Raw genomic sequence first — 68,568 nt, 5'->3', positions numbered from 1 at the left:
CACACATTAACAACTTCCCTAAACATTCCTTCAGATGTCTTCTAAAAGTCAGACAGCTGTTTATTTCCTTGACATCTCGTGGGAGGGCATTCCATAGGCAGGGTGCCACCACCGAGAAGGCCCTCTGCCTGGTTTCCTTGGCTTCGCTTCTTGCATGGAGGGAACCTCCAGAAGACCGTCAGTGCTGGACCTCAGTGTCCAGGCAGAACGATGGGGTTGGAGACGCTCCTTCAGGTCTACTGGACCGAGGCATTGCAGGGGTTGGACTAGATGACTCTCAGGGTCCCTTCCCACTCTACAATTCTGTGGTTCTTTCCCACCCTTTGCCCATCCCCCCCAAGACATTTTCCAACCACCTGGCACCCGGCAGCGGCTTCTACAAGTGCTGAGCTTCCAAAGTGGCAAGAACAGGCGTGTTGTGTGTGCATGTGTGAACCCCCCCTTGTTCTCCCGTTGCAGACGGGGAGCTGAGCGTGACGCAGAAAGGACGCCAACTCCGCCGCCTGCTCCCGGGGGACGTCTTTGGGGAGCTGGCTGTGCTGTACAACTGCCGGCGCACGGCCACCGTCACAGGTAAGGCCGTGTGTGTGCATGCATGTGTGTTGGGGGGGGGTTGTCCCTGGGACCCTCCTTGCCCCCTTCTGCCCCTGACACCAGCTGCGGCTGCTCTTGACCCCTTGGAGTGGGTCAGACCATGCTGCCCCTTCCCACCCACAGGTCCCACTGCAACTTTCCTGGGTGTCTGGGAGGGATTTCTGAATCCTGCTCTCTCCAGATGGCAGGAGGTGCATAGGGGTCAGCAACCTTTTCCAGCCGGGGGCCTGTCCACTGTCCCTCAGACCATGCGTGGAGGGGGCTGCGTTTCCCCAGCCACTCTGGGCGGCTTCCAACACAGTATTAAAATACAGTAATGGGTCAAACATTAAAAGCTTCCCTAAACAAGGCTGCCTTCAGATATCTTCTAAAAGTCAGATAGTTGTTTATTTTCTTGACATCTGGTGGGAGGGCGTTCCACAGGGCGGGTGCCACTACCGAAAAGGCCTTCTGCCTGCTTCTCTGTAACTTCACTTCTCACACGGAGGGAACCGCCAGAAGGCCCTCGGAGCTGGACCTCAGTGTCCGGGCAGAAGAATGGGGGTGGAGACGCTCCTTCAGGTATACAGGGCCAAGGCCATTTAGGGCTTTCAAGGTCAGCACCAACACTTTGAATTGTGCTCGGAAACGTACTGGGTGCCAAGGTAGGTCTTTCAAGACCGGTGTTATGTGGTCCCAGTCCCCAGTCTGGCTGCCGCATTCTGGATTAGTTGTAGTTTCTGGGTCACCTTCAAAGGTAGCCCCATGTAGAGCGCATTGTAGTAGTCCAAGCGGGAGATAACCAGAGCATGCACCACTCTGGCGAGACAGTCCACTGGCAGGTAGGGTCTCATCCTGCGTACCAGATGTTGTGACCTGCCCGGGTATAGGGCAGAATACAAATTTAATAAATAATAGTAGTAATCCTGGCTACTAGCCATGGGCCGCTCTCTCTTCCTCCATGAATCTGCCCGATCCTCTCTTACAGCCGTCCCGGCTGGAGTCCATGGCTGCCCCCCCTGTGGGAGTGAGTTCCGCAGTTTCACTCTGCGCTGCATGAACAAGTCGTTCCTTTTGTCGGATCCCCCGAGTAGAGCAGGGGATGCGAGTGCCGAGGGCATCATCCGTGGCCGCAGCTGCTCTGCCCTGAAAAGGTTTAATTAAGAGAATAATAACCAGAATAACAACCCAAACACGGCGCGTCATCCCGGCTCCTGCGGCGCCTTAAAAAATGAACAAATATATTGAGGCAGAAGCTTTTGTGCCCCAGATACCACTCAAGTTTTTTAAATGCGCTACAAAAGGGGGAGTGTGAGCTTTTATGTAATAACTTGACGGTAGCAGCTCCTCATAACACGGAGCAGCTGGGGAAACGGTTTGCACTTATCTGAAATAATTAGGCTGAGAGCCGGGAGGGAACCAAGTGTTGGGTAAGACTTGACCCACTTAGCCAGCCCCCTGCATTAGCAGTGGGCCTGCCCCAAGTGGGTCTCTGCCCTGGGCAGCCATCCCTGCCCACCAGTGTCGGCTTTCTTGCCTGTTTGGGGCCCAGGAGGCGGGCAAATTCCTCCGTGGGTCCTGCCTTTGCCAGCCAGCCGACTGGGGCATCCTTATCCTGTTGCCATGGCGATGATACAATGGCATCCTCTACCTATTGAACAGAGGCTGCATCAGCCTCCCCTGTTTCTCCCGTCCCTCGTGTCTCCGGAAGATTGCTTGGGGGGGGGCGCATCAGAAACATGGGGAGGAGGCCCTGCTTTTTAAGTTCCAGCCCTTGGCTTTAGTTCCGGAACGAAGACTTTCCGGTGCCATGTTTATCATCCACCTGAAGCGTGGCAGGCCTCTTGCGATGCCGCCTGCTGCCAGTCAAGATGCGATGGTGGGGTGTTGTTGTTTTTTTTGTTTTTTGAGAAAGTTAATGGCAAGAGAGCTGCCCACGCCGCGTCTTGGAAATTGCCGTTCCCTTCCGCAACACCCTCGCGCGCATTTATGACATTGGCATGTGACAGATGTGCTTTGTGAGGAGTGGGGAGAGGTGCATGGTGAAGCAGGGGGCCTTCTTGCACAGGGGAGGCCCCCACCCCGGGCAGGTATCGGGGCAAGGGAGGTGGGCAGCCAGGCCCCTTGGCTCACTGGCGTGGGGGTCGTGGGGGCGCCTCTGAAAGGCAGCCGTGCCTCCGATTCCCGGTTTCTGAAAACTGCAGGAGAGGAGAGATGCTCTTGTGCTCATCTGGTTGGCCACAGTGAGAACAGGGTGATGGACTAGATGGGGCCCCCTTGCCCTGACCCAACAGGGCCCTTCTGAGGGTCTAATGGAACCTTCAGCTCCAGCGGCAGTCTACCAAGATTCCTGGAACCAGCTGGCTCTTCTTAAGCTACTCAGCCAGACATTTTCTTCAGGGGGCGGTGTCAGGAAACTGCCATCAACTCAGAGGCGAGAGATGGAAGGGCAGTTATGTTATCGGGAGCCTCCGGAAATATCTCTTCCAGGGAGGAGGGAAACCCCACCTGCAGTGGGGAAGAAGTGCAGGGGCCAGAGGAGGCTAGGGAGAGCCTTAACCCTGAGCCTGAGCAAGCCGGAGAGGCGGGAAGCGTGCCCTTGCCAGCGCCCATCCTGCGCAGGAGTCTTTGGCGCAGGGAGGGGCGGAAAAGGCTGGGGGTGACGCGATTTTTATGCTGGAGGAGGTACCAAAACCAACCACTCCCGGATACTGCTAGCGATTGAGCCAGTCATGAACTTACGACGCTCTTCACTGTGAATAGTTTGCACCAAGAATAAAGCCTGCAAAAGACAGGTCAGAGTCTTGCCTGGTTACTCTCGAGCAACCGTCACACCCCTTGACAGCCGGCTTGCCTCTTCTTGCTTTCCGAACGGGGCCAGTGCAGAGTTGCAGGAGAGGAGAGCTGCTCTTGTCCTCAGATGCCGCTTGCAGGTTTCCCTTTGTGGCATCTGGTCGGCCACAGTGAGAACAGGGTGATGGACTAGACGGGGGCCCCTTTGCACTGGCTCCCGGTGGAGTACAGGATCAGGTTTAAGGTGCTGGTTTAAACCTTCATAGCCCTATACGGCCTGGGACCCTCGTACCTACGGGACCGCCTCTCCTGGTATGTCCCGCGGAGGACCTTACAGTCTTCAAACAAAAACATCTTGGAGGTCCCAGGCCACAAGGAGGTTAGGCTGGCCTCAACCAGAGCCAGGGCCTTTTCGGCTGTGGCCCCGATCTGGTGGAACGCTCTGTCCCAAGAGACTAGGACAATGTGGGACTTGAGATCTTTCCGCAGGGCCTGCAAGACAGAGCTGTTCCACCAGGCCTTTGGCCAGGGCACAGCCTGACCCCCTCCTTTGGCAATCCTCACAGAACTCTAGCCCAATGGTTGACATTAATTTGATTTTGAATTAATTTGATTCTGAATTGATTTTAGAATGTTGTGTTACTTTTATTGTTGTTAGCCGCTCTGAGCCCAGCTTCAGCTGGGGAGGGTGGAATATAAATATATTATTATTATTATTATTATTATTATTATTATTATTATTAACCTCCAGCTCCAGAGGCAGTCTACCAAGATTCCTAGAACAGCAGGCTCTTCTTAAGCTATTGAGCCGCCCATTTTCTTCAGGGGGCGGCCTGCCTCTTCTTGTTTTCCAAACGGGGCCAGTGCAGAGTTGCCTGGCAGGGAGGGGCTCAGATATCGGGGGGGGGGGTATTGGGGTCGCCTGTCTCCTCAATGCAACCCCAGCCCTGCTTTTCTCCCCCCAGCGCTCACCCTAGTGGAGTTATGGGCCATTGACCGGCAGACGTACCGCACCATCATCACCGAGAATGCCAAGCGGCAGAGGGCAGAGGTGCTGGCCGGCCTGCGGAGGTGAGGGTGAGGGTGGCCAGGGAGCCCCCCCTAAAGCAGCTGGACACCCCCCACCTCTTGGTTGTTCCAAGCAGGAATTTGGTGCTCCCTTCTCTGGGCAAACCTGTTGTGAAACCTCTCCCTCTCTCTCTCAAACACAATCGCACACCTCCTTCTTCCGCAATGCCCATCATGGTCTCTGGTTGCTGCCTGCCTGGGATGGTGTGGGGACAGAGGACAAACCAGTGGCCTGAAGGCAGATGGGTTCCCTTCAGGGCTTGAGAACTGACTGCCCAGTGAAGAGAGGGCACCTCTGAGCATGTGGCGAGTGCGTTTCCTCGCTGCAGTTGGGCAACCCCACCTGGTGTTGGGGCTTGCAGGCTGCCTTTGGCCTGGGGGATTCTTTTGTTTCGATTCCTGCGTCCTAGCGGGTTGGACTAGATGATCCCTGAGGGGCCCTTCCGACTCTATGATTCCGCGTCTGGAATATCCGGGGCATTTCTGTTTTCTCTTCCAGGGTGAAGCCTCTCCAAGGCCTGTCAGATGCTGCCCTGTCCCAGCTGCTGGACTCTGCCGAGGAGGTAACAAGGGCCGGTCCTTCCCTTGGGCAGGAGGAGCCTGTTGCTTCAGGGGGTGGGCAGAGGGGGGCACAGAAGTCCTGGGCCTTGGCATTCCCAGGGCCTCCTTTGCCGCTGTCAAATGCCCAGCAGGATCCAGCTTATGCTCCATCTGGCTCTGGGCATCAATTGTAGGGTGTGGGGGGCAGGAAAATGATGTGGCCTGGGTAGCCATGCAGTCCCCTCTCACCTCTGGTACTGGCCTGGCATGGGAGGTCAGTGCCCAAAGTTGTGATCTCCAGTACCAAGACGGATGGGCAGTGGGCACACAGACTCCGCTTCTCCCCCCTCCCTCTGTGCATGCCTATTTCTTCATTTCATAAAAGAAATAAGGGGGGGACGACCTCAGAGCGGTTTACAAAAAGATTTTTAAAATCCAGAAAAATCTACAACAATACTTTAAAATACAAAAAAGTTCACAGCAAGACGAGAACAGGGCCTTTTTTGTAGTGGCTCCCCATTTGTGAAATGCTTTCCCCAGGGAAGCTCGCTTGGCACCTTCATTATACACCTTTAGGCAAAACCATTCCTCTTCAAACAGGCCTTGGGCTGATTGACATCCTATATCCTTTTTAAAGTGTGGGGGGGGGGGACACCACAAGTTATTGATTTGTTTTATTTTTGCTCTTTTTTCGCATCTGGGTGAGTTTGTCTAATCAAGAATGTCAGGCGTCAAAAGGAGTACAGTGAAGGTGTCTGTTTTTAGCGTCAAGGGGCAGGGAGTTCCACAGGTTCTTACGGAGGTGGAATGGGTATTCCGTGGCACCTGTGGCAGCTCCAAAGCCGCCGGCCAAAGCGGCCAGGTGGGGCTCACAAGTGGGGTGAGGCAACCTTGTGGGTAAACTGGTGCCCAGTTGCAGCATCTCTTTCTCTGCCCCCTCCAGCGCACCTTCGCCCAGGATGAAATGATCATCCAGGAAGGAGACGAGGGGAGGACCTTTTTCTTCATTCTCAGTGGACAGGTGGGTCCCAGGTCATCCTCCCCCCACCCCGCTCCACCCCAGAATTTTTTGAAGGGGGAATGCCCAGTGGCCCCCCCCAACTTCACTGACAGTCATCCACATGTGTGGGGCTGAGGGTGTGCCTCTAAATAGCCCCAGAACCTCCCCCCCCCTGCCCTCTGCCCCAGCTGGCCTCTGCATGTGTGCTCTGGCAGGGTTGAGAGTCTCTCTACATTTCAGGGGGTGGGCTGGATGACCCTCGGAGGTCCCTTCCAAAGAGCAGCAGGATAGCCAGGCCTCCTGCAGTGACCTCCAGGGAAGTCCCTGGCCAGCCACATCCATGCCAGGGCGACCTGACGGGTGGGGAGAGGACTGCCCCCTCCCTGGCCATGGGGCAGCAGGGAGCTGGGGAGGCCAGCCACACACCTGCCAGTCTGCTTCATGCCCTCTCTGGGCTCCACAGGTGGAGGTGACAAGGAGCGTGGAGGGGAAAGAGGAGCACATCCGAGTCCTAAAGGCCGGAGACCACTTTGGGGAGCTCTCCCTCATCCGGTAAGCCAGGGGTTTTCAACCCGTGTGCCTTCTTGGCACCCTGAGACGCCTTGAAGGATGGTCAGGGGTGGTGAAATATACTCTGGCCTCTGTTGTAGCGTTCCCAAAGCAAGGAAGGATTGGACTCTGATTAATAAAATACACGAAGCATGGAGTGCCAATAATAATTCCTCCCCAACCCTCGACCCAGGTCGTTTTATTCACAAAAGAACTTTTTACACAGTGTTCGTAAGAACCAATCAGATTTCCTCTGAGCATTTCAAAAAACCCCAGGTGGGACAAAGTCAGATCAGAAGAAATCCTGTTAACTACAAAGAAACTATTTCCTACTTGAGCATGCATATGTAGTTCAGAGTAAATAAAAGAGGAATCAAGGAGGAATGCTTTTAGGAGTAACCAGGAGAGGCAGAATGGCAGTATTTGCCATCTCCTTGTGAACTCTCTTCCTGGCCCTTAAGATCTATCTAAAGATTAACAAACTACAGTGGTGCCTCGCAAGACGAAATTAATCCGTTCCGTGAGGCTCTTCGTATAGCGGTTTTTTCGTCTTGCGAAGCAAGCCCATTGACAGCTTAGCGGATTAGCGCTATTAGCGGTTTAGCAGCTTTTAGCGGATCAGCTCATAAGCGGCTTAGCGGCTTAGGAAAAGGGGGGGGGAAGGGGAAAAAACCCGCAGGAACTCGCAATACATTTCGTCTTGCGAAGCAAGCCCATAGGGAAATTTGTTTTGCGAAGCGCCTCCAAAATGGAAAACCCTTTCGTCTAGCGGGTTTTCCGTCTTGCGAGGCGTTTGTCTTGCGGGGCACCACTGTACATCAAAGCTACCTTCTACCTTGATGACCCAGGATCCCTGATGAAGCAACTGGCCTGTGTTTTAGAATGCTTATACGTGCCTGTCAGGCATAGAGAAAGAAAATGAGCAGAGGTGCAGAGGCCTGTGGGATTTGATCAGAAACTATTGTCAATGAATCAAACCCAGTCAACGCCATGCTTTCATTGCTGATACAATGGCTTGCTCCATATTTTCATAATTCCTCATAGCAATCCCACCTGAGCCCCACACTCTGTCCCTCTTTCCTTCCCTCCCTCTCCTGATGCCCTCTTGCATCTCTGCCTCCCCAAGGCTTGCACAGCTGTTTGTTGCAGCAGCCCTGGCTGCAAGCTCCCCAGGTGAAGGGTGCTTCTGGGGCTGGCCAGGGGGTGCTTCCCAGGCCCCTGTGGGGCAGTGTGAGGAGGCACCTCTCTTTGGGGCGGGGAGCGCAGCTCAGAGACCAGGGACGGCAGCAGCGACTGCCCAGAGGACTCCCAAGGAGAGAGAACACGTCACAAGGGAGGGTGTTCGAAAAAGGGTGAGGGGCTGCCAGCTCTGCAGGCAAGGGGTGGCGCAACCCAGGGGTGCCGCAGAAAGAACGTAGTTGGTCAAGGCAGCTGTGGACTCAAAAAGGTTGAAAACCTTTGTGGTAAGTGGTCAAGCAGGGGGGTTGGTGGCCCTCTGTTTTGAAGAGGACCCACCTTCCTGGCAGGCAGTTGTCAATAAAGCCACAGGTAAAGGTAAAGGGACCCCTGACCATCAGGTCCAGTCGTGGCCGACTCTGGGGTAGCAGTGCTCATCTCGCTTTACTGGCCAAGGGAGCCGGCATACAGCTTCTGGGTCATGTGGCCAGCATGACTAAGCCGCTTCTGGTGAACCAGAGCAGCGCACGGAAACGCTGTTTACCTTCCCGCCAGAGTGGTACCTATTTATCTACTTGCACTTTGACGTGCTTTCGAACTGCTAGGTTGGCAGGAGATTCGAACCGCCGACCTTCTGGTCGGCAAGTCCTAGGCTTTGTGGTTTAACCCACAGTGCCGCCACCCCCCCCCCATATCTCTAGCGTAGACTTAATTCTTCTGTCTTTTTCTCTCCCTTCTCTGCTTCTTCTCCTCGCCTGCAGCAACATCCGCCGGACAGCCAGCTGCCGGGCCCAGGAGGAGGTCACCTGCATTGCCATCGCCAAGGAGTAAGCCAGGATCCTGTTGAGCCTGTCTGTGGGGAGTGGATGGTATCACGCCCTGGGGATTCCCTGGGGGGTACTAGGAGGGAAGGGGGCAGCAGGCGGGCACTCGAGGTTTAACTGAGTACCAGGCTTTGCAAAACTGGTATCACAGAATTGAGTTCATCTGTTTTGTTGAGTTAAGCTAAGTACTTTTAATTGGGATTTCGATAAATGCGCAATTAATTGTTACTGCTTTGAATTCTGCTGTGCTAGTACCTTCCTTAGTGGGCCGTGCAAACTGCTGTTCTTCTGAATAATGCTTTTTAATAGGGTGGGGGGCACCGGGGATGAGTTTATGGAGCCAAGGGGACAAGGGCTTGAAAACCTTTGGGAGCCACTGAGCTTATAGTAGTTCCCCAAATGGCGCAGCTCTCAGCTCTTTGCATGGATGGGTGTTTGAAACTCATTCAGAAAACTGAAGGTCAAAGGTCTCTGGACTCCCAAATCAGCGCTTGCCTTCAACTCTGACTGCCAGGAAGGAGCTGAGAACCAGCGCCCCCTTTGGCCTTCCTGGTGGCAGGTCTGCACCTGAGCCCAGGTGGGCCTCCAAGCGGGATCTCAAACTCTGACATCTCCCCTCTCTCCTGCCTTTTCCCACAGGGACTTTCAGGAACTGAGCCCAATGTGCAGCCAAGAGACGTACGTATTTGGCTCCCCTTTAAAGGGGCTTCCATGTGGAAGGAGTTGCATTCCTGTCCTCCTTCCTCTCTCCATATCAAGACCGCTCCCCACCCAAATCTGGGGTCCCCTGGCCCTCGGTGTGTAGAAGCTGCAGGTATACACAAGCTGTCTTTGGGGTTCAGCAAGACTTTGCAGGAGGAGATTCTGGCCCCAGTTCCTTCCTTCCTTCCCTCCCTCCCTTCCTTCCTTCCTTCCTTCCTTCCTTCCTGTTCATTCATTTTCTTTGATGCTGAAAATCATGCTCAAAGTGTGAATCAGGAACACAACCAAACCGTGCAAGAAGCCATTTCGTAATAACACAGCAAAACAACACAATGGCAAATGCAATAGCATACGAAAAAACATGTTTCAGTACTAGAAATATACCAAGGTTACATAAGCAACTTCCAGCATTCAATAGGCAAAATAATAAGGGAGCTTGAGAGATGGAAAGATGTGGCTCCCAGTCCCTGTCCTCCAGCACACTGCATGCTCTTCGTTCTCCCCCCAAAAACATATTTTATTGTTTTCACTTATTAATACAAGAAGCAACAATCAATATTCAGCAATCCCACCCACTCCCAGCAGAAGCACCAAATGTCTGTTTAATTGTGTTTAATCTCCAAATCAATGTGGTTTTCAAACAAAGGCTTTGTTCCACAAGTTGCCATGTGTCCTCGGAGGCCCATCGCCATGTTCCCTCGTTGTTGCAGAATCTAATACAACTATGTCAGGTGGATGGGAATGTGCCTTGGGCTGTTGGACTCTCTCAGACGGTGGATACTGAGTCCCAGGGTTGTGAGGTCTGCATTTAGGGTCTTCCGACACCTTGCAAGGGGCTGTTTGGGGCCTCTGACCCCTTTCAGGCTGCCCGGTCCTTCAGGCAGGAACCGCGGATTTGGGTGGGCTCTGCCTGCGGGGTCCCATCCAGGTCCTTCCTCTTCCTTGCTTAAACCAAGGGTTCACCCGAGGCCCCAATCCAGGATCCTGTCATCCCCTTGAGCTGTGGTGGCGTCCCAGAGCAACTCATTCATATCCCAATTTCTCCTCCAAGGAGCCATGCATGGCTCTCCCCTTCCTCAGTTTATCCCCACAAGGACCCTGTGAGGGAGGTTAGGCTGAGAGAGGCAGCGACTGGCCCAATTCACCCCCAGCGAGCTTCACGGGGATTTGAACCCTGGTTTCTCCCAGCTTCTAGTCTGGTGCTCTAACCACTACACCACGCTGCCAAGACGAATGGGCTCAGTCCCTTTGGCGAAGGCTGCCAAGAGGTAAAGCTGGCTTCAAGTCTCCGTCTGAGAACTGCTTACGTGACCCTCAGTCAGTGGAGCATGAGACTCTTAATCTCAGGGACGTGGGTTGGAGCCCCATTCCTGCATTGCAGGGGGCTGGACTAGATGACCCCCCGAGGTCCCTCCCAGTTCTGCAATACTATGATTCTGTGACCCGATTTCTGCACTTTGCCTGTGTACTCAATTCACTCTCTTTGGGACAGAGCGGGCTCTTGGGAGCCCTAGAGGACGACGACTTGCTTGACCCGGGAAGAGGCTGGGGGAAGAGAGTCGCCAATAGTTAGGAAGGGTAGTTTGGGGTGGGATGGGGGGCTTCTTCGGCCCTGGGGGTGTTTGGGGGCGCGTGTTTGGGAAGAGCTGGGAGGGATGGGAAGGGACCTTTCATTTGGCTGATTTCGCCTTTTCTTCCCCCTCCCCACAGGGAAACGGCGGCGCAGGAGACTCCCTCCTTCTCTGAGCCCAGACGGTCAGTGCTCAAACTCCCGCAGTTTGGGTGGGGGCATCCGGGCTGGTGGGGTCCCCTGTGGGGGTCCAGGGAGCCCAGATGTAGAGGAAGAAAGAAGCCCACATTTTGGACTAGATTGACCCCTTGGACCCCTTCCAACTCTACCAGGCAGCAGCCAGGCCCTTTGCCCTCTGTCCAGGTGGACAGCGCCAGGGCAGCCTTCCCCCTGCCTGGCCACTTTCTCCCTGCGTTCCTGAGCCTGGGCAGGTGTCTCGCCTTGCCTGGCTAGTGGCCAGCCCTCTGGGGTTGCCTGTTTTGGAAAGACCCCCTCCACAGCAAGGTGGGGTCCCTCGTTGGAGATCCAGGGAAGCAACAGAGCAGCTGTTTTTCATGCTGACCTCCAGCCAAGCTTGGCATCTGCAGGTCGGGCCGGGCGGACAGACACCTTGAAGCCCTGGAGTGGCGTTGCTGCCAGCCAGTGTCAGCACTATTGAGCTCAAGGGACCTGGCTCTGCCGAGCTGTGTCTGCTCCTGTGTCTCTTCTGATTCTGGGGCACCACTGCAGGGCTGGCGGCAGACGTGAGGAGGGGCTTGGCAAGGGGTCAGCAACGGGCACGCAAGCAGGGGCACTGGCAACTGCCCTTCCCAGGGCTGGGCGTCAGGGGCAACGAGAGCGAGGGACCTCTTCATTTCCCACGCAGAAGAGGGACCTGAATCTTCACCCCCCGGGGAGGGAAAGTCTCCAGCAAGATTTCATGGCTGCTGGGCACCCAGTCTCTCTCTCTCTCTCCTCTCTCTCTCTCTCTCTCTCTCTCTCTCTCTCTCTCTCCAGGGGGTCCTTCCTAGAGGGAGCTCAGAACCCCCTGCAGCTCCAGGACCTCCTACCTGTTTTCTACGAAGATGGGGATCAGCGAGGGAAGCCGGTCATCTTGGGCACTGGGGGCTTCGGCACCGTGGAGCTGGTAAGGTCTGGGGGAGGAATGCGGGTAAAAGTGTACTGGGAAATGATCAATTGAATCGAATGAATTGAAAAAAAAAATGTTTAAAAGTACTTCCCTCCCCCAAAAATGAGTCTTTTCTGTGGGGGATAATTCAGACTGAAATTCCCAGGTGTCAAAAAAGGTTGTTTATGTCTGCTACTCCTGCGGCCGGTGTTTTGTAGCCCCGAAATGGAGAATGAGTGAGGCCCCAACCAAAGAAGAATGGCAGCTTAAACTGATGGAATATGTGCATCTTGCAGGCTTAACGTATAGAGTAAGAGAACAAGAAGAACATAACGTTCAGAGAAGATTGGAAAACGTTTTTGAATGTACTATATAGGAAATAATATAGCTGAAAAGATTGACAGCATTAAGATAAATTCAACAGCATAAATAAGTTTTGATGGGTGCAATAATGGAATAGTGAACGGTATAGTTTATGTAAAATATGCAGGAATTTATTATATATATAATGAACCACAGAAAGAGAAGAAGGGAAGTCATTGATATCTTAAGGACGTAAAAGTGAGTATTCTGAATTGTAAAAGAGAATTATATACAAAGGGCTGGGGGAGGAATCACTTGGGAGGTGTTCTCCATCCTTGGAGGGGGTCCAGCAGAGGTTGGGTGGCCATCTGGCCAGCGGTTCTCCAGCTGTGACTCCTGCTTATTGGACTGGATGACCCTCAGGGTCCTTCCGACTCTACAGATCTTTGGTTCTGCTCTGGACGGATCCTTCCTTTATCCTTCCATCAAATGCCCACCCTGGGTGATGCCACCTCCAGTGCCCTGCTGGGGTCTGGCTGTGCCACCACCAGAGTGGGGACAAGAGAAGGAGCCTAAGAAGGGCTGGATGGATCCAGCCAGTGGCTCATCTGGTCCAGCATCCTATTCTCACAGGGATTGACCAGACGCCTGTCGGCAGGACCTGGGTTCAAGAGCCGCTCTGCCCTCCTGAGGTTTCCAGCAACTGGGACTCAGAAGCATGGCTGCCTCCTGGCTACTGGCCATCGATAGTCCTCTCTTCCTCTATGAATTTATCCCATCCTCCTCCAAAGCCATCCATGTTGCTGGTCCTCCCTGCCTCCTACAGCGGGGAGTTCCATAGTTCGCCTGTGCGCCATGTGAAGAAGGACTTCCTTTCATTTATCCTGAATCTTCCAACAAACCTTGAAGAATCCTAGAATTTTTTGATACAGTGGTGCCCCGCTAGACGAAAGGGTTTTCCGTTTTGGAGGCGCTTCGCAAAACGAATTTCCCTATGGGCTTCCTTCGCAAGACGAAAATGTCTTGCGAGTTCCTGCGGGGGGTTTTCCCTTTCCCCCCCTTTTTCTAAGCCCTAAGCCGCTTATCAGCTGATCCACTGATAAGCTGCTTATCAGCTGATCCGCTAAAAGCCGCTAAACCAGAGCCAGTGTGGTGTAGTGGTTAAGAGCGGTGGACTCGTAATCTGGTGAACCGGGTTCGCTTCCCCGCTCCTCCACCTGCAGCTGCTGGGTGACCTTGGGCCAGTCCCACTTCTCTGAAGTCTCTCAGCCCCACTCACCTCACAGAGTGTTTGTTGGGGGGGAGGAGGGGAAAGGAGACTGTGAGCCGCTTTGAGACTCCTTAAAGGGAGTGAAAGGCGGGATATCAAATCCAAACTCTTCTTCTTCTTCTTCTTCTAAACCGCTAATAGTGCTAATCCGCTAAGCGGTCAATGGGCTTGCTTCGCAAGACGAAAAAACCGCTATACGAAGAGCCTCACGGAACGGATTAATTTCGTCTTGCGAGGCACCACTGTAATTTATTACGGTCAGAGACCAGCTTATAAAACACACTCGGGGGTCCAATCCCAGAAGGAAAACAAACATTTAAAACAATGTACAACAATAAATTTTAAATTTGTAAATGCGATAAGCGTATAGACACTTAAAACTTTAAGATAAGCCGCCGCAGAGAGATGATCCGGAGTCACCCATGGAACCGAGGTTGGGGATTTTCTTAATAAGCTAGTTTGGGTCAGGGGGTGGCCTGTGCCTACACAGAATCTGGCGACCATCCAGGTCGTCTTATGATCTTTGCCTAACAGGAAAAGGTCACTTTTTTTGCTTTTCCGGGAGGTCAGTGAGCCTCACCAGCAGGGGATCAATGGGATGCTAGAATTGTAAGGTTCTAGATGACCCCACGAGGGCAATCTGGTCCAGTGCAGGGATCTTTTGCCCTCCGTGGGGCTTGAGCCCTGAATTTAAGAGTCTTGCACTCTGCCTACGGAGCTTTCTTGGCCTGCGCTGTGCCAGCGGCCCCCCACTTCCCCTCCCCTCCCTGCCTACCTCGCAGGTCCGTCGCGTGGAGGAGGGCCAGGAGCTCTTCTTCGCCCTCAAGCGCCTGCGGAAGGACCACGTGGTGCAGAAGCGGCAGCAGGAGCACGTCCTGATGGAGAAGAAAGTCCTTCGGCAGAGCCGCTGCCCCTTCATCGTCAGGTCTGGCGCCTTCCTCTTCCCACTCCCCGGCTCCAGTGGGGGGCAAGGGGTGGGTGGGGGTCTGGGGCCTGGAGTCCACAGAGATGGACGTCAGGCGATCCCTGCAGCGGCAGCAGCCCAGCCTCCTGTTCTCGCAGTGGCCAAATACCCCTAAGGACCTTGGACTCCAGGTAGACTCTCCCTGGAGCTGGAGGTTCCACAGGAACACAGGAAGGGCCTGGCTGCTGGATCAGGCCCAAGGAGGTCCTCCCATCAAATGACGTCAAGGAGATGAATAACTGTATGACTTTTAGGAGGCAGCCCTGTCTAGGGAAGCTTTTGCAGTTTTATTGTGTTTTATATCTGCCGGTTCCTGGGGCAGCGCTAGAATTTTCACAGCTGAGTCCTCAACCCCTGTATTACTGTGCTTTGCTTTCTTCAAGTTGGGCTTTGTTTAAAACTTGCCATTTAGGTTTTCAAACCTTTTTTGTAAATTCAGTCTTTGTACTTTTGAGTCCTCAATCCTTTATTACTGCGCTTTGCTTTACCTAGGTTGAGCTAGGATTATAATACTTCAGAATTTTGGAGGGTTCTACCCTTTTTTGAATTTTGGTCATTTAAAGTTTATGATTTTTCTATTTCCTTCTGAGGAAACTGAATGGAACGAGGTTTGTAGCCGGCATCCCATTAAGGCTTTGTTCAATTCTAGGTTTTTCTAATTTTTTCCTTAAGCTTTCTGATTTTTCTTATTATTTAGTTTATTTCCACAAGCTAATATTTCTAGTCGATTACTTCCCGTTTCAGGGATTTTCATGGTATTTCATTTGTTTTGTGCAATTTCTCAGTTCCGCGACTGTCTTTTTTCTATTGCTCTCTCTCCCCTGCAGGCTTTTTGCCACATTCCGGGACAGTCGCCACGTCTACCTGCTGCTGGAGTTCTGCCAGGGGGGCGAGTTGTGGGCCAAGCTGCGTGAGGCGTAAGTGGGGGGGGTAGAGGGAGGGGTGGGGATGTGGGGCAGGCTATGCCAACAGGCGGGTGGGGGCTGTGATCCGGAAAGGAGGCTGCTTGGGACAAGTCATATAATGGAAGCATAGAAGGGCAGAGGGGACCCTGAGCAGTAGCTCCACCTCCTGGCCACTAGAAGCCCCGCCCCCAGGGGAGAAGGCCCCGCCCCCCAGCCCAAGCTGTCCCCATTGGCAGGAGGGGCCCTGGGGGTGCATTACGGTCCTGGGTTTAACCCTGGGAGTTTCTTGCAGGGGTTTGGGGAGGAGAGCAAAACATCCTTGCAGGGCGTCCTGGTGGCCCCAATAATGGAGCTCTACGGTTATTAACCTCTCCTGATTGTGGGAATGTTCAGGGTGGCAGGAGAGGAGATATTCTTTATGAATATCCTTCCTAATTTGCGCTAACAAGTTTCTTTATTTAGCAGAGTTTACATTCCCCTTTTTACATGCCCAGCAGATAGCTGGCTGCAGGCTCGTGTGAGCCTCTCACTAGTATACAGTCTGTCTCCGACTGAATTGTACGTTCCTGGTAAGTTCCCTTGAACCCTGTTAAAAGAATAAAGACGCCACAATCTTATTCGTAAGCAATAAAAAGATAGTTTACTCACGATCAGGCAGAGCACAGTGTGATCCCTGAAGGCAGCCTTTGGGCTTAAAGTTACAAACGTATAAAAACAGATTTACCCCATAAGGGAGATTACCTGAGGGACTGCTTGGCTGGCAGCCAGCAGTTCATCTGACGAAAAGAAGATGGAAAAGAAGGAAAAGAGGGAGAGGACTGCATGACTCGTCCTTTTGTTACCTGGGCAGGTGAGGTCATGCCCACCGTCTATCACATGCAAAAGGAAGGATGCTCCAGCCAGGAGTTTTGACTGGCTGGACCAAACATTCCCTCGCATGTCTTCTCTAGTATTACACGGAATGTTGTACTTGGCTGCTCCCAGTGGATCACATCCCACACTGATCATGCCTGATCCTAAGAACCGACCTTTCACCATTGGAGACCCTTTGCATTTCAGGGGGTTGGCATAGATGACCTTTGGGTACCTCCCATCTCTACAATTCTATGAGACTCTGAGTCCCTCCAGTTCAGTTTCTGCAGCAGCTTCACTCAGAGAGCCTTTCCCAGCCCTGCCTGCAGCTGCAGGAGACTGAGCCGCAGGCAGACCTTCTGCATGCTAAAGCAGCTGTCCTGTCGCTGGCCTATTCATCTAAAGGCAAAGCAAGATTCTAGTCCTCGTTGTTCTGAATTAAAGGGTTGGTTTAAGCAGGAACAAGAAAGCTGCTTTACTCCGAGTCCACCAAGCTCAATATTGCCTACACGGACTGGTAGCAATGGCCTTCCTGGGACCCCAGCCCTGCCCAGGGCCTCTGGGGACGGAGCCTGAGGCCATCTGCATGCCAAGCAGCTGTCCTGCTTCTGAGCCTGGCTCCACCTCCTCTCGCCCCTCCAGCCGCTGCTTCTCAGAGCCGGTGGCCGTCTTCTGCTCCGCCTGCGTGGTCGAGGCCCTGGACTACCTCCATGCCCAGGGGGTCGTGTATCGTGACCTGAAGCCCGAGAACTTGATGCTGGATGCCAAGGGCTATGTCAAGCTGGTAACGGAGAGGGGGGGCAGGGGAGGGTGGCATGGAGGGGTTCCTGGACAAGTGGGCACCTCAGAACAAGCCCCCCCAACCCCTGACCTCTGAGGGTGGAGGGATGGACCAGTGGTAATGGCAAAGGGGAGCACACTCTGCTTATGCTCAGAGGTGCTTTTCACCAGGCAAATGTTCCATGCGAAAAAATGGCCCTGGTCCTGACATCTCGTTCAGCTGAAGCTCTGCAGGAAGAAAATGCCCTCTAGATCGGTGACTCCCAAACTTTTTCAGGCCCCCACCCACTTGCCTCCAGTGCCCCCCTCCCCTCTAAAACGTGTTGAGATTCCTGTATTGCAAGGGGTTGGGCTAGATGACCCTTGAGATCCCTTTTAACTCTAAAGTTCTATGATTCAGAATACAGGCAGTGGGTTTGCATGACCCATTAAGGAAAATAAGAGCACAGCGAAATTCAAAACAGTAATCATGAATCCCACCTTTATTCAAAAATCCAGTTAAAATCATTTAGTTTAACTGATTATCTTGATCCAGCGATACCAGCTTTTCCAATGCCTGATAGTCATTTACACCTGCCGCAGCCCCCTGCCCCCTTTTCAGTCCCCACAGGTAACGCCACCACCCTCCATGGGGCAGAGCACCCACTTGGGAAGTGCGGCACTGATGCCAGCAGGGAGAAAGGGCAGGGACAGAGATGCCCAACTGGCAATGAAAGGGTGGTTGCATTAGCCACGGTTACCTGTGGCACCTCCATTCATGTATGCAAAGCTGACCTCACAGCTTACCATTTCCCCCCCCCCCCTGCACCTGTGCGTGGACACACCTGTCGGTTGAGGATAAACCCTTCCTGCGTCTGGCCGAGTGGGCAGCTTCAGCTCCAATAAAATTGGTTTTGACATTACCCAGTGCGTTCCCTGTAACAGTGCATCCCTCTGCACATTTATTTGGAATAAATCCAACCGTCTTCAAGTAAGAGGTCCGGGGGGTGACGGGGTGCGTGTCAGCAGAACTCTCTCTCTCTCTCTGCATTATTGGGGCCCCATTGGGGCCCCTCGTCGGCCACTGAGATAAAGGATCATTAGCATGAGCCATCAGGACAACTACTGCAATAGCAGAACCTCCATGCCCAGGTGGAGTCTACCTCTGAATGCCAGACAGTGGGGGACACAACAGGAGAGTGCTTGCGGGTTTCCCCTTGGGGCATCTGGTCAGCAACTGTGAGAACAGCATGCTGGACTCCTGGGCCTGATCCAGCCGCTTTCTTCTTAACCCCCTGTGTCTCTGCAGGTGGACTTTGGCTTTGCCAAGGCGCTGAGGCGGGGGGAGAAGACCTACTCCTTCTGTGGGACCCCCGAATACCTGGCTCCCGAGATCCTCCGCCACGAGGGGCACGACTTTGCCGTGGACTTTTGGACCCTGGGCGTCCTCATCTTTGAGATGCTTGTCGGGCGGTGAGACATGGACCCCCCCATATGCACAAGATTATGGGGGGGCCCTTGTGCTGTGTTCTCCTCACTTCCAGCGGCAGCTGTGGGGCGGGTCGGTGGGGAGAAAACGCAGGAAGGACAAAGCACCCTAAAGTTTGGGGGGTGCCAGAGCTGCCAGCTGGAGCCCAGCAGGGGAAGGGGCTACAGTGCTGCAGGGGGGGGGCACCCCAGATTGCATCAAGGAAGGCCATAGCACCCTCTCGCTCAGCTCCTTCTAGTCGGTGCAGAGGGATCTCTTGTGATTTGGGGGAGGGATGGGAGCTGGTTGCAAGGAAGGGGAAACCTTGGGGAGTCAGGGAGTGGCTTTGGGGACCACAGAGGCGCTCAGCATCACCTCCTGGTTTTTTGGTGCATCAGCATATTCAGGGCTGACCCCCTCCCCATGGGGCAGGCTGAGGCAGCCACTGCAGGTGGGGAACCCCAAGAGGCAGCAACCCCAAGGGCAGCCCCACTGCGATAACGGCTCCTGGCGAGAGGCTGCAGAAGTCTTGCTCCATCTTGTGCTCTCCGTAGGATCTTGCCAAAACCTCACAAGATCTCCTTGAAATCTTGTGAGAACTCGCTAGAACCCACCCACCTCAGTTTTGACCAGGGGTCAGCAAACTCCCATCATCCCTAGTTAACAGGGCCAGTGGTCAGGGATGATGGGAATTGTAGTCCCAAAACATCTGGAGCAGGGGTCAGCAAACTTTTTCAGCAGGGGGCCTGTCCACTGCCCCTCAGACCTTGTGGGGGGGCCAGACTATCTTTTGGGGAAAAAATAATGAATGAATTCCTATGCCCTACAAATAACCCAGAGATGCATTTTAAATAAAAGGACACATTCTACTTATGTAAAAACACACTGATTCCTGGACTGTCCGCAGGCCAGATTTAGAAGGTGATTGGGCTGGATCCGGCCCCCGGGCCTTAGTTTACCTACCCATGGTTTTGACCAAAGCAGTGAAATGGGGAATGCCAACCCTGTACGTACATGGATAGGAAGAAACGTGAAAAGGGGGATTTGGAGAATCTCCTTCTGAGAACTGTGTTAACGATGAGCCGAGAAAGTTTGCAAAGGACAAACTCTTGGCCTTGAGCTGGAGAGAGACAAGACACACTGTTATCTCTCAGAACCCGGCACCCAGCTCTGGTCAGGCAGGCTTCCTCCTCTGGAAAGGTGACTTAATTTCTCTGCATGTGTGAAGCGCAGAGAAGGTGAGAGAATGCCTGCCGGACTGTGACTTGGAGACCCCTGGACAGGGGTGGAGAAAGGGGGTGCGGTGGGGGTGGTCCGCCCTGGGTGTCACCACTGAGGGGGGTGACAGAATGCCGGGTGGCACTCACCACGGGGCCTGCAGCACACCTGGGCCACACATCTGTCCTGGGAGAGACGCAGTGGTTGTGGCGCTCGCAGGCTCCACACTCCCCAAACAGTCTGCCCGCTGCCTCCCCAACAGCTGTAGGGCAGCTGAGTGGGAGGGAGCAGGCAGATTCCTTGGAGGCCCCACGGAGTGTCCTGCCCCGGCTTGCTCCGCCGCTGCCCCTGAACTCTGCTTTTAGGGGTTCCCAGAGCCTGCTGCCCAGGAAAAAGCCCCCTTAGGTTCTGCAACGGTGTCATTGATAGAAGAAAATTCACGCCGGCTTCCCCTGTCTCCCCAACCCCCAGGCCCCCCTTCCACAGCGCCGAGCCTCAGAAGATCTACAGCAAGATCATGGACGGCATCTTCTCCTTCCCGGTGTTTGTGAGCGAGTCTGCCTGCTCCCTCGTGGCCAAGCTGTGCAGGTGTGTCTCCCCACCAGCTTCAGGGGGGCCTTCCCTCTTAGCGCATGGAAAGTGCAAGCGTCATGTGCAAAGGAATGAAGCTGAACCTCTTCTTCTTCTCCCCCCCCCCCGGTCTTTATGGCAGGCGCCGGCCAGGGCAGCGCCTGGGCAATACCAGCAGCGGCATCCGTGGCATCCGTAAGCATAGGTGAGTCCACAGGGCAGAAGCTGCAGTGCCTGTCTCCGCCAGCAGGAGGCGCAGGAGAGGCCGAGGGTTTCTCTTCCCTCCTTTGGCCTTCCTGCGCCCGGTGCCTTCCAGCTGTTTTGAACTACAACTCCCATCAGCCCCAGCCAGCGAGGGGCGGGGACATAGGAAGCTGCCTTATGCTGAGTCAGACCATATTGTGGTTGTTGATCTTGCACATTTGGAAGCCATAGGATGAATCAAAACTGACCGTTGTTGAAATAAAAATTGTCCAGGTGAAAAATATGGTTCAAAAGCTTTACTAACAGAACTCACAGCAAATCAAACTTAAATCAATAATGTTACATCCGGATAGTTGCATAATATCGTGTGCTGATCCTAGCACAGATAGAACATCTTAGAAATATGAAATATCTTCCTCCAGAGCTGAAATCGAAGCTCCGCCTCTCCAAACCCAGTCTGCATTAGCCGGAGGCTGTGTGCCTAAACAGAGAGGATCCTTAGCTGCTTTCAGAACAAAGACTAACACACCCAAAAGGGAGACTTGTAACTGAATGCTTCATGTGACCTAAGTTAAACACCTCCTGAGAGCTAGCAGAGATGCATTCTCACCTGATGATTAACTTGTTAGGCACTCTGAGAGGTTTAGTTCCGCTCCATGGAACTTTCCATACCAGGCTATGCTTTTAGCAGTGCAGTGGTATCTCGGGTTACATACGCTTCAGGTTACATACGCTTCAGGTAACACACTCCACTAACCCAGAAATAGTGCTTCAGGTTAAGAACTTTGCTTCAGGATAAGAACAGAAATTGGGCTCTGGCGGCGCGGCAGCGGCCGGAGGCCCCATTAGCTAAAGTGGTGCTTCAGGTTAAGAACAGTTTCAGGTTAAGAACGGACCTCGGAACGTATTAAGTACTTGCTTCTCAAACTTAATCCATTCCAGGAGTCTCTTTGACTCCCGAAACCGTTCAAAAACCAAGGCGCGGCTTCCGATTGGCTGCAGGAACTTCCTGCACTCAATCAGAAGCCGCAGAAGCTGTGTTGCATGTTTGGCTTCCGAAAAACATTTGCAAACCAGAACACTCACTTCTGGGTTTGCGGCATTTGGGAGCCGATTTGTTTGGGAGGCAAGCCGTTCGACTACCAAGGTACCACCATACACATACAGAGTTATTTTGAACAATTAAACAATTATACTTATCAGACCTTTGGTCCAGTTTTGACTCTGTGTTGGGTGAAGAAGGGTTTTCAATTATCTGTGTCCTGAATCGTCCACCTGGCTGACCCTTGCCTTCCTGCCGCAGGTGGTTCAGCTCCCTCTCCTGGAAAAAGCTGGCACTGCGTCAGATCGAGGCCCCCACCACCGTTCTGCTCAAGCAGGTATTGGGTGGGGGCGAGGGGCTCTTTTGGGCAGCAAGGACTCCCCTCCAGCTGCCGTCCACCCTCACGACTGCCTACTTTCCCTCCTCCTCCTCCAGGGCGCCCCCTACGTCAACTTCAAGCGCTTCTCCATCTCCCGGCAGCAGCAGCCCGAAGAGGAGTTTTCTGGCTGGGACGAAGACTTCTGAGCTCCTGGCACCGCGGAGGGGGGAGGGCAGGAAGACCCTTCCTTTGACCCCACAGACTGGAGCCGCAGCTGAGAGGGAGCCCCCGCAGCCTCTCTCCCCCCTCGAAATGCTTTTCAGCAGGGGCCCCCCAGCCTGGATGTCCTCAGCCCCCCGCCCCCAGTGCTTGGCCAAGGCTCTCGTGTGCCCCTTCCTCTCCCCCCACAACTGCCTTGTCTGGGAGCTGATGGCTGCAGTGGGCAGAGTCACTGTGAAAGGGGAAAAGCCTCCAGTCTGCCTTGTCTCGTCCTGCTCAATGTGGAAAATAAAGTTAGTTCAGGGAACAGTCTGGCCCCTGCCTCCTCCTCTGCGATTTGGGCATGCAGGGGGGGGGCGGCTGCTGGTGGTCCGTATTCTGTCTCCTCCAGCTCTCCAGGTGCGAGGACATTTGGAAAACACTGTGTGCCGTTCTGCTCACCTCACCTCAAACAGGAGCATAGCTGTCAAGTGTCCCTTATTTGGCGGGACAGTCCCACTGCTGCCCCTTATTGATGAGGCTTTGTTTGGCTGCTGGCTGGGCTTTCTGCCTTTGGCTCAGAGGGGCTCAGAAGTTGAACATACCTGTGCCCAGAAAATCCCTTATTTGGCTGCTGATCCTTTGTTTTCAAGGCTGCTGGTCCCTTATTTTCAAATCTGTAAGTTGACAGCTATGAACAGGAGATTGTAGATTTGGAAAAGGTTCAAAGTGACTGAAGGGATAGAGCAAAAGCTGCAGCGTTTGGGACTTTTCGGTTTAGAGAAAAAGCCAGGAAGAGGCGACTTGATATAAAATTAGTCCTGGCTTGGAGAAAGTAGCTACAGACATGTTTTTTTCTTCCACTCTCATAATGCTGGAACTTGGATATTGAGTGAAGCTGAAGGTGGGGAGATTCAGGAGAGATGTAAGGAAGCCCTTCGTCACACAGCACAGAGTTAAACTGGGGAACTCCTTGCCACAGGAGGAGGCAGTGATGGCCACCAAGCTGGATGGTTTTAAAAGAGAATGAGACCAATTCAAGGCCCTCCACAGTCAGAGTCAGCAAGAGAGAGCTCCTGTGTTTGAATCCTGCTTGCTGGTTTCCCACAAAGGGCATCGGGCTGGCACTGGGAGAAGAGGGTGCCAGGCTAGATGAGCCGCTGGCCTGATCCAGCTAAAGGCTCTTCTTATGTTCTTACTTTCTCCACCTAAGGCAGGATCGAGGGGCCTTCCAGATGTTGATGGACTCCAACTCCCAGAAGTCTCTGCAGCCAGCAGGCCAGTGATTAGGGCTGATGGGAACTGGAGCCCAGCAATGCCACAGGGGGCACCAGCAGACCCCTCCCCCAAGTGTGTCTCTCCCCACCACCACCCCAGATTTACAGAAACTGTCCCGGTTTCTGGTTTTATCCCAGATCGTCCCATTTTTCCTTTGTTGTTGTTTAGTCATTTAGTCGTGTCCGCCTCTTTGTGACCCCCTGGACCAGAGCACGCCAGGCCCTCCTGTCTTCCACTGCCTCCCCCAGTTTGGTCAAATTCATGCTGGTAGCTTCGAGAACACTGTCCAACCATCTTGTCCTCCGTCGTCCCCTTCTCCTTGTGCCCTCCATCTTTCCCAACATCAGGGTCTTTTCCAGGGAGTCTTCTCTTCTCATGAGGGGGCCAAAGTCTTGGAGCCTCAGCTTCAGGATCTGTCCTTCCAGTGTGCACTCAGGGCTGATTTCCTTCAGAATGGAGAGGTTTGATCTTCTTGCTGTCCATGGGACTCTCAAGAGTCTCCTCCAGCACCAGAATTCAAAAGCGTCAATTCTTTGGCGATCAGCCTTCTTTATGGTCCAGCTCTCACTTCCATACATCACTACTGGGAAAACCAGAGCTTTAACTATACAGATCTTTGTTGGCAAGGTGATGTCTCTGCCCCCCCCCCTATTTTCATGGGAGAAATGTTGGAGGGTGTGGAAGAGGACATCCCCAGGGCTTTTTTTCCCAGCTGGAGTTCACAGGAGCTCTGTTGTGGCACCTCCCTCTAAGCCAGGGGTTGGCAACCTTTTTCAGCCATGGGCCGGTCCACCGTCCCTCAGACCTTGTGGGGGGCTGGACTATATTTTGGGGGTCGGACAAAATGAATGAATTCCTATGCCCCACAAATAACCCAAAGATGCATTTTTAATAAAAGGACACATTCTACTCATGTAAAAACACGCTTATTCCCGGACCGTCTGTGGGCTGGATTTAGAAGGTGATTGGGCCGGATCCAGCCCCCGGGCCTTAGTTTGCCTACCCCTGCTCTCAGAGAATGAGGGAGGCTTTCATGGCGAGTTCCGGCACCTCTTTTGCTCGAGGAATAGCATCAGAGATATGTTGGAGGGTACACACCAGGTGCCCCAACTTAGGCTCTGCTGTGGCTTCAAGTTCCATCTGGTCATAAGCAGTGCTTTTTCCCTAGTAAAAAATGTTTAGGGTACTCCCATTGTGACTCAAGGAAATCACCATTTTATAGTTCAAACCGGGGAAAATAAATACAGTAAATGGACAAAAGTACAAAGATTCGCAAAATGTTTAGGGGTATGCAGACCCTTGCGCACTGGTCATAAGAGACCATTTCTTCTGCTTCTTTGGAAGCTGCCCAGAATGGCTGGGGAAACCCAGCCAGATGGGCGAGATACAAATAAATTATTATTATTATTATTATTATTATTATTATTATTATTATTATTATTACAGATAGGTAGCCGTGTTGGTCTGCCATAGTCAAAACAAAAAAATTCCTTCCAGTAGCACCTTAAAGACCAACTAAGTCAGTTCTTGGTATGAGCTTTCGTGTGCATGCACACTTCTTCAGATACCAAAGAAGTGTGATACCAAAGAAGTGTGATACCAAAGAAGTGTGATACCACACTTCTTCAGATACCAAAGAAATCTGAAGAAGTGTGCATGCACACGAAAGCTCATACCAAGAACTGACTTAGTTGGTCTTTAAGGTGCTACTGGAAGGAATTTTTTTGTTATTATTATTATTATTATTATTATTATTATTTTCTCAGGAGTAAGTAGCCCTGATCCTCTTACAATTTAAATAATATAAATAAATAATATAACTTATGCTCCACAAAACGGGTGGGTTGGGGGCCTTTTAGTCTAGTTCTCCCTTTTTCTTTTTAATGTGGCCTCTGTCCTCCTCCTGCCCCGGACTGTCACCTGAAGAAAAATAGATGAAGTAAGACAGTGGTTTTGAAGAGCGCCTAATGGCTCGATCTGAAAGGCCTACATTGCTGCGTTTTAGCGAACAAGTGCCCAAGATTCACCCCTCCAGGACAGGCGGGGAAGGGCATAGCTGTCAACGTTTCCATTTTTTAAGGGAAATTCCCTTATTCCGAATAGGATTCCTCGCAAGAAAAGGGAAAAGTTGACAGCTATGGAAGGGGGGCACCATCTGAGAAGCCCCCCAAACTAGGCTGCTGGGGATGGGTGGGTCGGTGCCGCGTTGCGTGCCATCCAGGGCGCACTAATCCGTCTCCGTGCCAAGCCGGCGGCCACTCCTGCCTCCGTTCCGGCTGCCTTCGCGGCTGCTGCGAGAACCACGTCTTCAAACACAGCTTGAAAGCAAAGCACGTCAATCAAAATTTATAAAAAAAAAACCCCGAGAAGAATAGCTTTTGCGGAGCTGAAATTGCCTCGGGGAACAAACAATGCGTGTTCCACCTGCTGTGAAAGAGAGACGACAAGGGCTTCAGCGCCTCTGAAAAGACTGAGCATCTTAGTCACTCCTGGTTTCCAAGGTAAACTGTGAATCGTGTCGGCGGGGCGGGGGGGGCGGGGGGGCGCCTCCTGACGCCTGACAGGGAAGCCTGGCTGCAGCGCCCCAGCCCCCTCCTGGCAGGCAACCCCCCCAAGTGCCTCCCCCTAGAAGTGAGTTTCCAGCTCCGTCCGCTCCCTCCATCTCTGCCCCTCTGCCTCTTGCGGACGCAGGACTCGCACCAAGAGTCTTTATCCGGACTGGGCAGCAAGGCTTTCTCTTCCCGGGCGCCCCCTTCCCTGGGTCGCTCCCGGGGACGTCCTGACAGCCACGCGGGTGCAACTCTTGAGGTGCCAAGTGGAAGGGGTGTCGGAAGCAGGGTTTCTAGATGATGATGATGATGATGATGATTTTATTTATATCCTGCCCTCCCCAGCCGAAGCCGGGCTCAGAGCGGCTAACAACAATAAAAGTAACACAGCATTCTAAATCAATTCATTCTAAAATCAGTTCAAATCAAATTAATGGCAACCATGGGCTAGACTAGAGTTCTATGAGGATTACAGAAGGAGAGAGGGGGTCAGGCTGTGCCTTGGCCAAAGGCCTGGTGGAACAGCTCCCTCTTGCAGGCCCTGTGGAAAGATGTCAGGTCCCGCAGGGCCCTAGTCTCTTGGGACAGAGTGTTCCACCAGATCGGGGCCACGGCCGAAAAAGCCCTGGCTCTGGTTGAGACCAGCCTAACCTCCCTGTGGCTCCAAGATGTTTTTGTTTGAAGACCGTAAGGTCCTCCATGGGGCAGACCAGGAGAGGCGGTCCCATAGGTATGAGGGTCCTAGGCCATATAGGGCTTTAAAGGTCAAAACCAGCACCTTAAACCTGATCCTGTACTCCACCGGGAGCCAGTGCATGGATAGGGGCCTTGGGGCAAGGACTTCACAGAAAAGGGGAGCTTGGAGGGGTGAAGAGGGCTTGACACAGGTGCTTTGGGTGGCATTGGGGGGTAAGGAGGGAGGTCAAAGGGGGCTGGTACCCTCAGGGTCAAAGGGCAGGGGAAAAAGTCAGGTGTGGGCAGGCAAGGCCCCAGAGGGCTTTGAGGGTTATATATGTGGGGCTGTAAATAGGGGAGAGAGTGGCATGTTTGAATCGGAACGGAAGAGGTGGAAGGGACACCCCAAAGGTCATTCAGCCCAACCCCCTTCAATGCAGGCACCACAGCTAATGAATCCCTGATATTTGCCCCCCCCCCAACCTCTGTATAAAAAGCTCCAACGAAGGGGAGTCAAAGGACCACCTGTTTTTCTGAAGGGAGAGCCAGCACCTCTCTGAAGCTAAGCAGGTCTGAGTCTGGTCAGTGTCTGGATGGGAGACCCCCCCCAAGCCCCCCACCCTGGTCTGTGCCTCCCTGGGCTCCACCTCCAGAAGGAAGGTGGGCTGTGAAGGTAGGGAAGGGAAGAAATAAGGATCCTTTGCATCAGGCCAAGGTTGCGGTGGCATTTAAATGTCCTGGAGGCCGGTTGAGAGAGGTGTTGCCTTGTTCGCCGGTGGAAAGAGCAGGAACGCAAGACATGGGTAGCTGGTGAAAAAACAGTTTAAAATTAACTGTTTTAAGTTGGGCATCAACTTCCCCAACGCTGATTCTCAATTCTTCCATGGCCAGAAGACTGGAGTGGAAGGCCACCTTCAGATATACCGTATTTTTTGCTCTATAGGACGCACTTTTTCCCTTCTAAAAAGTAAGGGAAAATGTGTGGGCGTCTTATGGAGTGAATGCAGGCTGCGCGGCTATGCCCAGAGCCAGAACAGGGAGACGGAACGCTGCGCAGCGCTCCATCTTACTGTTCTAGCTTGGGGGTGGCTGCGCAAAGCCTCTGCAGGACAGTGGGGTGCCTCCCCCCCCCCTGCCCTGCGGAGGCTTCACAGGCTGTCCCCGAAGCCAGAACAGTGAGAGGCTATCCCAAAAGCCAGATCCCTCTCTTGCTGTTCTGGCTTCTGGGATTCAGAATTTTTTTCTTCTTGTTTCCTCCCCCCAAAACTAGCTGCGTCTTATCGTCCGGTGCGTCCTATAGAGCGAAAAATACTGTATATTCACTGAAGAAAGAGATTGAATCCTGCCTCTGTCTCTTTCTGTAACTCATGAACAAGCAGTTGGTGTCTGACATCATCAGAGGGTCCTGGGCAGTGTCTGAAATTCACCAGGCACATTTTGCACCTGGCTATCGGCCTCTTGCGACCCAGTGAAGATGTCCAGGCACCAGGATGATGCCCAATGTCTCCACCACCTGGAGGTGCATCCCTGGCGATCCTTGGTTCTTGACCGTTTTCACACATACTCACAGCACATCCTGAAGAATTCCATCAGTTGTATTTTATCTGCACAATCAGAATGAATTTCAGGGGTGGAAAAGTCTTATAAAAAACATGACTTTTGAGCCGTCCAGCCCCCCCAATGGCAACTGGGGGCGTTTTGTTTTGGCGCCTGTAACCCTTGTTTAAGGAGCCATTTGGTGCCTTGCTTATATATCTGAGTTTCTAGCACTGGTTCTGGGCCGTAAATCTCAGCCTGGGGGTCCAGCCCAACCCCAGAGGAGAGCAGCCATCCGCCCATTGCTCCCTCAGCCCCTGTGAGGGAGACCCTGTGGAGCCAAGTGACCCCCTCAGGCTCACCCCACTGTGCCCAGAGGAAGCCACCTGCCCCTCCCTCTTCGCCTGCCCAGCCATCCCACCAGCTGCCAAAAGACAGGGCCACTTGCCCACCTCTCCTCCTTGCTGCGAAGCTGTTCTTCTGACTCCCCCCCCCACGCAAAGTCCAGCCTCATTCAGTAAAGCCCTCTGCCCACCTGCAGCCAAAATACCTGAGACCTAAGCCCAGAGTGTGGCATTTGTGAATATCCCCCTCCTGCTCCAGTTGAAATTCTGACTGCGGGCTCCTGGGGGCAGAGACCTGGGATGGATCTACACACGGGGGGGGGGGGATGCTATAAATAAGTCAGAAATTAGGGTTCATTTGTTTTTTGTTATCATGATTATGTTAAACTGTGTAGAAAAGTTTTCTGCTCTGCGGCACCATCGGGTGTCACAGTGTTTTAACGCATGTAGAACGTTTTTTCTTTACTAATGTAGCCGAGTCCCGGGTTTTGACTCATGTTGCTCTGTTAAAACACCATGTGGCACGGATGGTTCCAGATGGAGGACAGTGGCAGCAGTGGCTGAGAGAGGTGGTGCCCTTTTGGGGTGCAAGGGAGACACACACCAACACACCCCCCGCCTTGTCCTTGGACGCCTCTGTGCCAGTGGCTGCTGTTCATTCCAAGGCCCAACACAGAACTGCAAAGCCTCCTAGTTATTTTTGCTTTTGGGTGTGGGGTTTATGCAATCTTGTTATCTTTCTGGTACGGAAATGCCTTTTTTCATATTACATTTGGCAGTGTGTTGTTTTGCTTTGTTGTTATGAAACAGATGTTTGCATCTTTTGGCTTTGAAATGCATTCCTGCTTTGTTTGTTTAAGTGTGACATTTTTCTGTGGAAAAACAGCATATAAATAAAAACAATGAATGAATGAATGAATGAATGATCCCCGGATGACAGATAAAGCACAGGGCCGTGGTTGGTGGTGTTGTTGTTTTTTTTAAAAAAAGTTGTGTTTCTTTATTCAATAATTATATTGATAGCTGAGTTGGGCCTTTACACAGCATATACATGAAGGGTGACCCACACAGGAGACGGAGGCTGGAGGGAGGCCCTTTCCTCCTCTTCCTCTTCTTCCTCCTCCTCCTCCTCTGCCCACCCCCCTCCTGCCTCCCCCCAGTCCTGCGAAGGGGCCTCTCTTCCTCATCTCACGTGAATGGCGGTGTTGGCTCCTTGGGGTGGGGCTCCTGTGTCTGGCCCATCCATGGCAAGCCTGGCATAGCACTGGCATCTGAGCAGCTCTGCAGTGGACATGGCGAGAAGAGGCAGCCCCAGCGGTGGCAAAGCTGTGACAGAGAGCCGAGGGAGCAAGCCGGCTGGTGGTGGAGGGCAGTGGCACGAGGAGGGAGGGGTCCTTTCTCTGGGGTACGACAGACACAGATAAATAACAAAGGGGACTTTTTCATTCCCGCTGGGCCACGGATGCAGCTGGCATTGAGGTGGCACTTTCTGTTGGCCTGGGCAGTGGCACCCCCCCCCCCGCCAGTCCTGGGGAGCTGTGTGGGGCAGAGGGCAGAATTCTGCCTTCCTCCCCACACTGCCTTGGGAAGAGAGAGAGAGTCTTGCAAGCTTTGTGCCACCCGTGGGTGGCAGGGAGGCCACGGGGCAGGGGGTGCCAGCAAGAGGAGAGCCTGGCGGCTGCAAGGGACACCCTGCCTGCGGTGTTGGCCCAGAGGTGGGAGGAGGGGGGGCTTGGCCGGGGCTGCAAGAGGGCAGTGTGGAGGGGTCCTCAGCTCTCCCTTCCCAGGCTGGAGGGAGGCGCTGCTTCAGCCAGCCCCCTTCCCCCGCCCAGAAGCCGCCTAGACCCCCAAGTCATCCTCATAGAGCAGGGCTGCGCTGAAGACAGTCAGTGGCTCGTCCGAGGAGCGGGCCAGCCGGCCGGAGACCAGGTCCACACAGAGAGTTTCTCCAGCCTCCATGGGAACGACGAGGGTGAAGACGGCCAGCGCTCCGGTGCTGGGCTGCCTCTCGGCCACCGGCTTGTTCTCCAGGCCTTCGGGCTGGTAGCCGGCCGAGTCGCTGCGGGCAATGGCCTGGTTGGAGCGGGAGAGGACCGCCTCAATCTTCTCCCCCCGGTGGCCTGTCAGGATGGCGCTGACCAGGTAGCGGCCAGGAAACGGAGCGGTGAAGATTCCTGCGCAGAGGAGAGGTCCGTTACAGGTGCCTGGCATTGGTCCTCCCACCTGCCTTGCACCCCACCCCAAGCACACACACCCTGGCTTTGTGAGCTCCAGTTCTTCAACCCCTGAGAACATCAGAACTTTAGGAAAGCCCACTGGATCAGGCCAGTGGTCCACCCAGTCCAGAATCCTCCTCTCAGAGTGTCCAACCAAATGCCCCCCCCCAACTGTCCTGTTTTACCATCCCAGATCACAGAAGGCGATGGCAGCTTCCGTTTGGATCCCAGAACGTCCCGTTTAAAACTGACACCCTGGTGCAAGTCAGCAGAGTCACGCCAGGGCACCTGCTGGGTGTGGGAAAGTTGAGGGTAGGAAGAGAGGATATATTGATTAAATAATATCCTTTCTCATTCACACTAGTGAGCTGGTAGCAGAGCACATTCCCCTGTTCATTTCAGGAAGCTGGGAGCAGCCAAGTACAACATTCCTTGTAATGCTAGAGAAGACATGCGAGGGAATGTTTGGTCCAGCCAGTCAAAACTTCCTGTTCCTCCTGGCTGGAGCATCCTTCCTTTTGCATGTGATAGAAGGTGGGCGTGACCTCACCTGTTCAGGTAACAAAAGGACAAGGCATGCTGCCACTCTCCCTCTTTTTCATTTCCCTTCTACGTTTGACCAGCTTCTGGCTAGGACTGCCCTGCTAGCTTCTCAGAGATCATTCCTCCCTATGGGATAGAGCCACATGTACATATTTGTAACTAAGTCTGCCTTCAGGAATCCAACTGTGAACTGATGTAAGTAAACTTCTTTTTATTGACTTTAAACAAGATTGTGGCATCTTTATTCTTTTAAGAGGAATTCAAGGAAACTTAACAGGAAAGTATAATTCAATCTGAGGCAGACCGAATTTTATAATAGTGAGAGGCTCACACGAGCCTGCAACCAGCTATCACGAGTCTGCAGCCAGCTATCTGCTGTGCATGTAAAAAGGGGAATGTAACTCTAGGTTAGGACAGATGTTAATAAACAATATATCCTCTCCTGCCACCCCGAACATTCCGACACACCTGTCTTTCTGAGGCCTTCCCACCCCAAGCCCCATCTTCTCCTTCCTGCATTTCCCAGCCCCTCACTGACCAGATTTCGGGTCGTAGGCGTCCCCATCGTTCAGCAGCACCCGGTCAAAGGCGATGGTCCCTGTCTCCACATGGCGGGCGGTCAGTGCTGCAGTGAAGGAGACCTTGGGCGTCGTTCCAGGTGGCCCAGGCAGGCCTGCAAGTGGACGGGGAGCAGGAGGAGGGTTGGGGAAACAGAAAAACTTTCAGGGACTTCTCCCTTTTTCCCTGCATTGACCACCCACAAGAAACTGGCTCTCAAGAACTGGCTGGTTTCTGTGCTGGCAACTCACTCTGTCTGTGCCTGCTTCCCTCATAACACCTGTTCTGCGTTTGTACGAATTCAGTCTCTTAGTGGGCACCACCTGCACTTCGGAACTCCCTGCCTCTTGATCAGGTTGGCACCTTCACAGGACTCTTTTTGGCGCCGGCTAAAAACATTCTTGCTTAGACAAGCCTGCCCAGATGTTTAGAAAGTTGACGCAACCCTGTTTTAAGTCTGTTTCTATTTCAACTTTTTAGATGTCTTAAATTACTGCCGTTCATTTTCCTTTTGATAATTTTATTGCTTTGTCTTTTTTGTAAGCCTGTTTGATGTGATTTTCTTCTTCTTTTACAATCAATAAATTTATAAATTTATGAAATAAATAACTAAATAAATCAAGACACTCCCACCCAGGCCTGTCCATTTGTCCAGCCGCTCCTCACAGCAGGGACCTGGGGACTCAGCCACATTAGTCAAAAAACAGCATTTTGAATGTGTTATAAACCTGCAACACCAGATGGCGATGGAGAGCAAAAAAAGTTCTAAGCGATCTTCCATAGTGTTTTTTATTCTTTCTTTTGTTTTAACGATTTAAATTCTGACTTTTATTTGTAGTGTGTTTTTTTCTGTGTGTAGATTCACCCCAGGGGCCATTCTGCAAGCTCTTGGGGAGGGCAGCTGTGTTGCACAGCCCAGGTTCAGCCCCTGATCTCTCCAGAGGGCAAAGACCCCGTTTGCCTCCCTGGGGAGGTATTGCTAGGTAGCCCTGAGCTCACTCTAAGGCTCTGCCTGAAGTCTCTGTTAGGATTTTTATCCACATGTTCTGCTCCAGTACGTAGCACTGTGTGTGAGAAAGGAAGTCTCAGCACTGTTGGGAGTTTAGTTTCAGTTCTGTGTGATGCTTTTCTGTACTGATGCTCAGAGAGAACAGACATGCAGATGGATTCTTTATATATACACTGTAAAATAAAGTAGTTTAGAGCTACTGGTTGTCTCTTCTGCAATGAGAAGCCAGAAGACAAGTCTGCTCCTCTCAGGAGGGAGGGGTTGCTTATCACGGGCCTCTCTGGACTGAGGGAGATTTACAGCCAGAGAGCAACCATCGGAGAGATGCCCCAGTGTCTTGGGAAGGTGGTGGCCTTCCCAGGTGTTTTTTCCAACAGTCCCAAGGCTCACCCCCCCCCAGACGCTGCCTTGAATGTAGCTTCCCCACAGAGGAGGGAACAGGGTATGTGGAGGCATGGGGAGATGACTGGCTGTGCTGGCTGCTGGAACCAGCCCCCCCCCCCTGCAGTGGACAGGAGCAGCAGCACCTCCACACACACACACAGACACACACACACCACCAGCCCTATCAGCTGTGCCCAGTCATTACCTTGTTCTCCGGGGAGACCTGCAAGAGACAAGGGAAGACGGGTGAGACTCACGGGGACAAGGGAGAGGTGGGAGTGGTCATCCCCATCCCACTTGTTAATTCATTAATTTCAATAATAATAATAATAATAATTTATTATTTATACCCCACCCATCTGGCTGGGTTTCCCCAGCCACCCTGGGCAGCTTCCAACAAAGTATTAAAATGCAGTGGTCTGTTAAACATTAAAAGCTTCCCTCAACAGGGCTGCCTTCAGATATCTTCTAAAAGTCTGGTAGTTGTTCTTCTCTTTGACATGTGGTGGGAGGGCATTCCACAGGGCGGGCGCCACCACCGAGAAGGCCCTCTGCCTGGTTCCCTGTAACTTGGCTTCTTGCAGGGAGGGAACCGCCAGAAGGCCCTCGGAGCTGGACCTCAGCATCCGGGCAGAATGATGGGGGTGGAGATGCTCCTTTAGGTGTACAGGACTGAGGCTGTTTAGGGCTTTCAAGGTCAGCACCAACACTTTGAATTGTGCTCGGAAACTTATTATTGTTATTATATTTATTCGGATCCCGCCTTTGAACCCAGGCCAGGATTCAAGGCAGCTTGCACAAATTAAGACACAGGGAAGAGATGCAAAGCTAAAAACATATCACAGATCATTGCTAAAAAGTAATTAAACCCTAACAGAATGAAAACAAATCTCTTAAGATACAGATAATACCGTATTGGCCCGAATATAAGCTGCACCCGAATATAAGCTGCATCTTTAAAATGGGGGGGGGGAGGAAAAGCTCCCAAATATAAGCTGCTCCCTTCCTTGCTGCTCCTGGCTGCGTACTATGGGGGCGGGGGGGGGGGAGTTGGGCTGCCTTGCCAGCAGCCTTTCCCCTTCCTCGCTCTCTCCCTCCCCGGCCTTGGGGGAAGAAGACAGGGGACTAAGCATGGAGCGAGCGCCGCTTTGCCACACTCCTGGTGCTGTTTGCCCTGTGCTCTTAGCTGCATATCGTAAGGTTGTAAATATAAGCCATACTTTAACTTTTCACGGTTGGAATTTGGAGGAAAAGTGAGGCTTATATTTAGGCCAATACGGTAAAAACAGTCCCGCACTATTACAAGCCCTTTGCTTTAAAAATAAAATAAAATAGTCAGTTCCCAAATGCCTGTTGGAATAAGGGAGTCTTTAGCTGCCGGTGGAAAGACAGCAAGGAGTGAGCCAGTCAACCTTCTCAAGGCAGGGGGTTCCTAAGATTCCTAGGAGCCACCACCAAAAAGGCCCTCTCCTGCCTCTGCAACAAGCAGGCCTGGAGCTATTAATGAATGGAGCCCCCAACCCCCTAGAGACAAGACTGGGTGCTCTCCAGAAGGGAGGCTGGGGGGGGGTCATGTGTGGTCAACCAGGCAGGTGTGCACACCTGAGGTGGTGGAGAAGGCCTCTGGTGGAGGGGGGCTGTGGGGTTGGCAGCTGCCACTCACGCAGCTCAGTCTCAGATGGGGCAGAGCAACCCAGCATGGGGCAGGGAAGGGGACCCCCTCCCAGTGCCCCTCCCCCTCTATCCAGGAGAGGGCACCAGCCCACTGCAGCACATGGAGGGTTAATTGTTCTGGGGAGACTCTTGTGACCTTCCAAAGGCCCCGATCCCCTGGCGCTCCCAGGGCAAGGAAAGGGGTGTTGGGACACAATGGGCTCTGGGAAGCCAAGCAAACCCCAAATTGTAGAGTTGGAAGGGATTCCCAAAGGTCATCTAGCCCAACCCCCTTCCGAGGTAGGCACAGAACCATAGGAAGGGACCCAGAGGGTCATCTTGCTGTCAGACACCATGATGCAAAAACTCAGCCTGGCCAGTTGCTCACCTGGAGGCCCCACAGAGCCGGTCCTTCCGTCTTTGCCAGGGGGCCCAGCTGGGCCTACGGGCCCCTGCTTCCCCATGGGGCCCTCCAGTCCAGGGGGCCCGGGAGGTCCTGTGGATGGAGAAGAACATTAGATGTCTAGGCAGAGACAGAGGCAAGAGGGGCCCCCTGCCCCCTGCCGTCCGCCCCAGAGTGTGTACCTGTGAAATCCTGCAGGGTGAGGCCGTGCAGCTGCCCCTGCAAGGTCTGGAGGGAGCCGTTGAGGGTGCTGAGCCGGCGGTGGATGGTGCCCAGCTGGCTGCCATGGATCTTGTCCAGGAGGGCTCCGTGGGTCTGCAGGGTCCCGTTCACCTCCCGCAGGCAGCCCCACAGGGCCGAGACGTGCTTGTCCAGCCCCTCCTTGATCTTGCGCAAGCTCCCGGAGACGGTGTCCAGCCTCTCGCACGCCCCCTCCAGCTTGGCCAGCCTCTCCGCCAGCCCCCCGGAAGCCCGCCGGCAGTCGGAGGCCTCCACGCGCAGGGCGCCCCCAAAGCGCTGCACCTCGCGCCCCAGCACCTGGAAGCGCTCCTCGCTCTCGCTGACGTGCTCCGTCACCTCCTGCTGGACCCGGTTGATCTCGGCGATGATGTGGTCCTTGGTGGTGCCCAGCTCATGGATGTCCGTCTGGTGCTTCTCCACGGTGGCCTGCAGCCCGGCCAGCGTCTCGTTCAGGGAGCTGAAGCCCAGGATGACCTCCGACAGCTCGCCCTGCAAGGACTGCAGGTGGATGCTGGAGCTGCCCCCGATCACGCTGAAACCGTCCAGCGGCCGGGAGGCGTCCCCTGCCTCCTTGCCCAGGTCAGGGCGCCGCCCAGGAGGCTGGCAGGCGGCTTGGCAGACCTCCACCTCGGACCGCAGCTGGCCCACCTCCTCGCGCAGCTGGGCGCACTCCTGTCCGCAGGAGAGCTGCTCCAGCCCCCGGACCTCCTTCTCCAGCTCCTCCAGACGCTGTCGGGTCCGGTTGGCCTGCAGCACCAGCTCGGGGGGCCCGGCGCTGACGGAGACCACCATGCGGTTCTCCAGCTCGCCCACCTCCCCTGCCAGTCGGCTGAGGGCGTCGCTGTGGGAGCCCACCAGACCCTGCAGGCTGCGCAGCTTCCCCGAGACGTCCAGCTGGTGGAGGTTGCTGCCCAGGACGCGCAGCTGCCCCTCCGTGTCCAGCAGCCTCCGCTCCAGGTCGCTCAGGATGGTGCTGATCTGAGAGTCCTGGTTGCCCGCAGGGGCGCAGATCTGCGTGCAGGCGTGGGCCGTGCTGTGCACCCGCTCCAGGGCCCCCTGCTGCTGCAGGCTGCTGTCCTTCAGGGCGCCCACATCCCTCGACAGGTTGGCCAGCGCCCGCCCCACGTGGCTCTGGAAGTCGTTCAGGCGGGAGAACGCCGAGTCCAGCTGGCCCTCCGCACGGCGCAGCCGCTCGTCCGCCCCTTCCAGCATGATCTGGAGGTCCCCAAAGTGCTCCTCCAGGCTGCGCTGCGTGGTGTTGACCCGGCTCTCCACCTCCGACATGCGCCGGTCCACGCTCCACGGAGGCGGCGGGGGTGTCCTGCGCCCGGCCAGGTGCTCGCTGAGGGCAGAGAGGGCCTCCGTGACGGCGTCGAGGCGCCGCTCCAGCCCGCTCACCCTGCTCTCGGCCCGGGCACAGCAATCCTCGGGCGGCTGGGAGGCCAGGCGGCTGACATGTTGCCGGACGGTGTCCACAGCATCCCGGTTGCGCTGGTCCACGGAGGCCACCAGCTTCTCCAGAGCCCGCATTCGGTCCTGGTCTTCCTCCCGCTGCTGCCGCAGGTCGAAGACGCCCGTCACGCAGGAGGAGCAGGTTTCGTGGATGGTGCGCTCCACCTCCCGCAGGACCTCGCTGTGGACGTCTGTCCCGCCTCCCTGGGCCACCCCCTGCCCGTTCTCGTGGTTGGAGATGCGGTTGTCCAGGCGCTGCAGGTGGCGCTGGATCTCGTTGAGGGTCTCCTTCATTTCCGGATGGGCGGCTGCATCCGCCGGCTGCTTGCCGTTCAAGGAGGACTCGACAGCCCTGCGGACGTCCTCGGCCAGTTTGGTGTTGCTGGTCTCCATGGTGGACTGCAGGTCCTGCAGCTGTTTGCTTAGGTGCTGAACTTTCTCTTCCAGCTGCCGGACCTTCTCAGAGTCCCTGTGCCCTGGGGGGGGGGGAGAGAGAAGAGAGCCACATCAGGACACCTCCACTCAGGTCTGTCACCTGGCAAAGCAACTGCTCCACCCAGCAGGGAATCAGGCCCTCTGTGCAAGGGAACTAAGCTACACTGTGCTGATCCTGAGCTCCCATCTAAGGTCTTGCAAAGATGCTTTGAGAATGTGCAGGAATGGAAACACCTGGATCAGGAGAGACAAAATTGGGCTCAGCTCCACAGACTGAATTTACTAAATGCCTCTTTCAAAGCTAACCTCCAAGGCTGAGGTTATGAGCTTAAATCTCCCAAGAGTTGGTCAGCCTCACATAACCAACATGCTTGAGTCTAATTAAGGCATGAAGGTGTTAATACCATAGAGTAAGCTGTCCTGCCAGGCTTAGCTAGCTCCACTTCCCTTATGGCTAATCAAACCTATTGTTCTGCCAGTCTGCTAGTGAAGAGGTTTGAGTTGCTCCAGCTCAGACCGCATGGCTCTCACAAGCCACTCTTCAGTTCCTTTGCCGATAATTTAGGAACTTTCACCACTTTCTAAGACTTTCTAATTTTTACTGCCGGTTCCACTTCTCTGAAGCACATGAACCTGACCATTTTTAACTTAACAAGTGTGTGGTCTCTTTCCTTTGCTGGGGGGAGAGGGAAACTTTGGAACTCACATTAAAGGGCATATTTTAAAGGTTTAAGAGCTGGGGTTCTCTCGCCAAAGAGTACTTGCCCCAAACTTAGAGCTCTGCATCCAGGAATTCTCTCACATATATGACCCAGCACATCTCGTGCCACCTGGGCTGGCATTGTGACATTGGTGACTTGGCCTGCAGTGGTGGGGGGAGGTGAGGGTCCTGCCCAGTGTGTGGGTCCAGCCCCCCGCCTCATCCTCCTGGGTTGGGGTGGCAGAGCATCTCCCCCCTGGATCCTGCCCGGGGTACCTTCTCCGCCAAGACCGCTGAGAGTGTTGCTGAAGCCAGAGAGGTTGGGACGGACGGGCTGAGTTCGTGGGCGGGGCGTGGTGGGCGGCACCCCACCTTCGGCGCAGTCGTCACCCGAGTAGCCGGGGCAGCAGCGCCACTCCATGTCTGAGACAGTCTTGTAGGCCACCTTGTAGCGAGGGCGAACGAAGCTTCGATACCTGCTGGTTGGGAGAAAGAAAAGCACTGGTATCCGGACTGGGACTGGGACTGGGACTGGGGCAAGGGGTGCCCTGGGTGTTTCAGATAGCTGCCAGTTAGGGATTCTTCAGCTGTGATTCCTGCGTTACAGGGGGTTGGGCTACAGGACCTTTGGAGGTCCCTTCTGTGGGATGTGACATCACAGAAAGCAGTCAAGTACAACATTTCCTGTTTGGCCAGATTGGACCCACAGGGGGATGTTGCTCCAGCCAGGAGGACTTCCTGTCACACCTGCGTGTGACCAGGTAGATGGATGTGACCCTGGGAGACCCCATAAAAGGGCTTGGTCTTGATGCTGCTCTCTTGCTGCTCTTTTGCTGTCTGCTGGCCCTCAGCCAGCAGCACATGGGCTCAATTCTCATATGGGAGAAACTCACACTCTCTTCTGTAACTATAAACTAAAGCCTGCCTTCAGGATCATACTGTGAGCTGGATGTAAGTAAACTTCTTGTTACTTTTAAGAGAAGACTGTTGTGTCTTTATTCTTTTTAAGAGGGAATAAAAGGGGAATTAACCAGGAACAAATCCAATCTGGACAAGCCAGACTGGATTGCTTAACTCAAGAGATTCTAATGAATCTACCAACCAGCTTCCTGCTATATACAGGGGAATGTATTCTGCTACCAGCTCACTAGCATGAGAGAGAAAGGATGATATTATTCACGACATTTCCACACCTTCCAGTTCTACAGTTTTATTACTCCAGGCATGTCCAAAGTCCGTTTTGGGGGTCTATTCCAGCCCATCGGTCAATTTAATCCTATTAAATTGTATTTTATTAATCAGAGTCCAATCCTTCCTTGCTTTGGGAACACTACAATGGAGGGTCTGCACACTCTGTCCTCCAAATCAGCACAGCAGAGGAGAAGGCCAGAGACTCCCTCTGCAGGCACTGACTGGCAGACGCACCCGTCTCTCCTGGGCAGCTGAAGGAGCCTCCTCCTCCTGCAGTCCTGAAGATGCCCACCAGGGGGCAGGCAACCCCTCCCCGCCCGCCTGGGCCATCTGGCTCCCGCTGGGCAGCCTCTTCCCTTGATGGGCTGGGCACGCGCCAGGCAGCAGCCACAGGCATCCGCCACTCCACCCCATCTGCCCACGGAGGCCGTGACCCCGCAGTGCCCCACCCAGGCAGCCAGCAGCAGCACAGCCCACCACCAGCCCTCCGTGCCCCCCTCCAGTTCTGCTTCCCCACACTCACGTGATGACGCGGGGGCACTGGAGCTGCCCCCAGACGCACGGCTGGTAATCTGGCTTGACGTAGGTGTCCACGCCATCCTCCACGACGCAGCTCACGCTGCGAGAGACCACATAAGCACACCAGTTCCTGTAGCAGAGAGAGAGAGAGAGAGAGAGACTGGTTGCAGGAGGCACTGAGAAGACCCCCCCCCCCGCCCCACACTGGTTTCGGTCTGGCCCACAGCAGCAGACCCAGAGCAAGCCCCACGCCAGACCTCCACATTCCAGGAAGGCCTCTGTTGCAGGCGGACACGGAAGGCAGGGGTGAAAAGGAGCCAAGGCGCCAGAAGCCCCGGGTTCAGTGCCAAGGCTTCGCCCTCCGAGAGGTTCTCTGCACGCATGCAGAGTGTGCTCTGTTCTCAAAAACCACCCTGCCCAGAAAGAGCTGAAGAACAGAAGAACAGAAGCATCGCTCTGGTGGATCAGGCCCATGGCCCATTGAGCCCAGCGTCCTCTTCTCACAGTGGCCAACCAGGTGCCCCCTGGGAAACCCACAAGCAGGATCTGTGCAAGAGGGCATCACTTTCCCCCTCCTGTCATTTCCAGGCATTCAGAATCATCTGCAGAGCATGGGCGTTATGCTGACACACACACCCTCCTCCATAAACAGGTCTAATCCTCTTTTAAAGCCATCCCAGTTGGTGGCTGTCACTGGCTCCTATGGGAGGGAGTTCCACAGGCTAACCCATTTACTCCAACCCACTTGGGGTGGAAGAGCTGAGCTGCTCCTGGAGGCTTTGAGGCAAAGAGCCGCAAGCTCTTTTTCGGAAATCAAATTCCAGTGTCTCAGGCCAGGAGGGAAGGGAGGTCAGCCAGAGGCTGGCGCCTTGGTGGTGCTCTCTCCTGGTCTAGGAAACACCTCAGCAGAGCCGCATCCTGGCCATGAAAACCCACATCTGGTCCCTCCCTGTTCCCATGCTCAGCTGGTCTCCACACCCACCAGTATTGGCATCCAGGGCTTCAGATGCGCCTTCAAGCTTAGAATACCGTAGAATCATAGAATTGGAGAGTTGGAAGGGACCCCCAAGGGCAATCTAGTCCAACCCCCTGCAATGCAGGAATCGCAATCCTGACAGATGGACACCCACACTTCCACAGCCCTCATGTAAAAAGGTACAGTAAAGGCCCCCGGGATGGTTGGGTGCAGTCAAAGGTGACTATGGGGTTGTGAGGGAGCTGGCGTTTGTCCACAGACAGCTTTCCGGGTCATGTGGCCAGCAGGACTAAACAGTTTCTGGCGCAACGGGACACCATGAGCGCATGGAAACGGCATTTACCTTTCCACTGCAGTGGTACCTATTTATCTACTTGCACTGGTGTGCTTTTGTACTGCTAGGTTGACAGAAGCTGGGACAGAGCGAAAGGAGCTCAGTCATGCGTATTCAAACTGCCAACCTTCTGATCGGCAAGCCCAAGAGGCTCAGTGGTTTAGACCACAGCCTCAAGCAGGATGCAAGCGCAGTAACAGCAGCCCCTAACTGTGACCCTCAGCAACTAGTATTCAGAGACACCCTTGGAGAGATACCTTGGCCTTGATGTGGTCCCAGATAACCTGTTGCTCCCCTTCCCGTTTTCACCCAAGTCCTCTCCAGGGGCCAGTGGAGGTGGACTAGTCCTGCCTTCCTTTCCTTCAACAAATCCCAACTCTAAACCCCTCCCCCCCCCCCAGTTCTTTTGCATCTGAATGGGCAAGAGCTGATTGCTGTGGCTTTTTCTGCAAATGGGCAAGAGACAATTGGGTGGGAAGGTCACAGCATGCACTATGGTGTGTTGTTGTTGTTGAGTCCTGTCCCACCATCTCGTCCCCTTCTCCTTGTGCCCTCCATCTTTCCCAACATCAGAGTCTTTTCCAGGGACTCTTCTCTTCTCCTGAGGTGGCCAAAGTCTTGGAGCCTCAGCTTCAGGATCTGTCCTTCCAGTGAGCACTCCAGGCTGATTTCCTTCAGAATGGAGAGGTCTGATCTTCTTGCAGTCCATGGGACTCTCAAGAGTCTCCTCCAGCACCAGAATTCAAAAGCATCAATTCTTCGGTGATCAGCCTTCTTGATGGTCCAGCTCTCACTTCCATACATCACTACTGGGAAAACCAGAGCTTTAACTATACGGACCTTTGTTGGCAAGGTGATGGCTCTGCTTTTTAAGATGCTGTCCAGGTTTGTCATTGCTTTTCTCCCGTTTCCTTAGATGGCTCTTAATTCCCACCACACTGTAACCTAAACTTCAGAAGTTCCTAGTTGCTTCTAGGATGAAAATAATAAGTGACAGTTTTTTAGAGAGCAGAAGGGAGCATGGAAGAAGGTTGGTGTCTCACGGCGCAGGACTCTCTTCCCAACATTGCCTGTGGCCAAAGAGTTCCAGGAGGTTCTGGTCTTAATTCCAAAACCTGCAAAGTCTATCTGACCACATGCAACAGGCTCATTCTAAAGAAGATGTACCAAACGCACAACACCATGTCTCTTTCAACTTGCTAAACTCGAGCGAGACGTGAAGGCTTGGGAACCGACCAGCTGATTCATGGTCCTGCACTCTGGATCAAGCCCTCCCCGATCCCAGATTAACTCCACTCGTTCTTCTGCTTAGTGTTTTACAAAGCTCTGTCTAAATTAATTAATTAGAAAGAGAAAGCTTTTCCCTCCCTCTTTCATAACAGTAGAACTCCTAGATGTTCAATGAAGCTGAAGGTTGGAAGGTTCAGGACAGGCCAAATAAAGTCCTTCTTCATGCAGTACAGAGTTAGACTGTGGAACTCCCTGCCACAGGAAGCAGAGGTGGCGACCAGCTTGGATGGCTTCAAAAGAGGATTAGACAAATTCATGGAGGAGGAGAGGACTATTAAGGGCTACCAGCCACAGTCAAAAGCAGCAATGCTTCTGAATGTCAGTTGCTGGAAACGGCAAGAGGGGATAATAATAATAATAATAATAATAATAATAATAATAATAATTATTATTATTATTATTATTTATACCCTGCCCTTCCCAGCCAAGGCCGGGCTCAGGGCGGCTAACACCAAGTATAAAACAATTGATTAAAATACAACTTAAAAACAAAATTAAGTACAACATTAAAATGCAGCCTCATTTCAGTAGAAACTCAAATCAAAAACTTTTTGGGGATGAAAATGTCAAACCTTCACCAAGGCCAACCATCCAGACTGGTCCTACGTGGGCCAGAAAAAGCCAGGGAAGTCCCAAATAGGAGTTCCATCACAGAAGGAGAAAGGAAAAAGGAAAGAAGGAAAGGGGATCAAGTTGATTCCAAGCCAAAAGCCAGGCAGAACAACTCCGTCTTACAGGCCCTGCGGAAAGAAATCAGATCCTGCAGGGCCCTGGTCTCATGAGACAGAGCGTTCCACCAGGCCAGAGCCAGTGCTAAAAAGGCCCTGGCTCTGGTTGAAGCCAATTTAACTTCCTTAGGGACCTCTTGGGTGTTGCTATTTAGGGACCTTAAGGTCCATAATGCCTCTCTTGTGCTCAAATCCTGCTTACAGGCTTCCTGCAGGCATCTGGCTGGCCACTGTGAGAACACGATGCTGGCCTAGATGGCCCATTGTCCTAACGAGAAGGGTCCTGAGCAGAGGAGAGATGTGGCACGGATGGGGCAGAGGCATCGGAGTGAAGTTCTTCAGAGAGCAGGCCCCACTGATACAGCCTGGGACTTTGCTCAGAAGGGGTTGTCCCACGGGAGCAGGGAAGGCGTCTCCAACCCTCGTTTCTTGGAGATGAGCAATAGAGGATGTGGCTTCAGCTGGGAATCTCCCTTTGCTTCTCTCCACGGGACGAAGGCGGCTCTTTTCTGGCAGAGGACGCATAAAGGGGGGGCATTGCTCCACGGCCACCCCCTCCCTCCATGCGCAATTGCAGCCATTGGGGGCTGGTCCATAGGGGGAATGGGGCCCTTCCCCACCAGCCCCTGCCTGCTCTTTCCTTCTGCACTTAGATATATCATCTTTTTTCCTCGAAGGATCTCAAGATCTCTTCTCACTTAATCCCCACGACAACCCTGTGAGGAAGGTGAGGCTGAGAAAGGAAGGGACCGGCCCACAAGGTCACACCCGGCGAGCTCTGTGGCCAAAGGTCCTAGTCTGACACTCTAACCACTGCACCACAATGCCTCTCACAAGCCCTGGCCCCTCAGCGTCTTCCTCCGCCTCCTTTTGGCCCTCCTAAAAATCAGCATGGAGGAAGAGGATGGGGTCAAAGCTATGAGATGGCCCTGCCTCTCATTGGTCCAGGCTCTGCCCACCTGGCCTCTCCACCTCCCCCCCCCCCAGTCCCAATGGGCACCAGTCACCACCTGGTCACGGCTGGGTGCTGGCAGAATTGGGGCTGCTGCGTCGAGGAGACATTGGTCTCCCTCGTCCAGGGACCTTTGATCAGGGAGGGGTGGCCTGGCTGGGATGGGCGGGGGGGGGGAGAGGCCAGAGGAATTGCCTCCAGGCTTTCCGAGCTGACCCTGATCTGAGCCAACATTAAGGCTTCCCGGCAGCTGGTTAATATTTGCCGGTTTCACCTCCTCACCTTCCCCGCTGCTGTCTCACAGGAAGTCCCCTTTCCAGCATTTTTTGCTGGGTGAGTCAGGGCTCAGCCCCAAAAGGCTTTCCGCGTGGAATAATCACAGGGGGCGCCTCTGAGGGCGTGCAGAGTGCTTTTCCTGCACTGCAGCCACAACGGGAAGGGTTTCATTTCGTGGGGGGGGGGGCAACCCCTCGCAAGCCTCAACCCAGCCTGTGTCTCTGACTCTCTTTCTCCATGGGGGGGGGGGCTATCTCCCAGGCGCCCCCGGAGGTATCGCCCCCATCCTTCGGGGATTTCTGGAGGACGGTTCAAGCCCCTCGGCTCTGCCAAACCTTTGAGCTCCGAGACAGTTCGACTTCGGTCTAGCTGCTATTTTGGTTTCAAGTCTGCGCACAACCTCCTAACATTGTTGGACTCGCTTCATTCCTTTTAAACAATTTATACTGCTTGGCTGAAACTGTCTCGAAGCAGAGGGCAAGAAACGGAACACCAAAAAGGTAAAACTATAAAGCCAGACTTCAGTTAAAATGCCTGCTGGATTTATTTATTTTTTAAGAAGTCTTCAATAGGTGGCAAAAGTTCAACAGGGAGAGTCTGACCTCAACTGGAATACAATTCCCGGTGAACACAAACCCAAGGGGATGGGGGGCTCTATGGGGTGGGGGTCTAGCCGTGACTCCCCTGGAGACCTCAGCGATCTGGCAGGGGAGCAAGGGATCGGGTGGTCCTCCTGGCCTATTCCTGGCTGGATTTACCTGTTGCTGCAGCAACGCTACTCGGAGGGTCTGAATAGCTGCCTTCCATCCCGTCGCGAATCCATAATCTCGGGAGCCCCCAAACCTGCCCACGAGGAGGGGCCTGGCGAGGAGAAATCTGGGAAAGACCCTCCCCTCCCCCGCTCCTGGGTTGGTCTGGGAATCTCCCGGAGTAATAAGAAAGACCGAGGGGGGGGTGAAGGTGGCCTACAGAGAAGAGCCCCTCTTTGGCGGCATCCCGCCCCCTCCCTTGTTGCTTTTACTATCTGCCCGGAGGCGATGCTGCCGCCGCCGCCCCCCCCCCACTCCGGCTGTTGGGGTTGCAGCCTCAGACTTGCAACGTGCCCCACTTGCCCCCCGCCCCAGACTGGCTTTCCCGACCACCCCCCTTCTGCCAAGCCTGCCACCCACCCAAACCTTCGTCTCGCCTCTCCCGCAGAGTCCTTCAGGGAGTCTCACCCCCCCCCCCCAGCCTCCGGCCAAGCGCCCCGGGGCGCGCCGTCCCCTGCCCGGACTCCGAAGCAGCCACGTCCCAAGTCCCCGCGGACACGCCCCGGCCCAGCGCCCGCAGGCCATCCCCCACCGCCCGGGAGGAGCCTGGCTCGGGTCGGACGGGGCCCCCATCTCTTCATGGCGACGGGTTCTAAGGCCTGTTGGCACGACCCCGCCTCATAGAGCCCCCCATCATCCCCTTGGTCGCACAAGGCCCTCCAGAGCCCCGGCTGGAGCTGGGGGGGGCGTAGGATGTTCAAGAAGCCCCCAGCCCTGCTCCGTCTTCCCGCCCCCTCGAGCTGGTCCGGGACTTCCAGCCTCCAGCGCCCCTCGCTCTCTTGGCGGCTGCCTGGCAGGCAGATGAGCCCTGCCTGAAAGGCGAGCGCGGCTGCCAGCCAGAGCAGGCAACGCGGGCTGGATGCGCCCCTGGCCCGCTTCTCCCCCCCTCTCTCTCTCTCGGCCTCTGCCCCCCTGCGCGCCGGCTTACCTGTGGCGACTGGCCACGCGCGCCCCTCCGTTGGCCGCCTGCCCGGCGCCCTGGACGTGCGCGGCGAAGGGCAGCCCGGCGCCCGTGTAGAGGCTGTAGCGGGGCGGGTAGTTCATGGTGCCCGCCGGCCCGGCCAGCAGGCCCCACCAGAGGCAGAGCCACGCGGCGGCGGCGGCGGCCCCGGGGCCGGCCATCCCGGCGCCTGGTGCTTGGGGGTCCCGTCGAGGGGGCGGTCAGCTGCGCATGGCGGGGGCCCCCGACGCCAGCCCGGGACTCCCTCCTGGCTCTGCGCTCGCTCTGGGCTCCGCCTGGGCGCGCAATGACAGCTTCGCGAATTTGGCGAGGCGAGCGGGTGGCTCACGCCCCCCCGACTTCCTGCCTGGCCGGCCTGGGCCCCCGCGCCCCGCCGCCGCCGCCGCCCATCGCGGGCTTCCCCGCTCCCTCGGCCCGGGCTGGCCTTGGCTAGCCCCCCAGCTCGCCCCCCTCGCCTCGCCAGCCAGCGCCCGACCACCGCCTGGAGGGGAGTTTCGGCCGCTCCTTCGGGCCGCCCCCTCCGCTCCGCGCTCTCCTCGCTGCGGCTGCCGACATCTGCTTCTCGTTACTGTCGGGGCCGGGAGGAGGAGGGGTGGGGAGGAGGCGCGGGGAGGGGGCGGGCGCGGGCCGGCAGCCAGCCCGCACGGCCCCGGGGGGACGCGCGGCGCGGCTACCGAGCGAGGTGCCTGCCACGGGGCGGCTGGCCACGACCCACCACGCCGCGGGGGCCCCGTCGGGGCAGCCCCTCCGCCGCTGCTCCGGGTGGATTCCTGGCCCTCGTCCCACCCCAGGCGTCCCACGTCACTAGCCAGGAGAGTTGCCAGGCAGCAATCCGTCTGGACGGTCCCAGGGGGTGTGTGTCACGTCTGAGACAGGGAAGCCTTTGTTTCTTAGACCTCCCCGGCTGGTTCCTGCCTGCCAAGATCGCTTCTGGGATCTCTTTCATCCCCATCGATCCCTCGGGGACAAGACCCCGGCCCTGAAATAACCTCCGTCCGTCCCACGCCTGTCCAGCCAGGCTCTCCCGGGACCCCAGCCCCACCAGGCGCGAAGACCACGAGGCAGGAAGGCAGGGGTCATCCCACGGGGAACCTCGGAGGCCTGCGGGAGAGGCTGACCCAGCGCAGGCTGCCAGGAGGCTCAGCGACCCCCCTGCCCCCTTCCCTAGGAAGGCCAGTCTTCTGCCTGTGAGGTGAGGCAGCCCTCTGGAGCTACAAGTCCCAGTGCCCTTAGAGAACTATAGTTCCCTGGGTTCTTGCAGCGCGGAGGAAGCCATGTCCTTTAGAAGTATGGCATGTAGACAGCCAGTCTCAAATTGAGAGATAAGAACAATTGTGTTCCCCACTGTCTGGTATTCCGAGGTAGACTGCCCTTGGGCATGGAGGTTCTGCAATCGATATGGAGAGCCAATGAACCAAAGAAGGACCAGCATCCTGTCCACCCAATGCCCAGTGCCTCTGGGAGCTGGCAAGCAGGACCCAGGTCTCCCCCCGCCCTCTCCAGCAGCAGCAGCAACCCTTGTTGTGGTCTCAGGGCAGTTCACAGCGCTAGGAAAAGGCTGGTCAGTGTGGGCAAGGCTGGGCCAGGAGAACCAATGGACAGACTGGGCAAAAGGGCAGCTGTCTGTGTTCCTGCGCATGCCAGGCCCTGACCAGAGGTCGAAGGGTCACAATGGGCTGAGTGGAGCAGTGTGTGTTGTTCTGTTGGGGCATCCGTGCCATTTATAGTCCTCTCTTGAGGCCCCTTCCAGGTCTGCCATTCTGGGATTGCAAGCCCAGTCTTGGGAAATGGGTTGTTTTGAGAAGAAAGTCACAGGGACCAGCTGAGTCTCTCTCTCCCTCCCTCTCTCTCTCTCTCTCTCTCTCTCTCTCTGAGGGGGCTCTTTCCCTTGCCCCAAACAGCCGCCCCGGCCCACTTTCTGCTTGGCTCCTCCTTGGCCACAATCAGCTCTTGGCTCTCGGTGGCTGCCTTGCTGCAAAAGTTCAGGGGGAGAGCAGGAGGAGAAGGCCCGGCAGAGCCAGTGGCCCCCACTTCCTCTGGCCTCTGGAGCTGGGGGGGGAGGCGGGGGGGGCGAGAAGAGAATGTGCAGGCCAGAGGCAAGCCACACACCGCTCGCTCTGCTCTGCCAGCTGGGATTTGCCAGTGGACACGACTTCAGTGTTTGACTTTTATTGTGGGGCGATGTGATGTTTGGCCTCAAGGGAGGAAGCAGGGTGTGTGTGTGTGTGTGTGTTGCGCGCCCTACTTGGGCTGTTATTGCGCAGGGAGCAGGGCTTCAATCTCTGGCGGGGCTTGCCATAAAATACCTCCACCCTCCTAATGGCTTTTAGGCCCCTCAGCTACTGTTTGCAGAAGAGCAGGAGGGAAGTTCAGAAGTGAGGAGGAGCCAAGGTGGGGTGGGGGTTGTGGGCCCCATTTCCTCCCCACCCCCATAATTTGATCATTGTGCATGAGGGGCTAAAGTGACCTCCCAAATGAAACCCCCCCCTTTATCAAACCACACCAAGTCTTGCCTTTTCTCTTGGACAAAGGACTTTTCATCAGCCAGCAGGAGGTTCGGTGGGTGCTGCTGACCCTACCATTAGGCAAAGTGAGGCAGCTGCTTCAGGCAGCAGTTCCTAAGGGGTGGCAGCAGTCTCATCTTCATCCTTCACCTGCAGGCAACAGGTGTGGTGGAGGAAGTTGCCCCATTGACAGAGCTGATTCAGCTGTCAGCCTGGTTGAATTCTACGCAGGGACTGTGGGGACGCCATCTTGTCCTTTGCCTCAGGCAGCACAAAGTATTGGGCAGGCCCTGCCGGCATCAGTGTGCTTCCATGCTGGGGGAGTGTGTGTGTGTGTGTGTGTGTGTGCGTGTGTGTGTGTACCTTTTGCATTTCTGCCCTAATAACCGTGCAAGAGACTTGCAATGCTGTCAAAAGTGGCAGTCGTCCCAGGATAGCTCACTGATCTCAGGTGACTAACAGAGAAAGAGCGAGAGAGAAATATACTCTTTGCATGCTCAAGTGCATCCTTTTAGTTTGGAGCATTGAAAACAGCAGCAGGCAGGAATCCAAGTCTGGTTCCTAGTGCTGTGAAGCAGGGTTAGCCCTGAGCTCAGAGGAACCAGCAAGCAGAGACCCCCCCACACACCTCAAAAAAACCCCACTCCTCCTGCACTACAGCCAAGAGCAGAGCTGTGATGGGTGGGGGCCCCTCTCTCCTCCGCCAGCGTCCCCTTGAAGATCCCTCGGTCACATGTGTTACATTATGCCTCCAACTCATGATGCTCCCTTCCCCGCCATGAGTGGGGGGGGGGTCTTGAAGAAAGTGCAGCTGCCCCCCAGAGCTGTAGCTAGGTGATCTTGTGCTCCTGGCAGAACCATCCAGAAAATAGGGAAAAACAAGGCCCCTGCATATCATATAAAGACCCTTTATTTAAAACCTTTTCTTACGAGGCAGTAATCAATATTTTTATTTATACGCATATTTATGGACATATTTTAAAGCCAATTTTGTGGGAGGGGTCTCGTCTGCACCCCTGGCGGGGGCCTTCCTCACCACCCCCTAACTACGGCCCCGCTGCCCCCTTCCTCTGTGACCTGACTTGGACAACTAAGGTTCTGCCCCACAGGTGTCACATGACACACACCCCCGACACACACCATGACCACCACCAGAGAAGAGGAGAACCTTGTGTGGGGCTGACCACTTCCTGTAGAACAAAGGGGGCTTTGTGTGATGCCCCAACACCAGCCCTGCATCTGCCTTCTGGGACCGACAGCAACCCAGGGTGACCCCTCCATGGACCGCCAAGTGGTTGGGGCTGAGCAGGTCAACGCCAGCAATACCCCACTCCTCACCAGGGTGCCAGCTCTCCCCTCTCATTCCTGCTAGCGATGCCCTCCATCCCCGGCCCCCTACTGTTATGCACTGAGTTGAATAGGATCCAAAAGGCAGCAGTCTGATTGGTCCTACACAATGGGCCCCATGTGATTGGCTAATTCTGGGATTCACCTGTAGGCCAATCAGGTTGTGGATTCACTTCCACCTGGAGCTGGATTGGGTGGCTCCTGTGGACCAATGAGACTGCTACATTCTGGACCCTATTGTTCTAGGACCAATCAGACTGCTGCCTTTTGGATCCCATTCAACTCAGTACATAACACCGACACCTTGCCTCAGATAGCTGATGAGGTGTGTGGTGAAGACCGCTCCTCAATATGGTTCTATTGGGAAGCAGAGACGACCCAGAAAGGCTCCTTGGTTGTTGGTTTTTTTAATGTACGGATGTTAATGTAAAAAAAGATGAGTAGCAAAAGCTCCACATTTTCACGTCCCATTCTTGGTTACAGATCATCTTTTTGCTATGCAGACAGATAACATATTCAGATTTTCTTCTCCGTAACCCTTAAGTTATGCAGTCCTCTGTTAAGTAGAAGAGACAGCCTCGGTTTCCTCATTTGGTCTTTAAAAAGGGGCAAACTGACAATTAGTTCCATGGTGCAGATGCAACCGTTGGTACTGCCTCACCACTGAGAAAAGGACATTTTCCAATAATGCGTTTTGCCGTAGAGCGTTCCTGAGATACAGAGGCAGGAGGCTTTCAACCAGCTCCACCTAAGTGTAAGGACCTGTTGCTCCGAATCATAAGAGGCTAGTCCTTATACGGCTTCTTGGACTGACCTCTCCCGGCTCCCATTTCTTTTATGCTGTATAGTGGATCCACAAGCTTGTTGTGGACAAGCATCAGACCTTGAAAGTGCTTCACAGTTTTCACTTTAAGCTCCAGCGTGGCGTCTTCATCGCACACAAAGACGGTGCGGGGATGTTGCTGGAAGGCGGACACGGTCCACATGTGGCTTACTCCTTCCTCAATCGCCTTGTACAAAGCAAACGCCTTGTGGGCTCCGGTGATCAGAATCATCACCTCTCTGGCGTCCATCACTGTGCCCACTCCAACGGTGAGTGCCATGGTGGGCACTCGGGAGAGGTCTCCACCAAAGAACCTGGCATTCGCCAATATGGTGTCCATAGCTAAGGTCTTCACTCGGGTTCTGGACGCCAGGCTGGAGCCGGGCTCATTGAAAGCAATGTGACCATCTGGGCCGACACCTCCAACAAAGAGCTCGATTCCTCCAGCCTCTTTGATCTTCTCTTCAAAAGCCTCACACTCCTCTTCCAGGTTTGCTGCCTTTCCATCCAGAAAGTGCGTGTTTTCAGAGGATATGTCGATGTGCTTGAAGAAGTGGTTCCACATGAAGGAGTGGTAGCTTTCGGGGTGATCCTTCGCAAGACCCACATACTCAGTCATGTTGAAAGTTTTCACATACTGGAAAGAAAGATCTCCGTTCTTGTAATATTCTATTAGTTTCCCATAGCACCCTAACGGAGTACTTCCGGAGGGAAGTCCAAGGGTGAAATATTTGCTTGGACCAGGACTAAACTGGATGATCCGATTCCTAATGTACTTTGCTGCCCATTCGCTGGCCTGAGCATGGTCCTCTAGAATGATGAGTTTCATGCTCACCGTTTTGCTACAGCCCTGACTTTTCCAGTCCACTCCTGGCCCGCCTCCTCCTTGAGCTGAGAGAGAGGCTCCTTGGTGACAGCACTTGCGCCGCAGTTCACTGCTGTGGAAGCGATGATGTCACAGAGCAAAGAAGAATGATGTCACTGAATATATATCCAGCCAGCCTGGCTGTTATCATTGGGAGGGTTGTGCCTGTGCTTGTGCGTAGAAGGCCCTGGAGACTTTCCTCACAACAGTTTGTTGTTAGTTTATAAAACTATATACTGTACCACTATATCATAGAAATACTGTACGTCACAGTGGTTTACAACTTTATAAAACCATAAAACCATATTGTTGTTGGTGTTTAGTCGTTTAGTCGTGTCCGCCTCTTCATGACCCCATGGACCAGAGCACGCCAGGCCCTCCTGTCTTCCACTGCCTCCCCCAGTTTGGTCAAACTCATGCTGGTAGCTTTGAGAGCACTGTCCCACCATCTCGTCCTCTGTCGTCCCCTTCTCCTTGTGTCCTCCATCTTTCCCAACATCAGGGTCTTTTCCAGGGAGTCTTCTCTTCTCATGAGGTGGCCAAAGTCTTGGAGCCTCAGCTTCAGGATCTGTCCTTCCAGTGAGCCCTCAGGGCTGATTTCCTTCAGAATGGAGAGTTTGGATCTTCTTGCAGTCCATGGGACTCTCAAGAGTCTCCTCCAGCACCAGAATTCAAAAGCATCCATTCTTCGGCGATCAGCCTTCTTGATGGTCCAGCTTTCACTTCCATACATCACTACTGGGAAAACCAGAGCTTTTACTATACGGACCTTTGTTGGCAAGGTGATGTCTCTGCTTTTTAGGATGCTGTCCGGGTTTGTCACTGCTTTTCTCCCAAGAAACAGGCGTCTTTTTATTTCCTGACTGCTGTCAGCATCTAGTAAAATAATAAAAACTTGCCTTTTTAAACTATTTGCTTGCTGGTCATCCAGTACTTAAAGGAATAAAAACAGAGCAGTTTTAAATATGTAGTTTAAAATAGAGCATCAAAGTGCATTGCCCATTCCCTCTCTCCCTCTCCCTCTGTGTCTCTCCACTTTCAGACTTGTGGTCCAAGCTGCCACATCTAAAGGGAGCACTCGTCCTCCCTCCATTATGATGCGGGGGGGGGGGGTTAAGGAAGGCCATGCCCTGAGGCTGGGACTTATTACAGCCCCCTGAGCTCCTGGGGTCCCTCGGCCTGTCTGCACGGAGACTGCGCTGACTGCCACATAATCCCTGGGATGTGGCTGATTGGCGGCAGGAGGAGGGTGGGCCTGAGCAAACCAGCTTGGAGGGGCAAGCAAGGCAGCAGCTAGCATGTGAAGAGAGATCAGATTCTGGATCAGCATAACATGGGTGGATCTGGGTGGAGCGCCTGAGTCAACAACAAAGCAGAGCTTGCCCTCCGCAAACAGGCAGGCAGCGGGGGGGGGGGGGGAGCAGAGACAAGGTTGGGCTTGGTTTGTGCCAACCATTTCTATAACATTTTAGTTTCTCCCCAAGAGGTTGCAAAAGGGATACAGGGAAGTCAGTGGAAACGGACCACAACATCATAAAAGCTTCCTTAAAGTGCCTGCTGCAATCATAGTAATGTAAAAACTCTCCAGCAAGTACTGGAGGTTCGGCAGGGAGAGGCCCCTCTGAGCTCAGTCAGGGGGGAATTCCACAGAATCGGGCCCACAATACTCCTAGCAAGTATTGTGGGGAGAGAGGAGGGGGAGTCCCTGGTTAGCAATGGCAGGGGAGACGACAACATCTCGCCTCCTTCCTCCTTCCTAAAACAGCAGCCTTGGGCAGCCTGGTGCTTTCCATATAGAATCGTGGTTGGGAGGGACCCCCAGGGTCATCTAGTCCAACCCCCTGCCATGCAGGAATCTCAGCTGAAGCATGATAGATGGCCACCCAGCCTCTGTATAACAAGCTCCAAGGAAGGGGAGTCCACCACTGCTCCTGGGAGTCTGATCCACTGCGCAACAGCTCTTTCTGTCAGGAATTTCTTCCTGGTGTTTAGTCGAAATCTCCTTTCTCGTAATTTGAAACCGTTTTTTCAAGTCCTAGCCTCCAGAGCAGGAGAAAACAAGGTTGTTTCCTCTTCTATGTGACGGCCTTTGAGATATTTGGCTCTCACAGCTCCTCTCAGTCTCCTCTTTTCCAGGCTAAACATACCCAACTCCAACTTCTCCTCATCAGGCTTGGTTTCCAGACCCTTGATCACCTTGGTCGCCCTCCTCTGCACACCTTCCAGCTTGTCAACATCCTCCTTAAATTGTGGTGCCCAGAACTGGACACAGGACCCTAGATGGGGTCTGACCAAGGCAGAATAGAGAGGGGCTATGGGGTCAATGGGGTCACGAAGAGTCGGACACAACGAAACAACTAAACAACAACAACATGACGTCCCTTGATCTGGACACTAGACTTCTGTTGTGTGGGATGTGATCCATGAGAGGCAGTCAAGTACAACACTCCTTGTAATGCTAGAGAAGACATGCGAGGGAATGTTCAGTCCAGCCAGTCAAAACTTCCTGTTCCTCCTGGCTGGAGCACCTCACCTGCCCAGGTAACAAAAGGATGAGTCACACAGCACCCTCCCCCTTCTTTTTTGTCTTTCTTCTTCGTTTGACCAGCTTTGTTTGCTCTCAGCTAGCAGAAGCACCGGGATTATTCTCCCATATGGGGTAGATCCACATGTACATATTTGTAACTAAGTCTGCCTTCAGGAATCCAACCGTGAACTGATGTGAGTAAACTTCTTTTATTGACTTTGAATAAGATTGTGGTGTCTTTATTCTTTTAAGAGGAATTAAAGGGAACTTGCCAGGAACGTACAATTCGATCTGAGACAGACTGAATTGTGTAATAATGAGAGGCTCACACGAGCCTGCAGCCAGCTATCTGCTGGGCATGGAAAGGAACTTGCTAGTGCAAGTTAGGAAGGATATTCATAAAGAATATATCCTCTCTTGCCACCCTGAACATTCCCACATTTTGGAGAGTCCATCCCCTTCCAATGTCATGTGTTTCACTGTCGAGCTGCTCTTGCGGACAAAAATCTTTCTCTGGTGTTTAATCAGAATCTTGTCCTTGAAATCCCTTGGCTGGAGTCCTACCCCCTGGAGGAGCAGCAGCAGCAGCAGCAGAAAACAAGCTGGCTCCACCTGAGCCGCCTGGTGATGGTTCAGACTAAAACTCCCAGCAGGTTGGAAGCCTCACTTGTGCTAAAGCATCATCACTTGTGATTCCTGCAGGGGGTTGGACTAGATGACCCTCGGGGATCCCTTCCAACTCTACATTTATATGAGCGCAAAGTTGGGGAACCCATCCCTGCCACTCCTTATAGCAGGCCCATCTGGTCTGGCCTTTCCTTCTCCGAGGGTCGGGGTGGGGGTCTCCCCCGTCACCTGATGCAGCGCCATACTCGCCCGGCCCCCTGAAGACGCACACCCGGCCCCTCTCCTCCCCCGAAACACCCCACCCCCTCTTAGCCACAAGCTTCCTCCTGAATCCGGAGCCCGGCTGGTCCCTTCGCTTCTCGCCTTCGTCTCTCCCGCCTCGGTTGCGGTCTGCCTTGTGTCTCCCGCCTCCTGCCAGAAGCAGCCCCAGGGAGGGAGCGGCGGGGGGGGGGACACGGGGGGGGGTCCCAAACAGGCCTTGCGAGTCCCACGCTGGATGTTTGGGGGGGGGGAGGCGCTGGAGGAGGTTTCTGAGTGTTTCTGGTGGGGGGAGGCATCGCAAGGGTTGCCGCTGTTGACACGGGAGGGGGCATCATTTCTCTACCCCCCCCCCATCTTTTTGAGCTTCTGGAGCCAAAGAAAACCTCCGCGCCGCGTTTTGGGCGGGGAAGCGGCTCTGGTTACAGCCGCCAGGATACTGTTGGTGTCCCCCTCCTTCCCCTCCCTCGCCCCCCCCGACTTTCCTAAGGCAAACCAACCGGGGAGGGGGCGCTCCCTTCTCCCCCTCCCCACACCCCCCCGCGCTGGCAGGTAGAGCACCCTCCCCCAGACAGAAATAGGACCCTCCCCTCCCCCTCCGGCTATTTTTAGCTGCCTACAAATAACTTGTTTTGAGCCTGGAAATGGAGGCAGTCCTGCCCCCCCCCCGAGACTAGGAATAGGGGTGCCTGCCATTTCCACCCACAGTGGAGAGCGGAGATTGCTGAGTGTTTGTGTGTGTGTTGGGGGGTTCCTCTTTGCACGCGCCCTCACCCCGAAAGCAGCCCCCCCGGGGACGTTTAGGAAGCTTCTCATCGAAGGAAAGTCTCTCTATTTTTATTTTTTGCTGGGGCGCAGGGGGCCAGGCAGGCAGCTATGCCCCCCCCCCAAATACCCCTCTCTCCAGCTCCTGCCTTTTCCCTCCCAGCCCTGCAGCACCTCCTAGTGGCGGCAGGAGGAAGCGCTGGTGCCTCAGTGGCTGCCGGACCGGGATGCCTGCGGCTGCCTGCCTGGGTCCGACGCCCCAGGCAGGGCCGGGAGGGTCCCCTCATCTCTGATGGAACCCACGACTGAGGGGTCTGGGGTGGAGGAGGGAGAGGCTTAGGGGGCGCTGCCTGCCCGGCTCCCCGACTCCCTCACCCCATGATGTCCTCGCAAGCGGAGGCTTCTGGTCCTCGCCCCCCCCCCGTCCCTCCCCGACTGGCTCCCATTAGCTCTGGCGGCTCCTTCCCAGTCGAGGCTCTTTTGCCTTTTATGGGAAAAGCATCTGGAAGGCGGTTGTGGGGGGGAGGGAGGGGGCGGCCACTCCCCACCGCAATTCAGCCCAATGGCACTTTCCTGGCCGAACCCCCGAGAGGGGCCTGGACGGGGGGGGGGAGGCAGGGAGGGGCCTCTGCTGGGAGAGGGAGAGCAGCCCGCGCCCCCCGGACACAGGAGAGCCCCCCGAGATCCGCGGGGACAGGCGCCTTTCCTTCTGCCCATCTCTCCCCCGGGCGGCTGCCGGGGACCCCAAAGGAGCTGATCTTGTAGTGGACGCGTGACTGGGGGGCTGCAGGCGAAAGGCCCTGCCCTGAGCCCCTTTGCGGGCCGGCGATGGGGGCGGGCAGCCTCCATATTCTCAAGCACCAGACTGAGCCTAATCTGAGCTGGGTCTGCTCTGCAAGGCCTGCAAGAAGCCCGGCTCTGCTTCTGTCTCCCTCAGAGTGTTAAAAAGTGTGGCAGGAAGGTGGGAGAAAAGGTGAAGGAAGTGTATTTGAGGGTTTGCTGGTTGTTTAAAGAGCGTTTAAAGAGAGCATCGATCTCTCCTGGATTCGCTGACTGAGATTCCTGCTTGGCAGGGGGTTGGACTAGATGACTCTGGGGGTCCCGTCCAACTCTACGATTTTATGAGGGGTTTGACCAGCAATGCTGTTTTCCTGAGTTTCCCCCCTGCAAAGCTAGTTTATTGTGGTTTCCGGTTAACCAGGTTGTGATAGCTCTGCCATCTCTCTCAAAGCTGCTAAGTTCTGTATACAGATAGGTAGCCGTGTTGGTCTGCCATAGTCAAAACAAAAAATTCCTTCCAGTAGCACCTTAAAGACCAACTAAGTTAGTTCTAGGTATGAGCTTTCATGTGCATGCACACTTCTTCAGGTATCTGAAGCACACGATGCACACGAAAGCTCATACCTAGAACTAACTTAGTTGGTCTTTAAGGTGCTACTGGAAGAAATTTTTTGTTTTGACTAAGTTCTGTATGTGAGCAGAACACCCTATGGATGAGCTCAGAAGGAAGTCTGTCCCGTGGGGTCTTCTCTACCCTAATAACAACATGAAGGCCTGATTTTCTCCTGCAGGGACACAGGATGGGGCTGACTTTGGGGTCAAGAGCTACTCCAATCCCCCTTTCTTCAGCTGCATCTGTACTGGCCTCAGGGATGTATCAGGAGAGGCTGCAGCTGCACCCAGCCAGTGTTCTCATGGGGGCCTCTTCAGGGAAGCCCCCCAGCCAGGACTTGAGTGCAGCAGCCAGTGGCATTCAGGGTCACTGCTGGAGGCAGAAAGTGGTCATCTTGGCTAGTGCCTACTGAGCCATCATGCTCTGGTAACGTCCAGATCGGATGACTTTCAAGCGTTATATGTGAGGCTGCCTCCTAAGACGCTTTGGAAATGGTCAGTGGTTCAAACACGGAAGCTGTCAATGGGGCCGTCCAGTTTCACCCCATGCCACCCATCTTAGAATCTCTCGTGGGGCACCATTGACCAACCAAGTGGCAAAGGGCTTGGGAGCCCCCCAGACGACTCTGAAGGGCTGCCTGCCTTAACTGTTCGTTTATTTATAAAAAGCATTTATAAAAGTATCTCTGCCTCCACATCAAGGCAGTGTACACTCTAAAACATCATTTTAAAATTAATAAATAAGTAAACAAAGCCTTCAAATCAGCATTCCAGTGGCAGGTCAATCAAAAGTTCATCAGCTGCCAAGGCTGTTCCGATAAACACTCCTGCTTTTCAAAGTCTGCTTCAGAAGTCCTTCTTCTGAGGACGGGGCCAAGGAGCTTCTTGTCTGGCCCCCGAGAGATCTGCAAGGCCCCAACTTGATTCTCCTTTGGTTCCCACTCAGGAAGCCTCTGAGTGCCTGCTTTGCAGTTTGGCTGCTGCTGGCTCTCTTCCCTTGCAATGTCTGCTGTTCTCTTTAGCTGCTGTTTCGTGCTCTCTGGTTTTATAGTTCCTGGTCATTTTATTATTGTAATGTGTCTTGAATTTTTTTATTTTATTTTTTTGCTTCGTGAGCTACTCTGGGGACTTTGAAGTAAACAGTATTTTAAATAATCAAACCATCTGCTTACTTATATTTTAAGCATTGTCCAGGCTGCCTTCCTGGGCAAAAGTCCCCTTGGGGAGACATGCGAAGCAAAAAGCTCTGGAGCTGGGCATCAGGGCAGCACTTGTGCCAGGGTCAAAGGAGTCTGCAATGCTCAGGCTTGGGTTCTAGCACACCTGCAACCGGGGAGGGTCCCACAGGTGTGGGGGCAGCCTGTGGGGACACCTCAGCTCTGTAGGTGTCTCAGTTGGGGGGGGGCTGTCAGGGAACAGTTCTGCCATCCTCTCCTTAGTGCAGAAGCTGGGCTGGGGAGAGGGAACTGGGTGAGTCCCCTGTCTTCCTCTGGGTTGTTGTTTTGATGGTTTCGATGACCTCTCTGCCCACCCTGCCACTCTTCCAAGTGGAGTTCTCCCCCCATTGGCTCCCCCCTCCCTGCCCGCCTCCCAGGGAAGGAAGCAAAGGGGAAAGGGCAGCAGGCAGCAGGGGGCCAGCCTGCCCCACAGCACAGATGCAAGGTGGTTCCGCAGGTGCTTCCTCCCCAGTGGCGACGCTGGACAGGCTGCCCGGATGCCCCCCCTCCCTCCCTCCCTCCCTCCCTCTGCCGGGATGATTCCTGGAAGGGCAGTGACACAGAGCCAGCAGCAGCACAGAGCAGGTGCCCTCTGGAATATCCGCCTGCGCCATCAACACCCACAGCATCCCCCACTCCCAGAGGGGAAAGGGGGCAAGCCCCAAAACAGAGTCAGGCCACAGAGGGTCCATCAAATCCTGCCTCCTGGTTTTGGAGTGGCCTTTCCTGGGAGCCCATCAACTTAAAATAGCATTTGGTTCTTAGTTGTTGCAGCATCACACTGTCGGCTTGTGGTCTACTAAAACCCCGAGATTAAGGCTACCAGACGTCCCCGGATTTACAAATCACTCCCATGCAAAATCCATTGAAGCTGAAAAGTGTCCGTGGAGTAATTGAAAAAAAAAAATCTGGTAACCTTACCCTAGATCCTTTTTTCACTTGTACTGGGGAAACTCAGCCAGATGGGTGGGGTATAAGTAATAAATTATCATCATCATCATCATCATCATCATATTTATTTATTTATTTATTTATTTATCAATTAATTAATTACTACTGCTGGCAAGCCAGGTGTCCCCCATCCTATATTTGTGCACTGTCTTAAGTGCAGAACATTGCATTTGTCCTTCCTGAAACTCATTCTGCTACCTTGGGCATTTTAAGGTCATTTTGAATTCTGATTCTGTCCCTCCCAGTTTGGTGTCACCTGCAGATTTGATGAGCACCCCCTCAATTCCTTCATCCAAGTCATTTATAAGGATGTAGAACAACAACGGGCCCAGGACAGGACCCTGCAGCGCCCCACTGGTCACTTTTCCCAGGATTACGAGGAACCATGAATGAGCACTCTTTGCCTGTTTTTCCTCTTGCTTTTGACATAGCCAAAGAAATATTTTATTTTTATTATTATTATTAATCAGTGTTTTTTTCATGAGGTACTCTAGGGTATGCAGTACTGGCACATCTTTATTTTTTGGTCAAAAAGTGTGACACCTACAGTAATGACTTCATGATGAGTACAGTGGTACCTCGGGTTAAGAACTTAATTCGTTCCGGAGGTCCGTTCTTAACCTGAAACTGTTCTTAACCTGAAGCACCACTTTAGCTAATGGGGCCTCCTGCCGCCGCCGTGCGATTTCTGTTCTCATCCTGAAGCAAAGTTCTTAACCTGAGGTACTATTTCTGGGTTAGCGGAGTCTGTAACCTGAAGCATCTGTAACCCGAGGTACCACTGTATTGGCACCTATTTTTCTAGGGGAGGGACACTGTTTTTAACCTCTTTGCAAGCCTGAGCTCATTCTGAGCTTTAGCCAGCCTGACCTTCCCCCCTTGCAACTGTTGGCTACTCCTGCACACTCCTCCTTTGTGATTTCCCCATTCTTCCGTTTCTTAGACATGCCCTTCTTAACTCTCAGCTCATGTTTAAGCTCCTCATGCAGCCGCACCGGTTTCCTTGCGTCCCAGGCTAGAAACCTGGAGCCTCATCTGCTAGGAGCTGCCTTTGGACCTCAGCGGGGAAATCTGGCCCCCTGCCGCCTTCAGCTGTTCGCTCCTTTGCACACGAGGAGTGTTGAAGAATTCAGAAAGAGCCACCTGTTTACATACAGATCTCTTGGAAACGCATTTTTCCCCAAACGCGGCTTTTCTGTCCGTTTAAATTTGCTTTTTGTAATTCTCTTGCCTTTTTATACGAGCATGTTCCAGGTGCCTTGCCAAAACATCCCTTGACAAGAGAGCTTTTCCATGTAAACTTCCAGTTGCAGAAGGGAGAAGGGCGCCTGGTGGCTCCTTATCTGCCGCATCTTCGCTGCGTAACCCGATTCCCGCGGCACCTGGGAGGGGGGCCACCTTGGAGCGGAGCCTGAACTCCGGGGCTGCAAGCCCAGCCTGGTTATTCTAAGCTTTCCCTCCTCCTCTGCTCCGCGCAACATCCTGCTTGGCAGAAGAAGAGCCCTGGACAACTTTGAAGCTTCCCCCACTTTCGTGACATGCTGGCAGCTCCCAGCTGCGCCTTTTTGCAAGCCAGCCGTCGCTGTTCCAGGCTGCGAGCCGCGGTTTCGGGTCCAGCGGCTGCACCCAGTTCCCTGCCGCTGATCCAGGGCCAGCTCGGTGCGGTGGTTTGTGGGTCGGACCAGGACTGGGGAGACCAGGGTTTGAATTTCCGCTTGAATGAAGCTCCCCGGGTGACTGTGGGCCAGTCGCTGCGTCTCTGCCTAACCTACCCTAAAGGGTTGTCGTGGGAGTTAAATGAGGGTGGGGGAGAACAACGCAGGACACCGCGTGGGATATAAATGAAATAAATAAAATAAATAAAAAAGAAAATAAATGGAAGGAGATTTAACACCTGGCTGAGGCCAGCGCAGCTATTTGCAGTACTTAATTCGCCCAATTCTCTTGAGAGTCCCATGGACTGCAAGAAGATCCAACCTCTCCATTCTGAAGGAAATCAGCCCTGAGTGCTCACTGGAAGGACAGGTCCTGAAGCTGAGGCTCCAAGACTTTGGCCACCTCATGAGAAGAGAAGACTCCCTGGAAAAGACCCTGATGTTGGGAAAGATGGAGGGCACAAGGAGAAGGGGATGACAGAGGATGAGATGGTGGAACAGTGTTCTGGAAGTGACCAGCATGAGGGAGGCAGTGGAAGACAGGAGGGCCTGGCGTGCTCTGGTCCATGGAGAGTCGGACATGACTAAACAACAACAGCAACAACAACTCATTCTCGAATTGCCTCCCTTAAAAATCAAATTGCCCCCCTGTGGGGCATCTGACCCATGCTGGGAACCCTGGGCTTAGTCCTTCCCCTGCCCACCCTGTTAATACAGTGGTACCTCGGGTTACAGACGCTTCAGGTTACAGAATCCGCTAACCCAGAAATAGTGCTTCAGGTTAAGAACTTTGCTTCAGGGTGAAAACAGAAATTGGGCTCCGGCGGCGCAGCAGCAGCAAGAGGCCCCATTAGCTAAAGTGGTGCTTCAGGTTAAGAACAGTTTCAGGTTAAGGATGTACCTCCAGAACCAATTAATTACTTAACCCGAGGTACCACTGTATCTTTATTTTTATGTGAAAATTGTTCAGTTTGGTTATGTAGATTTGATGTGTTTTATTTACTTTTATGACTGCTGTGTTTGTAAATCTTTTCCTATTGTAAGCCGCCTTGAGCATTGTTTTAACTGTGGAAAGGCGGAATACAAATAAAATGATGATGATGATGAAGAAGAAGTCTCTCCATCCCTCTATCCCTGTCCTCCACTGCTGGATGCAGTAAATGCCTCTGGATTCCAGTAGCTGAGAATCCCAAGTGGGGAGAGGAGGCGCTGCTGCTGCTGCTGCTGCTGCTGCTGCTGCTGTTTGCATCTGTTTGCATCTGGCTGGTCTCTGAGAACAGGATGCTGGAGTTAACCCCCTCTGGCCTGGTCCAGCAATCTCTTCTTCCTCTTGCAGCCCCTTCCTGCCTCTTGCCCTCCAGGGTCCCTGCAGCTGGCTGAACCCACTCCTGGAAAGGTGCAAATATTTTCTCAACAGCTACTAACCCAGAAGCAAAAATAATTGTAGGGGGCGCTGAAGGGGGTGGGGAGGCCATAGCAGCAGCAAAGGCCGGCAGTGCACTGTGGGGACTGGAGTCTGGTCCAGCTGTTCTTCCCCCTTTTCCTTCCCCCCCAGCAGGACAACCCCCCTCACTCCTTTCCCAGACCCCCCCTTCTACCCGCTTCTCCCCAATCCATCTTTCCTGATCTCTCCCAGCTGTTGCTGGAGGAAGGAGGAGGTGACAGGAGCCTCCTGGACTGGATGAGCGGAGCTGAGTCAGCAGAAGCACAGGTCATGCAGGGCCCCTGGGAAAGGAAGAGGAAGGGGCTTCCCCCGCTGCTTGTGCTCTGCAGGGTCCCAGAGAGAGAATCACAGAACCACAGAGTTGGGACCCCCAGGGGTCATCTAGTCCAACCCTCTGCAATGCAGCAATCTCAGCTAAAGCATCCATGACAGATGGCCAGCCAATCTCTGCTTAAAAACCTCCAAGGAAGGAGAATTCACCACCTCCCGAGGGAGTCCGTTCCACTGTCAAACGGCTCTTGCCGTCAGAATGCTCTTCCTGATCTTTAGTCAGAATCTCCCTTCTTGTAACTTGAAGCCATGGGTTCGAGTCCTGCCCTCCAGAGCAGGAGAAAAGAAGCTTCTTCCCTCTTCCACATGACAGCCCTTGAGATATTTGAAGATGGCTCTCAGATCTCCGCTCAGTCCCCCCTTTCCCAGGCTGAACACCCCCAGCTCCTTCAACCATTCTTAATAAGGTTTGGTTTCCAGACCCTTCATCATCTTGGTCTCCCTCCTCTGCACGCCTTCCAGCTTGTCCATATCCTCCTTAAACTGGGATGCCCAGAACCAGACACGGGGCTGCAGGTGGGCAGAACAGAGTGGGACTGTGACGTCCCTTGATCTGCACACCAGATTTGGTCACATCTTGGTGACATGTCCAGCCTGGTCTGGCCAGACAAGGGGCTCCTCCATCCAGGCCTCTCCTGGTTCTTCTTATCCAACAGGAGCTAGCATAAGCTTACCAGATTTTTTTCAAAGAATCCGGGGACAATTTTTTTAAAAAAAAGAGAAGTCAGTTGACCGGGTGGCCGGGCGCACTCGTTCCTGGTTTGATTTGGGTCATGGTATGTGTGTGTCAGCAGTTCCCCCTTGGCAGTGGCACCGGCAGCCTCAGCAGCCCGGAGCCAGTCTGGCAGTGCAGTTGGCTCTGGTTGGCTTCAGGAGCTGCTCTCTGCCGTGGCGCCTGCCATTTTGCCTCATCGGAAGTCCCCATATCATGTGTCTTGTGCCGTTGAACCAATCACGCAACGTTCATTCCCTACTAATAAACCTACAACTCTTAAAATATAAATCCGGCGACATTAAATCAAATCCGGGGACATCCCAGGGACGGATTTTGTCTGGGGACAGATTTGTAAATCCGGGGACTGTCCCTGAGAAAGGGGGACATCTGGTCACCATAAGCTAGGAGGGTGTGTGTTTGTGTTGGGTCTCTCTCTCTAGAAAGTGAGACCCATGCCTTTCCTTTCGGGGGGCATCCTTGGGCTCTCCTGTCCCAGGGATCATTCTATCTTTGCTCTATCTGCTTCACCAAGTTGGCTGAGAGAAGGTTCGTGCTTAGGATTGCTCATAAAGGCAGAACGTCCAAGAACCAACCATTTCCCCAGAAGGGCCAAAAACACCAGAGTGACCACCGAACAAACCGACCGGATGCAACTCAGACACAAAGGTGCATCATCCAGGCTTTTGAATTCCCACTGGGTTTGCTTGGGCCAGAAGTTCTGAAAACTTCCAGTGAAAGAAGAGCCGATTCCACGAAAACCCTTTTCTCTGGAATTGTCATCATTTGTTCTCTCTCTCTCACAGACACACACACACAACCTCCCAGGAGAGAACCCAGATGGCATTGCCAAATCACAGAACTGTAGAGTAGGAAGGGACCCCAAGGCTCATCTAGTCTATCCCTTGTCGTGCTAGAACTGCAGCAAATTCTTGCCCTTAATCTTCCAATATTCAGTTTCCTTAGTTGTCCATGAGTTCTAGAGTAACGAGGAAAAAAACACCACATCTCTCCACTTTCTCCCTGCCATGTGTGACGTCTATCATGTCGCCTCTTCCTGAGAGCAAGACAAAATTCAGGACGCCAAGTTGGTGACCATTCCTGCCTCCAGTGGGAGAGAGTTCCATAGTCTAACTACACACTGCATAAAGAGCTTTCTTTTGTGTGTCCTCTCCTCCCTTGTCGCTGGGCTCTGCCCTGGCCTGCCCACTTTCTCCATCTCCCCATTCAGCTCTGCTTTCCTTCCTTTCCCCTGGATCAGGGCCTCCCCCAGCACACCAGGCCTGCCGTTTCTCTCCCAGGCCTTTGCTGCCTCGGCCATCGCCAGATAAAAGGCCTGCAAGCATTCCATGACATCAAACGCAGCCAATCCGGGACGTAGCCCCCACAAGTCTCACCCCCATGTGCTCTTGTTCTGCAGGCTGCTCTCTTCCCAAAGGCTGCTTTGTCCCCACTTTCGGCTGTAGCAAAGCGCACCAGGAGGGTTTCCGCTCCGGAGTCCCAGGACCTGGAAGAGAGGAGCCTGGTGCCTTGAGCCGCTTTCCTGCTGTCACATCAGATTTCACTGGGTGGTCAAGGAGAAGTTCCTGCACTGTGGAGGTTTCCTGCCTGATGCAGCTGACGTGGTCAAAACTGGGGCTGCCCTGCATTCATTTTTATTGATTTTCCAACGAAAAACAACCAATTAAATATCCAATGATAATACTTCAATAAAAAAATAAAAAAATAAAATAAAAAAGATCAGATGATAGTCCAAATTGTATTTGTTAATTTCTTGGGGCTCCCCACGGTCAGGATCTCTGGAGCATATCTCCTGCCCTGCATTGATTTATTCAGAGAGTTTATACGCCCCTTTTGCTGTTTTAAGGGGTTTAAATCTCTAAGTGGTTTCCAGCACATCTGAAACCTTCATAGATAAAGATCGGCAAGGACAGGCCTTTGCTGGCAGTGAGGGGGTGGGGTGGGGAGTCTCTGGGTCAGGCAGCCCCAGCAGATAACACCAATTCTGGCCCGTCTGCAAAGAGTGCCAGTCGGGGTCTGGTCCAACTCAGAGCAAGGGCTTGGTGCTGTAAAGCAGCGAGAGGGACCTGGATCCCGCCCGAGGGCCAGATCCAGAACTCTCCCATCCCTCTGGGCAAGTGAATCAGTCAGATCTCGAATTCCAGATACAGCTGCAATGGAGCTTCTTCAATTATTGCATTCACATCCCACCTCCTTTCTCCAAGGAGCTCAAGGTGACCCGCACCCTTCTCCCCCTCCTCATTTAAGCTCCACAACAACCTTGTGAGGTAGGTTAGGCTTGTTATAATTCAGGCTCGGTCAGAGGTATGTGCCTATCTATCCAGGCACCGGCTGAATTCTTTTGACCTCCCTCCGGCGACTCCCGGCAGGAAAAACACACGAGGTCCGTTCCGGCGATTTTCCTCAGGCTGTGAGAAAAACACACCAACTGCTTCTCCTCCTCCTCCTCCTCCCTGCATATCCCCAAGGAGGGGAATCAGACACAGACAGAAATGTAACTACATGCTTTTATTCCTGTCTTTAGCAGTCATACAGTCAAAGATGTCTGCTCTCTTCAACAAACAGAGAGAAACGCCAAACTCCACCCATGTACATCCTGTACAGGTCATATGACACACACAGAGCTCACATCCTGTGCTCAATAAGGAGAATGGACTGCCCCTTAGTTTCCATGGCAACAGTCACATACATCCTGTCTGGCTTTGCAGCCACAAGCAGCTGACTGAGCTGTTAGAGCCTTTGCTTGCTGCAGCATTGCTGTTTTAGAATAACATACTCCCCCTAAAGTATCAATGCGTGCTGCGAGCAAAGCGTCATCCAGAGAAGAAAACAAACAGTTGTCATATGTATAACACTCCCCTGTTGTTTCAGTTCCACCCTTGGAACTACCCTCCATTGGTTTCACCAATGTACCTCTCTGGTTGTGTGACTTCCAAGGAATGAGTGCATCTGCATTACCTTGGTTAGCAACTCCCTGTTGTGCCTTTGTCTCTGACTCAGACACAGCTTCAATTTGACCTTGGTCGTTTACAACAGCAACACATGCAATAGCTAGGTTGGCAAACTCTTTTGAATACCTCTTGGGTGGTACACCCTTCGTTGCTCTCTCAGACCTACGTAAGAGGTGCTTCTCTTCTCTGCTTTCTGGTTCAGCCTTTGGACTCTCTGGAGAACCAGTACCAATTGTAAACATTGGTTCATCCTCCTCTTCTGAGGGTCTAGTCATCGTGTGAGATTTCCTCTCAATGACTGTGACAACTGAGCTGTCTGAGCTATCGCTGTCATCATCAGTACTACTGAATTCAATAAAATCAACATCATCATCATCATCATCAGAATCATCATCATCACCTGTGGGAAATGTGTGAACAATCACTCTCTCCTGTTCAGGAGCACTCTCTAGAAATTTTGTGAGAATCACCTTACCAGATTCAGACAAAATTACTCTGTAGAGACCCTTTTCATAACCCACAAAAATGCCTCTGGCATTCTTTACTCCACCCGGAGCTTCTGTCCTCACATGAGACCCAAAAACCTTGAAATGGGCAACAGAAGGTTTTCTGTGGAACAGTTTCTCAAAAGGAGAACTTCCCAACTCTTTTGAAAACTTTCTCAACCACGTATAACAAAATGACGTTAGCGACTCAGCCCAGTACTCATGTGGCAGATGTGAACTAAGCAATTGCGCTTCCATTCCCTTTTGCAATTCTTTGTTCACCCTAACACAGACACATCTGTTCCAAGCTTCTTCGGAAGCTGCAATTTTGTGTCTTATCCCTTTCTTCTTCAGGAACCTCTGGAAATCCTGTAAAAGAAAAATTGGCTTCTCATCTGTGCAAAGACAATTTATGTCAGCATCATGCATATTTTTAACCTTGTCACAAAACTCTTTAAACCTTTCTAAGGCGTCTTTCGGTCTCTCCAAAAGATAAATCCAGACAAAACCTGTGAAAGAATCAACACATATTAGGTAATACTTTGCATTGCCTCTAGATGGTGCTAAAGGACCAATCACATCAGCATACACCCGCTGAAATGCCTTGTCTACCCTCGAGGTGACCTGTTTGGCGTTCTGCTTGGATACACCTGCAAAAGAGATCATGTTAGAATTACATTTCATGTAATCACTTTGATCAAAAGTCAACAAATACAGTCCATCTTTCTCTTCGGCAGAAAGATACAACTCTCCATCTTTGTAGATCTCGCAGTGTTGATCATCATAGGACAGTTTTAGTCCCTTCTCGGCAATCTGCGAAACGCTGAGCAGATTGTACTTCAACTCTGGAACCAAATAAACATTGTTTATAGTCAAGTTCAGACTTTTAAGATACACAGTCCCAATTCCGGTGGCTTCCAGCTCTTGACCGTTGGCTTGTTGTACAACGAAGCTTTGCTTCTTAAACGACGAAAATAGATCCCTGCGATGGGTCATGTGAACCGTCGCTCCCGTGTCCAAAACAAAAGAATTCCCCACTTCTGGTGTGGCTTTTAGGGACATCAAAGCCTTTGCGGGCTTCGTCTGTGACTTGGCATGACCTCTGCCTGACGCCTCAGACTTCGTGGAGCTTCCCTTGGCTCCTTTGTTCTGACATGGCTTCTTGCAGTTCCGCTGAAGATGCCCAGTTTGTCCACAATTGTAGCATCGGACAACGTTCAAAGCTACGGCATTTTCTCCAGTAGCTGTAGCAGTGGGGGTGTCAGAACTCCGTTCTCGTCTCCCCCTGTCCTTGACTTCCAGGGCGGCGAGTCTGTCATGTTCACAAAGAACCACGGCAAAGACCCTCTCCGACGTTAGATCTTGCGCTGGGAGGGACCCCAGCTGACTGGCAACTGTTTTGTAAGTCCGATTCAGACTGTTGATCACCATGAAGCAAAACACTTCCTCCTGCAGATGGAAATGCGTTCCACCAGCTGTTGACGCAGAAATTTCATTTCCGTCAGGTGCGCTTGAACATCTCCATCAGGCGCAAGCCTCAGGTTGGTCAGCTTCTCAAAATACAGCAACGCTGAAGAACCTGCATCTCTCTGATGTGTCCTTCTCAGCGTGTCCCAAACATCTTTCGCGTGCTGTAAATCTTGTATATGAATAAGTTGTGAGTCTGACACGCACAGAATTATAGCAGTTCTGGCCTTCACATCCTGTG

General features: G+C 53.6%; 2 protein-coding genes and 1 pseudogene across 6 annotated transcripts in view; 1 reads left to right on the top strand and 2 right to left on the bottom strand.

The window, feature by feature from the left end:
• The window catches only part of LOC309337820 (cGMP-dependent protein kinase 1-like), a 34,248-nt gene extending 11,945 nt beyond the window's left edge, over nucleotides 1-22,303 (top strand). For all 3 annotated transcript variants that reach the window (XM_081854711.1, XM_081854710.1, XM_081854709.1), the window contains exons 5-21: nucleotides 460-573; nucleotides 4,332-4,437; nucleotides 4,934-4,997; nucleotides 5,918-5,995; nucleotides 6,438-6,526; nucleotides 8,461-8,526; nucleotides 9,163-9,201; nucleotides 10,936-10,980; nucleotides 11,792-11,921; nucleotides 14,259-14,401; nucleotides 15,268-15,357; nucleotides 16,840-16,981; nucleotides 18,266-18,429; nucleotides 20,114-20,230; nucleotides 20,355-20,417; nucleotides 21,720-21,795; nucleotides 21,894-22,303. In XM_081854711.1, coding sequence (XP_081710837.1) covers nucleotides 460-573; nucleotides 4,332-4,437; nucleotides 4,934-4,997; nucleotides 5,918-5,995; nucleotides 6,438-6,526; nucleotides 8,461-8,526; nucleotides 9,163-9,201; nucleotides 10,936-10,980; nucleotides 11,792-11,921; nucleotides 14,259-14,401; nucleotides 15,268-15,357; nucleotides 16,840-16,981; nucleotides 18,266-18,429; nucleotides 20,114-20,230; nucleotides 20,355-20,417; nucleotides 21,720-21,795; nucleotides 21,894-21,983 — 1,616 coding nt within the window. In that variant the 3' untranslated portion in view covers nucleotides 21,984-22,303. The remainder of the gene's footprint in view (nucleotides 1-459; nucleotides 574-4,331; nucleotides 4,438-4,933; nucleotides 4,998-5,917; nucleotides 5,996-6,437; nucleotides 6,527-8,460; nucleotides 8,527-9,162; nucleotides 9,202-10,935; nucleotides 10,981-11,791; nucleotides 11,922-14,258; nucleotides 14,402-15,267; nucleotides 15,358-16,839; nucleotides 16,982-18,265; nucleotides 18,430-20,113; nucleotides 20,231-20,354; nucleotides 20,418-21,719; nucleotides 21,796-21,893) is intronic.
• A 7,021-nt stretch (nucleotides 22,304-29,324) lies between these two features.
• Nucleotides 29,325-46,342, bottom strand: EMILIN1 (elastin microfibril interfacer 1). Of its 2 annotated transcripts, none has more exons than XM_081854568.1 (8): nucleotides 45,954-46,342; nucleotides 39,665-39,790; nucleotides 38,227-38,429; nucleotides 35,306-37,291; nucleotides 35,109-35,216; nucleotides 33,273-33,290; nucleotides 31,655-31,789; nucleotides 29,325-30,531 (listed from the first exon to the last, which is right to left on the bottom strand). In XM_081854568.1, exons 1-8 carry the CDS (start codon nucleotides 46,145-46,147, stop codon nucleotides 30,197-30,199), a joined length of 3,105 nt encoding a protein of 1,034 aa, XP_081710694.1. In that variant the 5' UTR covers nucleotides 46,148-46,342; the 3' UTR covers nucleotides 29,325-30,196. The 2 variants fall into 2 exon arrangements, with proteins under 2 accessions (XP_081710694.1, XP_081710695.1); XM_081854569.1 differs by having other exon boundaries at nucleotides 38,227-38,426; nucleotides 45,954-46,340.
• Nucleotides 46,343-50,228: 3,886 nt separating this feature from the next.
• LOC309338646 (glucosamine-6-phosphate deaminase 1 pseudogene) lies at nucleotides 50,229-51,569 on the bottom strand (annotated as a pseudogene). The gene has a single exon. The product of its transcript is annotated as a glucosamine-6-phosphate deaminase 1 pseudogene (transcript).
• Between the last annotated feature and the right edge of the window lie 16,999 nt (nucleotides 51,570-68,568).

Source organism: Podarcis erhardii (assembly GCF_964252035.2).
Source record: "Podarcis erhardii genome assembly, chromosome: 3".
NCBI lineage: Eukaryota > Metazoa > Chordata > Lepidosauria > Squamata > Lacertidae > Podarcis > Podarcis erhardii.
Note: the sequence above shows the minus strand (reverse complement) of the source record. Positions and strands in the feature narration are given on the sequence as shown.

Bases quoted from the DNA above. Each gene is read 5' to 3' on its own strand.
- EMILIN1 (XM_081854568.1), bottom strand. From the start codon at position 46,147: ATGGCCGGCCCCGGGGCCGCCGCCGCCGCCGCGTGGCTCTGCCTCTGG. The intron at 39,791-45,953 runs GTAAGCCGGCGC...TCTCTGCTACAG, and splicing joins CGCGTGGCCAGTCGCCACAG to GAACTGGTGTGCTTATGTGG. The intron at 35,217-35,305 runs GTACACACTCTG...CTCCATCCACAG, and splicing joins CACCCTGCAGGATTTCACAG to GACCTCCCGGGCCCCCTGGA.